Raw genomic sequence first — 72,089 nt, forward strand, 5'->3', positions numbered from 1 at the left:
TGGTCTCAACACGCGTTCCAGGTGGTTGCAGACCCTGTGGGAGAAACATATGAGTTCGAGTGCAGGCTATGGGACCACACAGGTGAGGACTGCAAAAAAAGGATGTTACATACTGTACTACTTTATTTGCAAAGTTTTTGTTTGAATGAAATGACAAAATACATGCACCTCTTCCAAAAACAAAATACAGGTCTTTTCTGTGTGCATGTCCTGTGCATGATGCAAACAATTAAGGCTCCCAGCATTCCAGAGAAATATACCTCAGGAGATACACCAAACGCCCGAACATCCAGCCAACATCCGAAAGAAATGACTTGAGGACAGTAGCGTCAAACAAGGCATCCCAATACTGCATTGAAAGCTCACTGCTGACTCTCAACATGAGTGTGCACAGAAAAAGTTTGAGAAGCCAAGAGCAAATGGCGAGGTCGCGGGTCATCATGGACAAACTTGAACAAGAACTCGACGCCATGCATTCTGCTGAAAATGGAGGTGTGGCGGACAATGATGCCATTGAGAAGGATATTGCTACAATGTTATCCGAGATGAATCATATGGGAGCTGTTGACCTGTTCGACAACGAGGAAGAGGAGCAACAACAACCAGAGCTTTCCCATGTGCACACTCAAGATCACCAACAAGCTCACATGCGAGATCATGAGCTTGATGGTGCTGTAGGCGAACGACATGACAACATCACATCCTACTAGCAGCACCAGGAAAGAGTGATTAAACCACCCATATTCTCAAACACAAAGGGGAGGAAGAGCAAGACACGGGCAGCGAAAGCAGCAGCCAAAAAGCCGCCACGCCCCATCAAGCGTGTGGAATTTGGCGCGGACGGCAAACCTCTCGGGATAAGAGCATGCGGATTCTGCAACATCGTGAGCAACCATAACTACCACACATGCCCACTCCGCACAGATGGCACTGCCAACAAGCACAAGCAGATTGGAGCCACCCAGGTTTCTACCAATGGAGACAACACACGTAACAGCTACACTTGCCGCAAGTGTGGGGCAACTGACGGGCATAATGCCCGCACGTGCAAAGTGGGCAAGGAGGTCATTGGCGCTGAACAAACATAGGGCAAGGTGCAGAGTTCTAAAAAATCAAATGAAGACGATGAAGAAGAAGAGTTTGACGAGAATGACGACCAATCAGACGAAGACAATGAAGATGACACTGTCGGGGACGAGGAAACTGAAACTAACGATGAAGTTGCCAAGGCTCAACCAGGAAAGGGCGCCGGCAAGGCACAACATTCGGGGCCAGTTAGGAGAAGCTCAAGGCTGAACAATTGAACAATACATAGTGGTCTCAGTTGCCTCGGCACACAATGAGGAAACATTTCAGAAACACTGTCGTTACCAAAACTTATCTAGCTTTATCGTCGATTTCTCGATCAGTACTATAGTTAAGATATAATTTGTGATTTGTGCCCGCTGAACTAGTGACATTATTATGTAAAACAATTGATGATCCTTTTGAATGCAGTCAGAAATACATTTGAAAAAACTTATCTGGATTTACCTGACGCAAACGCTACTGTCGACCAGTAACTCAGCAGCAAAAAAATGTCAAGGAAAATTTAAACTCCTATAGTACATCAGTACTGATAGTTCTGAGTCATCAGTACAAAGACAGAGTACACATCAGTACTGATATAATTTGTGATTTGTGCCCGCTGGAGCAGTCATATTATTACGTAAAACATTTGATAATCCTTTTGAATGCAGTCACAAAATACATTTGTACTGACGAAAAACACTACTGTCGACCAGTCGTCAGTACAAAGGCAGAGTAAAACAAACACACCCGTGAACACCTAAAAAAACATCGTTTTGAAAAATAAACAAAGCTATGTCTGCTTCTGCCAGTCCCAATTCAGAAAGACCATCAGTACATAAAAATAATTACCTCAAACAAAAATGCGAATATAATACATTCTGTACTGATGGAAATCTAATTTATCTGTAAAAAATACTCAGAGATTATCTTGATATAAACAATCTTTAAAAAAAATACAAAAATTGTTTTAAAAAACATTAGCATCACACATAGTCTCATTGGTATTTGGTAAGTTCAATTACACTTCAATCACCAGTCCAAGTACCACAGTAGAGGAGTACAGACCTCCATCATCACCAACCCTGACATATGCAAGTGGGATGAGCAGCCGATAAGTACATCTTGACAAGACAAATCAGTGCGACAGTAAAATGCCGTCATCACCACCCTTGAGACGTGCAAGTGGGATTTAGCAGGTCATAAGTACAGCTTGACAAGACTAGTAAGTGCAGCAGTAAAAACCATTGGATTTGGACGGTTACTTCTTCCAGGCCACCACCCGCGCCACCCATTGAGCGGTTGCCACAACGGACTGCAAACGGCAACCCCATGCCACTACACCCACTACACCCACGCCCCCGACGAACCGCCTCCCACAATTCCTCGTTGACGCACTGCAAAAAAACCCCATTCTCTTCCATCTCTCCATCATCCCCACAAACAACCATTGCCCTTCCATCTCCCCTACACACAAACCACAAACTTCTCTCTCACAAGACCATAGCCACCGGAGGAGGGCGATGGCGGAGGAACCATCCACCAAGCGTCATCAAGACGACCCGTTGGACAAGAGCAGCAACCTCATCGATGTTCACGTCCCCGGCGAGAAGCGCGAGTACACCAAAACCCTCAGAGAGGTTGAGCTCCACGGCAAGGAGACGCTGGAGATCGTTTGCACCAGCGAACCAGACAAGGCCGACGAGGTGATCTCCAGGCTCTGGAGGAAGGCTGGCGACATGGTTCGTAGGATCGTCGGTGTTGGTGTGCACTACACCAACGGAGATGAACCTCCCCAGATGGCAGCAGTCCTACTGTTGTGCGTCAACGACCTCTACTTGGTGTACCACATCGCAGCGGCCACAAAATGGTGAGCCATCCTACTCATTTGCCCTGTTTTGGTTTATCTGTTTTATTAGTAATGTATCCTGAAAATTTCATCAGACTTGTTTCCCAACTAGATGTACTAGTGTGGCTTGTGAAAAGTGGATGCACTACTGCATTTTATCAAGTAGATACACTATAAAATGTATTTTTGAACCTGATGCACCGGATTACTATTTGGAAAATCTTGCGGAAGATTAATTTCTGAAGTTGACTGACTAGTCTAGTTTCTGAACTTGATCCAATAGTGTAGTTTATGTACTCAATGTATTAAAAAGATGTTTCTGAACTTGATGTAGTGAAGTATTTTCTGAATTTGATCTAATGTTATTCTCATAAGAACAAAAACTAAGGACTTGGTGAAGCACTGTTTATGTGTTATCCTATTCAACAAAAGTAAACTAAACTAGTACCAAAGCAGAACATACAACATTGACTGAAACTATGTATAATCCAAAAAAGAAGAATAACATGGTGTACTTAATTTAATTTCAGAACTTTGTTTACTAGTTTATGAAGTACATTCATCCATTATTTATGCTACATAAACATATACTTAAATGGATTCATCGCTTGTAAGACAAAACAAAAATGAATAATTCAAACATCAAAAGTAATGCTGATTTTCAAAAATGTCTCTCCCCTTGCAGGCCCAAGCGTGTGAACGAGTTGCTGCAGCATAAGAAGTTGTTCACATTTGCCCGTTTCAGAATTGAAAGCGACAAAGAGAAGCTGAAGTTGTCCGGTTTGGAGATCAACCCCAACAAGTTCATCGACATTCAGTGCAAGTGGAGAGTACCATACACCAGAAAAGAGTACGACTCCTTGACTGATGTTGCAGCCAGCGTCATCCACCCATTCTACAAAGGCATGAAGAAGAACATCAACACGCAGGAAGACTACAAACTGTGGGGGACCAGCCCACTGCCAGACAACCTCATCGAGTGCGCAGGAGTGGATGCATACGCCACGTACAAGGCATGGAGCATGATCGACTACATCACAGATGGTTCGGAAATTGCAAAAAGATCGGGAGGCTGCGAATTACTACGACCAACCCTATTGCCCCTATGCGGGATGAAGATACATCAGAGCCTGTGTTGGGGATATACCCCATGGCATAAACCGGCCGCAAGTTAACCCGGCCAGGACTTGGCGGTTTATCTGAAGACCCCGCTGACACTTGGCGAGTTACTGGCGACCCGCCCTGACCTGGCGGTTTACAAGCAACCCACCTGGTCATTATGACTCACTGGTGATCCAGCGTGCGGGACAGACGGATGACAAGGCCCAAGGCCCAGAAGGCCGGTTCACGTTTAATGGTGGGCCGGTTTAAGAGGAAAGGCATGAGGAACGTTTATCTTACAAGGAGTTACAACCAGGACTTGTATCCGGTTTGTATTAGAGATAGACTAGTCCTAATCCTAATAGGACTCTACATGTAACCCGCCCCTCCAACATATATAAGGAGGGGCAGGGCTCCCCAAAAGGGACAAGATTGACAAGTTCCACAAGTTGGACAAGTTAGGTTTAGACAATAGCTCTTGAGATAGAGCACTCTTGTAATCGTGATCATCATCATCAATATCAATGAAGCAGGATGTAGGCTTTTACCTCCACCGCGAGGGGCCGAACCTGGGTAAAACATCGCGTCTCTCGTCCCGTCAACCCCTCTCAAGCTACCACATAGATGCGTTGGCCTCGTGACTAAGTCCTGACACTAAGGACATCTGCCGTGACAATTCCACGACAGTTGGCGCCCACCGTGGGGCCTGCGCACGGTGGTGATGAGTTCTTGGAGGGAGCTCTCCTAGGGTTCGAGGGGCTCACGATCATCCAGATGATAAAGAGCCGGCGTTAAAAGCCTAATATCAATAAAAGATTCCACATGTTCATTACAAAGTTTTCGGCCGCTGGTATGAAAGGATCTGCGTCGTTGATGAACAATTGGAACAGTGTATATGAGATTGGATCAAGAGGAGAGTTGGAGTTGTATCTGTGTATGCTGCCACGCGTGACCAGGCGATCCATCGAAACAGATTAAAATTCCGCTACAGAGTCGTCAGATCTTCAAGTCACCGAGACGGTTTCCACTATAGCCTATTTTTTGGATTGGACATACTACAAGTCCCGAGGCATCAGCCCATATCCGAGTCAAACTGGTGCAGCTCGCTGTACGGCGAAGGCTAGCACTTGAAAATCATCTTCGGTATATGCTATTTTGGTCACACCACGGGCCAGGCCTGATACAGATACGGCCTCCAATGATTACTCAATGCAACAAACTCCAATGGTTAGTCGGTGTAAGATCAAATCAATCTCCGGTTTCCAAAAACTACAAGGCAAAAGTTGTGGAGTGTTTACCGCCGGCAAGCCAGGGACTCGATCTCTATTTCCATCCCCGAGTTGTTGTTGCGACTTCGCTCCATCTCTGCGGAGTCACCACTTCTCCAACTCCGTCTCGCCACTGCGGGCCTGCCGACGCGGTTTCAACAGTCTCCGATATCGGTCTGCATCGCCGTACTCCCGCTCACCTTATCTTTGAGTCGGCACTACTATTCCACGCGCGTATGTGCGCACAGCCATTCGGCTCGTATCTGCTGTTAACCGCTCTGAACCGCCCCAGCTACTGTTTGCACCCCTGCCCGCTCGCGCCGCATCCGCTGGCTCACCGGCCACGAGTTCTCTGCCATGGCCGAGTTGCTGGAACGGCCTTGTCAACTCGCCGCCTATACTAAACCGCTGCGCCCCGGAACCGCCCCGTTTCCGCCGGGTTTTCGCGTGGATGCATCGCTGGTCTCTGTCCTTCACGGGTCAAGGGTTTCAGTCCAAAGTTTCTTCAGGAGCTAAGCACCCGCGTTCCTGCTATTTAATTACCTAGAGAAAGTCACATGGAATATATACTTCGGTCAAATCCCTCATACAGTACATGCGTCGGATGAGTTCCTGGCATGATGGATCTACTCGGCGGACGATCAAAAAAAATATTATGCAGCGCGGCGCGCAGAGGCTGCAGGCATTTTGGGCACTCCACTCACGAGGCCGGGGTTTGTACGCTGTTGTTAAAGAGCAGTGCGTGCACACGCTGGCACTTCAATCAGGTCTTCCATGAGAGATTAAGACAAGAGGAGAAGGTCACATGGAGATATCAGACATTTGATATGTTTTGATCCCAGTATCCACGTTCATCCGACAAATAAATATCAGGTGTTATCTTGTCTATCTATTTTTAGTATATATTGTTTTTATCAAAAAAAATCACTCTGCATTATATTACGGGCACGGAGCATGCGCTAGCAAAGTTCTGCACTGGCGTTTCGTCCGTGTCATACCACCTGGTGAATGAACGTGAGCAAGTCGCCGTCCCTGTGGCCCGGTTTACAACAGCTTGCCGGGACCACGCCCGCGGTTAACTCCCCCGTCCGCACTAGCTTACAATGCCCGCAGGCGACTCCTCGTCCGCGCCGGTTCACAATACCCGCAGGCGGCTCTCCGTCCGCGCCGGTTTACCACTCCCGCGGCCGACTCTCCCGTCCGCGCCGACTTACTATGCCGCGGCCGACTCATTTGGCTGTGCCGTCTCTGAAGCTGCGGCCGTCTTTGTCGTCCGTCTCTCGCGGCCTGGTCTACATCAACATACTGGGCCGCACCTGTCTGCATGAGCTGTTTATTGGGCGCACAAGTTGCCGCCACTACAGTTTTGATTAACTTCAAATCGCCAGTTGGAAGGAACCATCGGCCGAGTTGCTGACACGGCTCATATGGGATCATTTACAACCCGCCGCAATCACCTCAACCTTCTATGGATTCACATCGTGCTATCAATGCCAATGATATACAAGTTATGCTGGTTTATATCACGGTCAAATATGGAGAGTCTCAAGCCAATTCCTTGAGTCACCTTTGAGACTCGGGGGCTACGATGACATGTCTCAGCGAATCTTGCCAGTTTCAGCAAATTTAAGAACCCCAGGACGATGGAGGAAAGGATAACCCGGTCCCGGAGGCTACTGTTATATTGATGAAAGTTTAAAGGCCGTCAGAAAATTTCCGGTTTATAAAGTATATGACAGTTACAAAATCCCGGTTCAATGAAGAAGATCCGGGTCATCAGAAAGGATTCTGGTTTAAAATCTGGCTCAAGGGAAGTCAGTCTGACTGCAGCTCTCAAATATCCGGTTTACAGTCCGGTTCAAGGGAAAGATGTCTCCCACAAAGCTTTGAAGCTCTCAATATCTGGTTCAAGATCCCGGTTCAGAAGAATTTATCTCTTGCAAAAATTTAAAAATTGCTAAAGAGGACCTGCTGCCACGATGTGCGGTTCAAACATGGGTATTCTGCCTTACTGGCCATGACATATTACTGATCACATGGGAGCCTCAGCTAAAGCGGGGTATTTGTTCTTGTACATCATGTGTGGTTACACGGAGTTGTTCTAAAGCGGCCTCCGGTTTACCCCTTGAGTTAGATTTTCAAAAGCATCATGTTATATCACTTGGGGGTTTGGTCGTGTCCGAACCAATACAATACCTCTTGATAGGCGAGAGCCACCAGATCACTTGGGGACTTGGTCACGTCTGAACCAGTCATGCCTCTTGATCGGCCTAAGGCCACAGAATCACTTGGGGGATTGGTCGAACCTGAACCATTGCCATGCCACTTGATCGGCATAAATGCCACGGTTTCATTTGGGGACCTAGCTGACTAGAACCACAGTTACACCTATCGGGAGCTTGGTCATGTTCGGCCATGGTAACGCCATCTGATCAGCTCAAATAAGCCTCCTTTTGCAAATGGTTTTATCATTGCCTTTGCTTCGCACTTTTCTTTGAAAGATTTTTCTTTCTTTTTATTGCATTTTTTAAACCGACAAAGTTTTCAGCCAATCAATTGACGGAACACAGTTCACGTCAATCCGGAGACTATTTGCCCGGTTTGATCCTTGTTGTTAACATCCTCTTATGGAGTAACACAGTGTCTATCACAACCCGGCACGGTTTTATCATAAACCGGCACAATATGGAAGGAGTTATCAGTACTCAAGATTTGGGTTATCACCCTTACTACAAAAAGTTGGTAAAACCAACGATGTGATTCAATGTCACAGGTATGATATATTTCATATTTGATTATTCTAAATGCAGCCTTGGTTATAAACCCAAGTTATATGTTGGGCATTATGACCTGTCCGGCGGTAAACCGCCAGGACACTTTAAACTTGTTGTATGCAGAAACAGGTTGAATAAAGCATGATCACCGGTGTTTATTAAACCGGTAGTATGATCCGGTGTTTATTAAACCGGCCTGGCTTTGGACAATAAGTCGCCAGTATATATTTGGATTGCGCCATTGGAATCATGCGCTTATAAATCATTGGGTTATATTATTCAAATAGCCAAACTTGGCTGGAATTTCATTATGATATTGAATGAATAAGGTTTTCATACCGGGTTATATTATCTTGAATAGCCAACATGGCTGGATTTTTATTATTAAGGTTTTCAAAGTCGCTATAGCGCAATGTCTACTCTTTTATCAAAGGATATGATTTATTCTACAATGGAAGGAATAGTCCCGAGTCGCTGCAGTCTTACAACCCGGCACTTGGGGGCTACATTATTCAAATCGAGATTACATGCAAGTCTCATGTCGCTGCAAGCATGCATCATGACACTTGGGGGCTAATGCAAAGTCATTTTTACTAGTATTATTGAAGACCCGACTCATCATATTATAATGAGCCGGCCCTTGAGGGCTACCAATTGCTCCTGTTAACAATTCAAGGTAGACAAGTTTTCGTCCATAATATTGAAGGATTCATTGCTCAGTTGGTAAAGCACAAAACTCTTAACCTTGTGGACGTGGGTTCAAGCCCTACGATGGAAGCTACATTATAAGATGTTATTTTCATTGAAGTATATATCAAGTCCCGGATCAGTATTATCTTACTAAGCCGGCCCTTGGGGGCTACACATCACTGCTCAAGTCTACATGATTATATTTATAAAGTCCCTGCTAATTATTGCATAATGACCCGGCACTTGGGGGCTACATATATGGAGTATTCAGTTTATATGATTGAGATGAACAAACCGGATTTCTTCAAGGTTGAAACACTTATTGGAGGAAGTCTTAAGTTATCACTATGTTCTCCTCTTAAGACTTGGGGGCTACAGGTATTATGCATATAAAGGAGGAACATCTTCATTTTATCAGTTTTGAGAAAATCAGGAAGATCAATTACATGACCCGGTGTCGACAAAAATTATGACCCGGCGCCATCAATATTTATAAACCGGCCATTTTTGGTAATATTAAACCGGCAAGTTTTACATCTTCAAACCGGCTGAATATCATATAAGTATTTTCAAACCCATATTTTTTAAACCGACGCTTTGGGAGCTGAGTCAAAGGAGTTATTCTTCACAATATTTCTCGGTGACAAACCAAGGTCGGCAAATTGATTATGAAGCTGGTCTGTTGACCCGGATTTCTCAGAAGGAGGAAATAACAAGGACTTAAGGATGATCAGGTACCGGTTTACAAAAATTCTTAACCCGGAGCATAACCTGTCAAATTTGTTCTTGTGTTTATTTTGCAGCATAAGTTTACCATGAATAAATCCAAGCTAAACTTGGGGGATAATGTCAGGGATATACCCCACGGCGTAAACCGGCCGCAAGTTAACCCGGCCAGGACTTGGCGGTTTATCTGAAGACCCCGCTGACACTTGGCGATTTACTGGCGACCCGCCTTGACCTGGCGGTTTACAAGCAACCCACCTGGTCATTATGACTCACTGGTGATCCGGCGTGCGGGACAGATGGATGACAAGGCCCAAGGCCCAGAAGGCCGGTTCACGTTTAATGGTGGGCCGGTTTAAGAGGAAAGGCATGAGGAACGTTTATCTTACAAGGAGTTACAACCAGGACTTGTATCCGGTTTGTATTAGAGATAGACTAGTCCTAATCCTAATAGGACTCTACATGTAACCCGCCCCTCCAACATATATAAGGAGGGGCAGGGCTCCCCAAAAGGGACAAGATTGACAAGTTCCACAAGTTGGACAAGTTAGGTTTAGACAATAGCTCTTGAGATAGAGCACTCTTGTAATCGTGATCATCATCATCAATATCAATGAAGCGGGATGTAGGCTTTTACCTCCACCGTGAGGGGCCGAACCTGGGTAAAACATCGCGTCTCTCGTCCCGTCAACCCCTCTCAAGCTACCACATAGATGCGTTGGCCTCGCGACTAAGTCCTGACATTAAGGACATCTGCCGTGACAATTCCACGATAGCCTGCCTTCGTTTTCCTTTCGCTTGTGCTTGCCTTTTATCTTGTTGTTTCAAATTAGTAGTTTGCTCTTGTTGGGTTGAACCAGTATGATTATGTCGTGCTTGTCATTGTTGAACTAGTTTATTTATGTCATCAAGTACAATGTTTTGCTTATCTCATTATATAAGTTTGGTAGCTTTGTATGTTGTTAATCCATCATTTCAAATTCAAAAAGTAGCTTCTGAATAGAACTTTGTAGCTACTCTAAAGTACTAGTTATGATGCAACTAATCACACAACGTTGCTCTATGTCTAGTTTCAATTTAGTATTGTATATAAAACATAACATTGAGAACAATCAGCACAATTTGAGTTGCTTAACAACGCTTCAAAAGTTGAAGCAAAAATTCTTAGTACTCCATCTAGTGTTCTCATTCATATGTAGCTGCTAGATAATTAACAAGTACTACAAAACAGAAAAAGTTAAGAAAGCATCAGCACACACTTATGCTGGTCGCTTGCAGATTAAGAATCACAGTACTAGTAGACTTGATCGGATAGTACATACTTACTACAATAAAAAGTACATAGAAGCATCAGTACGTAAGCGCTACTATGAATGGACTATCAGTACAACTTAATCTAAACGCAAGTACATCTTAAAATTACACTTACACAAAACTGACAAGAACTAGAACAAAAAGTTTCAGTCCAAGTTACTACTGGAGTCAAGTACTAGATTCATACAAACAAAAAAAGAAAAAACTGACCGCCCAAGGTCAGGCGCAGGCCCTGACGCTGCTAGACACTTGAACTCGAGCCCATAGGAGAATCCCTAGTAATCCGCACAACGCAGGGCCCACCGATCAGGGCCCACAGGTCAAGAGAGAGAGAGAGAGAGCGAGCGCCGTGTATAAGCGCTCAGGTAAGTATTCAGAGGAGTTTGACCAGTGAGCCTTGGATGCGCTTATAAACAGGTTCGGAGCCCCCTTGACTAGCGAGGTGGGACTAAACCCAGAGCGCATGCGCGTGCCGCACTGCACAGCCGCGCAGACGAGCTATCTGGGCCGGAAAACAGCCCAATAGCCTGAATCGTTTACAAACACCACACCAAATAAGCCCAGTTAAACAAACCAGAGCGCAAGGAAAAAAAATATAAACTACAAGAAAAATGTTCGAAACTAAAAATATATAAACTACAATGAACCTCTAAAAAGAAGAGAACTTAATAGCCTATCTGTTAAATGAACATAATTTAAAAAACCGAATTAAATATTACTTTCAAGTTCAACTACTAAAATGCAAAAAGTTCAAACATATAATGTTTGTCAATTATGCTAAATATCTTATTACATAAAATCTAACAAGTTCAACTACTAAAAATGCAAAAAGTTCAAAGATATCATGTTTGTCAATTATGCTAAATTTCTTATTTACATAAAATCTGACAAGTTCAACTACTAAAATGCAAAAAGTTCAAAATAGAATTTATTTGTCAATTATGCTAAATTTCTAATTTATATAAAATCTCACAAGTTCAACTACTAAAATAAAAGAAGTTCAAATAGAATTTATTTGTCAATTCTGCTAAATTTCTAATTTATATAAAATTTGTACACACCTCAACGAACGGTCTGGTCGTAAAATAATCTCAATCCCCACAAGACACCGAAAAAACCAAAAAAAACTCAGTTCAATCATACATATGACATAAGTACTAAGAAAGCAGGATCAGTCAGGCCACTCACACCACTACGACACCAAATTTCAAAACCGCATGATGTATGAAATTACATTTCAGTTCACACAACACTAAACCATAAGTGCACTAAAATGAGAATACAAAAACTATAAAGGCCTAACTTAAGTAAGTACAGATGAAAATAAAATAAGTACCAGTTTTGAGCAACAACTCCCGGGGCACTGAAAAATGTCTTCAGATAAACTAGTTTATAAAACTTCAGTGAAAAAACAAATACTTAACATCCTCAGGGAAAAACATCACAAAGCATACGTCACCTAAACAGTCCAAAATGCCGTCATCACCACCCCTGAGACATGCAAGTGGGATTTAGTAGGTCATAAGTACAACTTGACAAGACAAGTGAGTGCAGCAGTAAAACCATTTGAATTGGACGGTTGCTTCTTCAAGGCCACCACCCGCGCCACCCACTGAGCAGTTTCCACAAGGGACTGCAAACGGGCACCCCCACGACCACCACACCCACGCCCCTGACGAACCGCCTCCCACACATCCCCGTCGACGCACTGCAAAATACCCCATCGTCTTCCATCTCTTCCTCATTCCCAGAAACCGCCATTGCCGCTTCAATCTCCACTACACACAAAACACAAACTTCTCTCTCCCAAGCCCACAGTCGCCGCAGGAAGGTGATGGCGAACGAACCATCTGCCAAGCGTCATCATGGCGAGCCGTCGGACAAGAGCAGCGACTTCATCGATGTTCACGTCCCCGGTGAGAAGCGCGAGTACACGAGAACCCTCACAGGGGTTGAGCTCCACGGCAAAGAGATGCTGGAGATCGTCTGCACCAGCGAACCAGACAAGGCCGACGAGGTGATGAGCAGGCTCAGGATGAAGGGCGGCGGCTTGTATCCGAGCTTCATCGGAGTTGATGTGGAGTTCACCAGGGATGATGAACCTCCACAGATGGCGGCAGTCCTGCAGTTGTGCGTCGAGGAACTCTGCTTGGTTTACCACATCGCAGCAGCCACAAAATGGTAACCCTTACTACTGTTCATTCATCTATTGTACTAGTACTACTCACTAGAAACTTCATTAAACTAGTTTCCCAACTAGATGAACTACTATACTTTGTGAAGTGTATGCACGAGTACATGTTTCTCAACTTACATGCAATTCTGAAACTATGAAGTGGATTGTTTCACCAGATTAGCATCTAAAAAAATGTTTATAGAATTCTGAACTTGATGCACCAAATTAATTTCTGAAAATGATGTGCTAGCATAGATTATGATCTTGATGCACTAGTATAGTTATATAGAATTGATGTATTAAAAGATGTTTGGTGAAGTGGTATAGGTCCATATCTTGATGCACATGTTTCTCAAATTAATTTCTGAACTTCATATAGAATTGATGCACAAAGATGTATCAAGCAGTGGTATAGGTCTTTTATTCAACCAAAAAAGAAAACTAAACTTGAATCAAGCAACACATATATCATTGAATCTGTTAAAATGATTCTTGAATTTGGTGAAGCATTTGGTGAAGCACTCAAGACAGCAAAAAAGAAAAATAACATGGTGTAGTTGAATTTAATTTCAGGACTTTGTGTACTAGTTTCTGGACTACATTCATCCATGACTTATACTATATAAGCATTTACCTCATGGATTATCACTTTCAAAAACAAAAAACAGAAGAATTAAATATTCAAAAAAGAACACTAACCTTCAATGTGTGGCTCCCCCCTTGCAGGCCCAAGCGCCTCAAACAGTTCCTGCAGGAGGAGACATTGTACACATTTGTCGGTTTCAGCATTGGAGGCGATAAGCGGATGCTGAACAAGTCTGGTTTGGAGATCAACCCCAACAACTTCATCGACATGCAACGCAAGTGGAAAGATCCACACACCAGCAAATACTTCGACTCCTTGGCCGATGTTGTAGGCGGCGTCATCCACCCATTCTACAAAGGCATGAAGAAGAAGATCGAGAAGAAGGAAGACCACAAAAAGTGGGGGACCAGCCCGCTGCCAGACAACCTCATCACGTACGCAGGAATAGATGCGTACACCACGTACAAGTCATGGAAGACAATCGACAACATCGTGATAGGTTGGGATATTTCAGAAGAGCAGGAAGCTGACCCCTACTACCATTGCAACTTCGCGAGATGAGGATGCATGAAAGTCTGCATTCGTGTTGCTCGCACTTCTGCCTGTCCTTAATATTGTTGTTTCAGATTTGTAGTTTGCTTTCGTTATGTTGAACCAGCTACCTTATGTTATGTGTGTAAGGGTTTGAACAAGTTTGCCTATTTATATCATGTACATCGTTTGCTTATGTCAGTCAACAAGTTTGCTAGCTTCCTATTTTTGTTCATCCATCATTTGAAGTTGAAGTAGGTTGAAGTTGAAACTAGTCATGCAGAAACAAAAAATCATACATGGATATTTTCACAAAATAAACAAAAACAGTGGCAGACTAACTAAGGACAACAGCAAAATAGTAGAATTGGACGCTCAGTACAGCTTAGACATTTATGATAGTACTATCACACTAAGAAAATTCAGTTTTAGTTTCAGAAGAACACTAAAAAGACTAAGTTTCAGCCGAGGACTACTAACAGCATCGTGCTAATAGTAGTTAGAAATTTACTAAGTACTGCAATAGGAAAAGCAAAGAACAATCAGTACACATTTCCAAGCCACTAGCATGCTAGGACTGAGAGTTCTGGTACACTTGAACAAAACGATACATTCATTCTACAAAAATATAAAAAGGAACGCAAAGCTTCAGTTCACATTCCATAAAACATTGACACACTCAAGAATAACACTAATAGTACAACTGAAATGTCAGTACAACTTAGTCTGTAAGGCAAGTACTATGATCATACAAAACATTGCCTTGAGAAGAACCACAACCTAGAAAATAGGTCACCCCCCAGAGACATATTTAAATGTAGCTAATTTAAACCAGTATTTAAATTTTACTATGAAGTTCAACTACTACAATTCAAGAAGTTCAAACAAAAATTTGGCTCTCAAATCTTGCTAATTTCTTATACTTGAATAAAATCTGGCTAGAGATGATGTAGCTACTTGGTCGTAAATAAGTTCAATCACAAAAAACTTCAGTTCTAATACATTATATGAAATCAGTTCTACATAACAAGGAAGCGTCACTCCACTCACGCTAGATCCACAAGTGCCATCGTGACACCAAAATTTTAAAATCCTAACACTCAACGACATTACAATTCAGTACCAACATAACTATATTATAAGTACAGCAAAAAGAGGGTACAGAAACTATAAAGGTCCAACCTAGGTTGGGACAGATGAAAATAAATGATAAATCTCACTTTTCCTAGCAACAACTCGTAATGAACTTGGGAAGACATGTTTTCAGTTCAACTAGTTTACAAGACTTCAGTAGTAAAAATAGAACTTAACCAGAACGAATTCCCAATGAAACATACACAAGTGATATATCACACAACTATCAAAAATCAAAGACATCCAAAACACTACAATCAAAGCCTACAATGCTTTCAAGAGATATATCACACAACTATCCATTTCACTACGTGAATGATGACTATTTCTTCTATGCACCAGGAGCCAAAGGCTGAAACTCCTTGGGAAGCTCCGTCACCAGAAGCTGGTTATTCCGATTGAACACAACTCTATACAGATCCTCAGCCTTCCAATCAACAATACGAGGCTGCAAAACAATGAAACAAATTATCAAAAAAATCATGACACATTAAAAAGAAGAACACACAATCAGCCAAACACGGAAAAGTGAAAAGCTCAACTAGAACTCACATCTTTATCTCGAATGTTCCCAACGATCTTTTCACCATCATAGGATCCTTCATACTTCAGAGTATAATGGCCACATTCATTCGCCCCTTGAAGTGGAACCTACACAAACGTTGGTTTCTTTGCAAAAAGCTCCCATTTGGGCTGCTTTCTCGCATTGTACCGAGCATCACCATACACATCCTTTATTACTTGGACCATCCTGGAGATCTGTAAGAAAAGAAAAGAAACCACACATTTTCAGGTCTAAGAAAAAAGCAGAAACAAAGATGGAGAAAAATTAATCCAGTACAGATAATAATTGTCACTCACAATCTTCTCGTAGTCTTTATGATAGGTGTTCTTTGAAGGACGATGGTTCTTCGGATAAGGTAAAGAGTTAAGGATGTCGACGCTACTTCGGTACCGATTCATGATATATAAGGAAAAGTGGTTCACTTTCTTATCCTTTGGTAAAACCATAGGCTTGAATAGAGGCATCATGATCTAAAAACAGATGACCAAAAAGGAGATGTTAAATATTCAAAATAAAAACCAGCATGGCAACAAACAAATAAAACCAAAAATCAGCTAGTAGATCTCACAAGGTCGGCACTCAGCAAGTCTTCATTATCTTTAACATAGCTCTTGAAATCTCTCGCTGCACTCTTCACATTAAACTCTTTATTTTCATCACCGTAAAACTTACAGTCAAGCACAACCTGCAAAAAAAGCCAAAAAAGAAATACACAGGGGAAAAGGATAAACAAAGCAAGGTATTATCAAAACTCGTAAAACAAAATAGGCTTTCTTGTCTAAGAGAAACAAATGATCTGGTTGGTTACCGTGATGAAATATGGATTTAGCAATACCCTTTTCCCAGACGCAAAATCAACATTTCTACCGGGATCTTTCTTCCAATCATCAATAAGGAAGTCCATTATATCACCCTCCATCATTTGCCCAGGTGCAAAAACTTCCCAGATGTGTTTCCCAGTGAAGCTGCTTACGCTATCATCAGGCTGAGGTATCATTGAGAATGTATTGCTGCAGCACGGACAAGAACAAAAAGCAGGGGAAGCAAAGATAAGGCATTCATAATAGTTCAAGTTGTATAAAAAGTAACATTGCAGGTCATATCTATCTAGCAGTTACAAACAAAAGAGGAAAAGAAGATGAAACGTAATGAGGGATACTCACTCGGCATACTTCTCACATGCTTCATTGCTAAGCAACAGATTATACAACTTGCGAGCCTTGTCCAGGTGAGGGAATCTATGAGGCTGAAGCTGCTGCACAGGGGAGCAAAACTTTATAGGAGCTCTGAGTGCACACTTCGTGCTTGTAACATTGCCAGAATCCAAAGCAGGATCCTTCCTAGCACCACCAGCTCTGCGAGCCACTATTCTAGCAAGTGGGGATAAACCCTTGGCAGCAGCAGCGCTCCTGGTGACTCTTCCCATGCCAACAATCTTGTCAAACGCATCATCATCGTTGTCTATCAATTCCACAATGGGATTCTTGGGTGTAGAGGGGCTCTCTGCGCAAGCAGCCATAGAACCTTTTAGAGCTCCCAACCGCCCCTTAAGAACACTAGACCTTGTCTTTTCTGGAGAACGCCACTGGCTAAGATCAATAGATACGCGCTCGAGCTTCGAGAACTGGCTGCCAAAGATCCTGTAGTCATGCTCATTAAGATCCAGCCACTCACCTGCAAAAATAAAAAAAGAGAAGAAAGCATCAAGGGTAAAGTTCAAATACATAAATCGTGACAGTACCAATCAAAGAAGTACAAGATGCAAAAAATTCATGACTCACTCACATCATCAACAGCGCGCTCTAAGCCAACATCATTCGTTTCATGATCGGGAACATTAGCCTCAGTACCATCACCAGCCCTGCTGTCGGTGGCAGCAGCCTCATCCCGCTCAATCTGCCTGATAACAACTTTTGCACTTTCTTCATATGGCTTGCAGCGAGAGTCTTGCATACTTTTGAAACGCTTCATGTTGTTCAGCAGACGAACCGAGCTCTGAACTAGATCAGCAGCACCGTCACACATATCACCAATTAAAATTCTCTCCATCTCAATATAGTCCACTTCTTCCTCACCGTTAAATTGATGACCTTCAGGAAGGATACCACTGGTACAGCTCATACACTCAACTGTCGTTGGGACCTTTTGTAGCTCAGAACACACATTTCTAAAAATATGCTCAGCGCGCTCCTACGCAGAAATAGCAACATCAATACCAAAACCCTGTCTCTATGAAGTACTAGCATTACTAGGGCCAGGGGGAACATAACCAGCACCCTCAACACCACGACCACCTCTCAACTCATCATGCAGAGATGAAGACTTGGGAACCTGAGATGACGGCATCTCCAGGACTGGCCGTTTATACTGGCGGAAAAAAAACAACCTCCTCTTGAATTTTCCACTAAAAAACAAGGGGAAAAATAGTTAATTAATCAATGCAACACACAAGGGAAAAATAAAACATGATATTAACAAATTTAAATCAACAGGACTATCAATCTTTAGCTGTCAGTGCCAATTTATTAGTATTTACCGACATGACAATTTAGCAAATATATTCAGTTCAACCACACATGAAACAACAGTACTAAAAATCGTACCTAAACCTCACAAAGCTTAAGAAATGACAAAATGTAAACAGGTAACTCTGCGGGACACATGTTCACTCCAGCAGAAAAAAGCTATACCTAAATAAAAAAGGTCTGCAAGACACGAAAGAAATAAAACTCGCCGGAAGCTTCCCAAACACCCAAGTCTTTGGATCTGCATTGCCTTTTTTTATCAAATCTGCATCAACCAGGTCAGAAAGCTTGACAGGATCCATGAAACATATGCGGGGGACTCGCATGTCAGGCTCCGCAGTCTTGCCACGGATAAGGCAGTCAAGGTACATTAGTACAGGCCCTATAGCACAGCCTGTGATTGCCTTCCCCATCGTAACACCATCTTGGTACCTGACAACAGCCCTTCTAAGCTCATCAACTATCAGCTGACAATAATCCATATTAGCCATGTCCTCAAAGACAAGACCCTCAAACATTGCTGCCTCTCTGAGGGCGGCACCAGGCAACACAACCTTCATAAACACAATAATGAAGAACACTTTCACAGCAAGGTCATCTTTGCTAGGATCCTTGACGAGCACCTTGAGCTTATTCCTCAAATCCTTTGTCTTGATATCTATGTTCCTGCTAATGTCAAGCTCCGATCTTAACTTCATCAGAGCGTCGTCATATCCATCCTCTGACGGCCTTGGCGGAGAAGGACCACCACGAGGGAACCCAAATAATTGCTGTATACCATCGCTAGTGATGCGAAGCTTCTTATTAGCCTCACCCATGTCAAGAGTCATCGTATCAGGTTCTATCCTCAGGTACAAAACTCCCATCAGAGGGCGGGAAATGTTAGACTTCACCCTCCAATTGAAGATAGAACCAAAACTAGCTACACGAACCCTAGCCACATGCCGACTCTCAAGCAATTTAGCACAAGCTTCAACCTCTCCCAACGAACATCGCACAGTCAAGTTCAATTTCCGTTGGTCACCTTCATCCAAGGCAACTTTTCCGGCATTGAGTCCCACCGGCTTGACCGGACTCATAACGCTAACAGGCTGTAAATGAAAATAAAGAAGCCACAACTTAAATAAATGAATATAGAAAACAAAACAAGCATATGAAGGCAAGTAGAAAAAAAGAAAAGATTGCACAAGTTCAACTATTGAAACAACATAAGTACCACCCTCAATTGATGCAAACAATGACCAGCCTCCCCTGGCCAGCATAAAAGCCCAGACACAGTTAAATCATTGCAAGTACAACTAGTCAGTCACATACAATACAAAAGACGTACCACTGCAAATTCATCTTCAGAATCAACTTCGATATCATCTTCTTTAGATACAATATCTTCAGCTTCGACACAAGCACGCTTCTTCACACCTTTGTTCACCTTCGCAGGATGAACTTTACGCTTATTATTTTCTTTCAACAAAGAGCGCTCTTAAAGAGGAGAAGAAGAAGGCTTCTTGTTTGTCAAAACCCGTGGACTACGACGAACAGGGGAGCCACCAAGTTTGCTTGGACCAATCTTCACAGCAGCACTATCCCCATCAGCTTTGCTATTACCAGGTTGGGAACCAGCTTTCACACGTGGGCTACGCCTCTGTGTGCCATCAGGATTTCGATCTGACATCTTCCTCTTCAAAACAACTTTCTTCTCCTTAACTGCATCACGAGTAAACACTTGCGTCAAACGAGTTTGCATCAGGTTTGTCTTCACAGGCATGTCACTTCCATGAGATCCAGCATCAACAGTTGAAAAGGCCGCGTCACCACCTTCATCACCTACGCCTTCAGGAGCTTGAGCAACATCCCGATCACTTCGTTGAACACAGGCAGCCTTTTGACGCCGTTCCAACTCCTTTCTCCTCTGGAAATCACACTTCTTCTTTCTTATCCTTTCATCCTCAAGCTGTAACTGCATAGGAACATCCTGAGCCTGAGTAACAGGCTCAGTGCCATCAACACTCTGTGACCGAGTAACAGACAACTGCAAGCTGCCATCAACATCATCAACGTTAAGAGAATACATTCCATCATTTATATCCTTGACAACATCAGCAATGTCCTCAGCAGCACCATGGCTGTCATTAACTGCATAAACCAACAAACATAAGCATGCACGTATAAAATCAAAACAAAATCAACATTGCAGAGACAAGATAAATAAAGCGCATAGCATCAGACACAAACAAAAGGAACAACTGATGTAGCTAAGCATATTAATGTATTCAAGGCTGATAAAAAAATAGCAAATATAAGGGAAACACCAGCAACATCCGCAAGTTCTTCTAACGTATTTGGTGTCTCAAAAATAACATTCACAAGATCTTGAAAGCGTTCTGATTTTTCAGAATCAGGAGGCACCGGCACTCCAACATCTGCAACAACATCATAATTAGCAAAAAAGTACATGAACAAGCATTCAGTTCAACTATATGAACACTACAAGTGCACCCAATAAAACAATATGAACCCACCACTGATGCAACAAAACTTAAGAATGAAAACTCTTTCAACATCATACCAGTTCTTCTCTGACTACTACAACCTATTCAAATGCCAGGACAACAGTTCAAACTACAGAAGGTGATCAGTACTACAACATGTCTACAGGTCACATCAACCGCCAAACCTATACACACCACACAATCCAGGGCAAATTTAACATCTATGAAAAAACATACAGCTTATAAAGTCGATACGACCACACCTATACAGCCTAAAAACCAGATCTGTTAAAACATCATCCAAATTACAAGGAAAAATCACATGCATTCAACTTGTCTGGACTGGATGATGTACCCATTGAGATCTACAGACCTAAAATCTGCCGAACCAGATCTGCAAGACACATGAACAAAAATTAGGGCTCTGACCTATTTCAGAAAAAGAAGCACGCCATACAAAGCAAAACTCTTACAAGCAAACACAGAATCCGCCACAGAATCGAATATCACTGTCGCCAACCACTCGTTCAAGAGCAAAGGAACCATAGCGAATCCAGCCAGAAACAACAAGAGAGAAAGAGCTAAGAAATAGAGGGAAAATCTGTACATAAGAGGACGCAAGGGAAGTCAATCCCACACCAAAAGGAGCAAACAGAGAACCCAGACCTCCACCCCTGGGGTTCAACCCGTCGGCCGACGCTCCCGCAGCGAAACAGGAGAAGCAACTTCTTTGCAAGAAGAGGGGAACGAAGAAGGAATCGATTTGGAGAGGGGAGCGGAGCGGAGCGGAACGGGGGAGAGCGGAGGTTAAAAGGTGAGTGGGAGAAAACCGGCTAAAGCCCAGAACCGTGGCGAAGCCCACTATCTCTGGGCAGTTACCAAAAATAATAGCAAAAATTAAAAACAATAAAAAAATAAATATAATAAAAAAATTAATATAGAGGGAGAAAACAAACAACTAAAGTACAAATAATAACTCACAACAGTACAATAAAAAATTATCAAAAAGTACAAATGAAATAATAATTCATAACGGTGCTGGTGTTTCACCCAAAAAAATAAAGATAAGATAATGGGGGCAAATACTATACCCCTCGGTGCACTGCGATGCGCGAGCAAGTCCATACAAGGATGATGCGTCAGTACAACTATGCCCCTCGGTGCGATATGGTGCGGGGGCAAGTCATGTTACGGCTCGTTCCTGGCTCGGCCTCGCTGGGATGGGGGAGGGGGGTCCCGACCCCCCTCCCCCCCGGCTCACCCTCGTGCTAACGCGGCAGTGCGCTCTTTTGACAGGCGCAGTGCGGTTATTCTGTTTCCCCCCACACGCACCAACACACCCCCTAAAGATAGATAATGGGGGCAAGTCCATACAAGGAAGATGTGTCAGTACAACTATGCACCAAGGGGCAGTGCAGTTATTTTGTTTTCCCCCCACGCGCACCCACACAACCCCTAAAAATAGATAATGGGGGCAAGTCCATAAAAGGAAGATGTGTCAGTACAACTATGCACCGAGGAGCAGTGCGGTTATTCTGTCCCCCCCCACACGCGCACCCACACACCCCTAAGATAGATAATGGGGGCAAGTCATGTTACGGACTTGCCTCCAAATGCGACGCCGCGGCACGCCGCGTCGTCGCTTGCTATGGCTCGTTCCTGTCTTGGCCTCGCCGGGATGGGGGAGGGGCGTCCCGACGCCCCCTCCCCCCGTCTCGGCCTCGCGCTAACGCGGCAGTGTGCTCGTTTGACAGGCGCAGTGCGGTTATTCTGTCCCCCTCCACACACACCCACACACCCGTAAGATAGATAAAGGGGGCAAGTTATGTTACGGACTCGCCTCCGCATGCGACGCCGCGTCGTCGCCTGCTATGGCTCGTTCCTGGCTCGGCCTCGTGCTAACGTGGCACTGCGCTCGTTTGATAGGCGCAGTGTGGTTATTCTGTTCCCCCCCACACGCACCCACACACCCCCTCAAGATAGATAATGGGGGCAAGTCCATATAAGGAAGATGTGTGAGTACAACTATGCACCGAGGGACATTGCGGTTATTCTGTCCCCCCCACACGCACCCACACACGCCTAAGATAAATAATGGGGGCAAGTCATGTTACGGACTCGCCTCCGCATGCGACGCTGCAGCACGCCGCGTCGTCTCCTGCTACGGTTCGTTCCTGGCTCGGCCTCACCGGGATGGGGGAGGGGGTCCCGACCCCCCTTCCCCCCGGCTCGGCCTCGAGCCAACGCGGCAGTGCGCTCGTTTGACAGGTGCAGTGCGGTTATTCTGTTCCCCACCCACACGCACCCACACACCCCCTCAAGATAGATAATGGGGGCAAGTCCATACAAGGAAGATGTGTCAGTACAATTATGCACCGAGGGGCAGTGCGGTTATTCTATTCCCCCCCCCCACACGCACCCACACACCCCCTAAAGATAGATAATGGGGGCAAGTCCATACAAGGAAGATGTGTCAGTACAACTATGCACCGAGGGGCAGTGCGGTTATTCTGTTCCTCCCCCCACATGTACCCACACACACCTAAGATAGATAATGGGGGCAAGTCATGTTACAGACTCGCCTCCGTATGCGACGCCGCGGCACGCCGCGTCGTCGCCTGCTACGGCTCGTTCCCGGCTCGGCCTCGCCGGGATCGGGGAGGGGGGTCCCAACCCCCCTCCCCCTGGCTCGGCCTCGCGCTAACGCAGCAGTGCGCTCGTTTGACAGGCGCAATGCGGTTATTCTGTCCCCCCACACGCACCCACACACCCCCTAAAAGATTGATAATGGGGGCAAGTCATGTTACGGACTCGCCTCCGCATGCGACGCCGCGGCACGCCGCGTCGTCACCTGCTACGGCTCGTTCCTGGCTTGGCCTCGCCGGGATGGGGGAGGGGGGGTCCCGACCCCCTCCCCCCCGGCTCGGCCTCACGCTAATGCGGCAGTGCGCTCGTTTGACCGACGCAGTGCCATTATTCTGTTTCCCCCCGCACGCACCCACACACCCCCAAAAAGATAGATAATGGGGGCAAGTCCATACAAGGAAGATGTGTCAGTACAACTATACACCGAGGGGCAGTGCGATTATTCTGCCCCCCCCTCGCCCCACACACACGCACCCACACACCCCTAAGATAGATAATGGGGGCAAGTCATGTTACGGACTCGCCTCCGCATGCGACGCCACGGCACGCCGCGTCATCGCTTGCTACGGCTCGTTCCTGGCTCGGCCTCGCCGGATGGGGGAGGGGGGTCCCGACCCCCTCCCCCCCCCGCTCGGCCTCGTGCTAACGCGGCAGTGCGCTCATTTGACATGCGCAGTGCGGTTATTCTGTTTCCCCCCACACGCACCCACACACCCCCTAAAGATAGATAATGGGGGCAAGTCCATACAAGGAAGATGTGTCAGTACAACTATGCACCGAGGGGCAGTGCGGCTATTCTGTTTCGCCCCACACGCACCCACACACCCCCTAAAGATAGATAATGGTGGCAAGTCCATACAAGGAAGATGTGTTAGTACAACTATGCACCGAGGGGCAGTGCGGTTATTCTGTCCCCCCCCCACACACATGCACCCACACACCCCTAAGATAGATAATGGGGGGCAAGTCATGTTACGGACTCGCCTCCGCATGCGACGCCGTAGCACGCCGCGTCGTCGCCTGCTACTGCTCGTTCCTGGCTCGGCCTCGCCGGGATGGGGGAGGGGGGTCCCAACCCCCCTCCCCCTCGGCTCGGCCTCGCGCTAACGCGGTAGTGCGCTCGTTTGACAGGCGTAGTGCGGTTATTCTGTCCACCCCCACACGCACCCACTCACCCCCCTAAAAGATAGATAATGGGGGCAAGTCCATACAAGGAAGACGTGTCAGTACAACTATGAACCGAGGGGCGGTGCGGTTATTCTGTTCCCCCCACACGCACCCACACCCCTAAGATAGATAATGGGGGCAAGTCATGTTACGGACTCGCCTCCGCATGCGACGCCGCGGCACGCCGCATCATCGCCTGCTACGACTCGTTCCTGGCTCGGCCTCGCCGGGATGGGGGAGGGGGGGACCCGACCCCCTCCCCCCCGGCTCGGCCTCGCGCTAACGCGGCAGTGCGCTCGTTTGACATGCGCAGTGCGGTTATTCTGTTTCCCCTCCCCCCACACACGCACCCACACACCCCCTAAAGATAGATAATGGGGGCAAGTCCATACAAGGAAGATGTGTCAGTACAACTATGCACCGAGGGGAAGTGCGGTTATTCTGTCCCCCTCCCTCACGCACCCACACACCCCCTAAAGATAGATAATGGGGGCAAGTCCATACAAAGAAGATGTGTCAGTACAACTATGCACCGAGGGCAGTGCGGTTATCCTGTCCCCCCCCCCACACACGCGCCCACACACCCCTAAGATAGATAATGGGGGCAAGTCATGTTACGGACTCGTCTCTGCATGCGATGCCGCGGCACACTGTGTCGTCGCCTGCTACGGCTCGTTCTTGGCTCGGCCTCGTCGGGATGGGGGAGGGGGGGTCCCGACCCCCCTCCCCCCGGCTCAGCCTCACGCTAACGCGGTAGTGTGCTCGTTTGACAGGCGCAGTGCGGTTATTTTGTCCCCCCCACACGCACCCACACACCCTAAAAGATAGATAATGGGGGCAAGTCATGTTACGGACTCGCCTCCGCATGCGACACCGTGGCACGCCGCGTCATCGCCTGCTACGGCTCGTTCCTGGCTCGGCCTCACCGGGATGGGGGAGGGGGGTCCCGACCACCCTCCCCCCGGCTCGGCCTCGCGCTAACGCGGCAGTGCGCTCGTTTGACAGGCGCAATGCGGTTATTCTGTCCCCCCCACATGCACCCACACACCCCCTAAAAGATAGATAATGGGGGAAAGTCATGTTACGGACTCGCCTCCGCATGCGACGCCGCGGCACGCCGCGTCGTCGCCTGCTACGGCTCGTTCCTGGCTTGGCCTCGCCGGGATGGGGGAGGAGGGGTCCCGACCCCCTCCCCCCGGCTCGGCCTCGCGCTAACGCGGTGGTGCGCTCGTTTGACCGGCGCAGTGCGGTTATTCTGTTTCCCCCCACGCGCACCCACACACACCCAAAAAGATAGATAATGGGGGCAAGTCCATACAAGGAAGATGTGTCAGTACAACTATGCACCGAGGGGTAGTGCGGTTATTCTGTCCCCCCCGCCCCACACACACGCACCCACACACCCCTAAGATAGATAATGGGGGCAAGTCATGTTACGGACTCGCCTCCGCATGCGACGCCGCGGCACGCCACGTCGTCGCCTGCTACGGCTCGTTCCTAGCTCGGCCTCGCCGGATGGGGTAGGGGGGGTCCCGACCCCCCTTCCCCCTCCCGGCCCGGCCTTGCGCTAACGCGGCAGCGCGCTCGTTTGACATGCACAGTGCGGTTATTCTGTTCCCCCCCCCCACGCACCCACACACCCCCTAAAGATAGATAATGGGGGCAAGTCCATACAAGGAAGATGTGTCAATACAACTATGCCCCGAGGGGCAGTGCGGTTATTCTGTTTCCCCCCACACGCACCCACACATACCCTAAAGATAGATAATGGGGGCAAGTCCATACAAGGAACATGTGTCAGTACAACTATGCACCGAGGGGCACTGCGGTTATTCTGTTCCCCCCACACGCACCCACACCCCTAAGATAGATAATGGGGGCAAGTCATGTTACGGACTCGCCTCCGCATGCGACGCCGCGGCACGCCGCGTCATCGCCTGCTACGACTCGTTCCTGGCTCGGCCTCGCCGGGATGGGGGAGGGGGGGTCCCGACCCCCTCCCCCGGCTCGGCCTCGCGCTAACGCGGCAGTGCGCTCGTTTGACATGCGCAGTGCGGTTATTCTGTTTCCCCTCCCCCCACACACGCACCCACACACCCCCTAAAGATAGATAATGGGGGCAAGTCCATACAAGGAATATGTGTCAGTACAACTATGCACCGAGGGGCTGTGCGGTTATTCTGTCCCCCTCCCACACGCACCCACACACCCCCTAAAGATAGATAATGGGGGCAAGTCCATACAAAGAAGATGTATCAGTACAACTATGCACCGAGGGGCAGTGCGGTTATTCTGTACTCCCCCACACACACGCACCCACACACCCCTAAGATAGATAATGGGGGCAAGTCATGTTACGGACTCGTCTCCGCATGCGACGCCGCGTCGTCGCCTGCTACGGCTCGTTCTTGGCTCGGCCTCGCCGAGATGGGGGAGGGGGGGTCCCGACCCCTCTCCTCCCGGCTCGGCCTCGCGCTAACGCGGTAGTGTGCTCGTTTGACAGGCGCAGTGCGGTTATTTTGTCCCCCCCACACGCACCCACACACCCCTAAAAGATATATAATGGGGGCAAGTCATGTTACGGACTCGCCTCCGCATGCGACACCGCGGCACGCCGCGTCGTCGCCTGCTACGGCTCGTTCCTGGCTCGGCTTCACCGGGATGGGACCCCCCTCCCCCCGGCTCGGCCTCGCGCTAACGCGGCAGTGCGCTTGTTTGACAGGCGCAATGCGGTTATTCTATCCCCCCCACACGCACCCACACACCCCCTAAAAGATAGATAATGGGGGCAAGTCATGTTACGGACTCGCCTCCGCATGCGACGCCGCGGCACGCCGCGTCGTCGCCTGCTACGGCTCGTTCCTGGCTCGGCCTCGCCGGATGGGGGAGGGGGGGTCCCGACCCCCCTCCCCCCCGGCTCGGCCTCGCGCTAACGCGGCAGTGCGCTCGTTTGACATGCACAGTGCGGTTATTCTGTTTCCCCCCACACGCACCCACACACACCCTAAAGATAGATAATGGGGGCAAGTCCATACAAGGAAGATGTGTCAATACAACTATGCACCGAGGGGCAGTGCGGTTATTCTGTTTCCCCCCACACGCACCCACACACACCCTAAAGATAGATAATGGGGGCAAGTCCATACAAGGAAGATGTGTCAGTACAACTATGCACCGAGGGGCAGTGCGGTTATTCTGTTTCCCCCCACACGCACCCACACACACCCTAAAGATAGATAATGGGGGCAAGTCCATACAAGGAAGATGTGTCAGTACAACTATGCACCGAGGGGCAGTGCGGTTATTCTGTCCCCCCCACACACACGCACCCATACACCCCTAAGATAGATAATGGGGGCAAGTCATGTTATGGACTCGCCTCCGCATGCGACGCCGCAGCACGCCGCGTCGTCGCCTGCTATGGCTCGTTCCTGGCTCGGCCTCGTGCTAACGTGGCACTGCGCTCGTTTGATAGGCGCAGTGTGGTTATTCTGTTCCCCCCCACACGCACCCACACACCCCCTCAAGATAGATAATGGGGGCAAGTCCATATAAGGAAGATGTGTGAGTACAACTATGCACCGAGGGACAGTGCGGTTATTCTGTCCCCCCCACACACACGCACCCATACACCCCTAAGATAGATAATGGGGGCAAGTCATGTTATGGACTCGCCTCCGCATGCGACGCCGCAGCACGCCGCATCGTCGCCTGCTACGACTCGTTCCTGGCTCGGCCTTGCCGGGATGGGGGAGGGGGGTCCCGACCCCCCTCCCCCCGGCTCGGCCTCGCGCTAACGCGGCAGTGCGCTTGTTTGACAGGCGTAGTGCGGTTATTCTGTTCCCACCCCCACCACCACCACCACACGCACCCGCACACCCCCTAAAAGATAGAAAATGAGGGCAAGTCCATACAAGGAAGATGTGTCAGTACAACTATGTACCGAGGGGCAGTGCGATTATTCTGCCCCCCCCCCCCGCCCGCCCCACAGACACGCACCCACACACCACTAAGATAGATAATGGGGGCAAGTCATGTTACGGGCTCGCCTCCGCATGCGACGCCACGACACGCCGCGTCATCGCCTGCTACGGCTCGTTCCTGGCTCGGCCTCGCCGGATGGGGGAGGGGGGTCCCGACCCCCTCCCCCCGGCTCGGCCTCGTGCTAACGCGGCAGTGCGCTCGTTTGACATGCGCAGTGCGGTTATTCTGTTTCCCCCCACACGCACCCACACACCCCCTAAAGATAGATAATGGGGGCAAGTCCATACAAGGAAGATGTGTCAGTACAATTATGCACCGAGGGGCAGTGCGGTTATTCCTCACGCGCACCCACACACCCCCTAAAGATAGATAATGGGGGCAAGTCCATACAAGGAAGATGTGTCAGTACAACTATGCACCGAGGGGCAGTGCGGTTATTCTGTCCCCCCCCACACACATGCACCCACACACCCCTAAGATAGATAATGGGGGCAAGTCATGTTACGGACTCGCCTCCGCATGCGACACCGTAGCACGCCGCGTCGTCGCCTGCTACGGCTCGTTCCTGGCTCGGCCTCGCCGGGATGGGGGAGGGGGGTCCCTACCCCCCTCCCCCCCGGCTCGGCCTCGCACTAACGCGGTAGTGCGCTCGTTTGACAGGCGTAGTTCGGTTATTCTGTTCCCCCCCCCCACACGCACCCACTCACCCCCTAAAAGACAGATAATGGGTGCAAGTCCATACAAGGAAGATGTGTCACTACAACTACGAACCGAGGGGCGGTGCGGTTATTCTATTCCCCCCACACGCACCCACACCCCTAAGATAGATAATGGGGGCAAGTCATGTTACGGACTCGCCTCCGCATGCGATGCCGCGGCACGCCACGTCGTCGCCTGCTACGACTCGTTCCTGGCTCGGCCTCGCCGGGATGCGGGAGGGGGGGACCCGACCCCCCTCCCCTCCGGCTCGGTCTCGCACTAACGTGGCAGTGCGCTCGTTCGACATGCGCAGTGCGGTTATTCTGTTTCCCCTCCCCCCACACACGCACCCACACACCCCCTAAAGATAGATAATGGGGGCAAGTCCATACAAGGAAGATGTGTCAGTACAACTATGCACCGAGGGGCAGTGCGATTATTCTGTCCCCCTCCCACACGCACCCACACACCCCCTAAATATAGATAATGGGGGCAAGTCCATACAAAGAAGATGTGTCAGTACAACTATGCACCAAGGGCAGTGCGGTTATCCTGCCCCCCCACACACGCACCCACACACCCCTAAGATAGGGCAGTGCGCTCGTTTGACCGACGTAGTGCGGTTATTCTGTTTCCCCCCCACACGCACCCACACCCCCCTAAAAGATAGATAATGGGGGCAAGTCCATAGAAGGAAGATGTGTCAGTACAACTATGCACCGTGGGGCAGTGCGGTTATTCTGTCCCCCCCTCCCCCGCCCCACCCACACGCACCCACACAGCCCTAAGATAGATAATGGGGGCAAGTCATGTTACGGACTCGCACTAACGCGGTAGTGTGCTCGTTTGACAGGCGTAGTGCAGTTATTTTGTCCCCCCACACGCACCCACACCCCCCTAAAAGATAGATAATGGGGGCAAGTCATGTTATGGACTCGCCTCCATACAACTATGCACCGAGGGGCAGTGCGGTTATTCTGTTTCCCCCCACACGCACCCACACACACCCTAAAGATAGATAATGGGGGCAAATCCATACAAGGAAGATGTGTCAGTAAAACTATGCACCGAGGGGCGGTGCGGTTATTCTATCCCCCCCCCACACACACGCACCCACACACCCCTAAGATAGATAATGGGGGCAAGTCCATACAAGGAAGATGTGTCAGTACAACTATGCACCGAGGGACGGTGCGGTTATTCTGTTCCCCCCCACACACACACGCACCGACACACCCCCTAAAGATAGATAATGGGGGCAAGTCCATACAAGGAAGATGTGTCAGTACAACTATGCACCAAGGGGCAGTGCGGTTAGTCTGTCCCCCCCACACGCACCCACACACCCCCTAAAGATAGATAATGGGGGCAAGTCCATACAAAGAAGATGTGTCAGTACAACTATGCACCGAGGGGCAGTGCAGTTATTCCGTCCCCCCCACACACGCACCCACACACCCCTAAGATAGATAATGGGGGCAAGTCATGTTACGGACTCGCCTCCGCATGCGACGCCGCGGCACGCCGCGTCGTCGCCTGCTATGGCTCGTTCCTGGCTCGGCCTCGCAGGGAACCCCCCCAGCTCGGCCTCGCGCTAACGCGGTAGTGCGCTCGTTTGACAGGCGCAGTGCGGTTATTCTGCCCCCCCCCACACGCAGCCACACCCCCCTAAAAGATAGATAATGGGGCAAGTCATGCTCAGACTCGCCTCTGTATGCGACGCCGCGTCACGCCCCGTCGTCGCCTGCTACGCCTTGTTCCTGGCTCGGCCTCACCGGGATGGGGGAGGGGGGGTCCCGACCCCCTCCCCCCGGCTCGGCCTCGCGCTAACGCGGCAGTGAGCTCGTTTGACAGGCGCAGTGCGGTTATTCTGTTTTCCCTCCCCCCCCCACACGCACCCACACACCCCCTAAAAGATAGATAATGGGGTCAAGTCCATACAAGGAAGATGGGTCAGTACAACTAGGCATCGAGGGGCAATGTGGTTATTCTGTCCCCCCCCCACACGCACCCACATACCCCCTAAAGATAGATAATGGGGGCAAGTCCATACAAGGAAGATGTGTCAGTAGAACTATGCATTGAGTACAACAATCGCTTGAATCGAGTGGGAGTTGATCTTCCAGATGGAATAGTGATGGTTCTCTGAAGTCATTACCACCAAGCTGCTTGAGCTTCGTGATGAACTATAATATGTCAGGGACATATATGATGATCCTTGAGATATTCGCGATGTTTGACACCACAAAAGTAGAGATCAAGAAGGAGCATCAATTGTTGATGGTTGGTGAAACCACTAGTTTCAAGAAGGGCAAGGGCAAAAAGGGATGCTTCATGAAACGGCAAATCAGCTGCTGCTCTAGTGAAGAAACCCAAGGTTGAACCCAAACCCGAGACTAAGTGCTTCTGTAATAAAGGGAACAGCCACTGGAGCAGAATTACCCTAGATACTTGGTAGATAAGAAGGCTGGCAAGGTCGATAGAAGTATATTGGATGTATTATGTTAATGTGTACTTCACTAGTACTCCTAGTAGCACCAGGGTATTAGATACCGGTTCGGTTGCTAAGTGTTAGTAACTCGAAATAAAAGCTACGGAATAAACGGAGACTAGCTAAAGGTGAGATGACGATATGTTTTGGAAGTATTTCCAAGGTTGATCAAATATCGTACGCTCCCTCTACCATCGAGATTGGTGTTTGCGTTGAGCATAGACATGATTGGATTATGTCTATCGCAATACGGTTATTCATTTAAAGAGAATAATGGTTACTCTGTTTATTTGAATAATACCTTCAATGGTCTTACACCTGAAATGAATGGTTTATTGAATCTCGATCGTAGTGATACACATGTTCATGCCAAAAGATAGTAATGATAGTACCACCTACTTGTGGCACTGCCACGTAAGTCATATCGGTATAAAACGCATGAAGAAGCTCCATGTTGATGGATCTTTGGGCTCACTTGTTTTGAAAGGTTTGAGACATGCGAACCATGTCTATTGGTGTATATGCATGAAGAAACTCCATGCAAATGGACCGTTTGGACTCACTTGATTTTGAATCACTTGAGACATGCAAATCATACCACATGGGCAAGATGACTGAAAGCCTCGTTTTCAGTAAAATGGAACTAGAAGACAACTTGTTGGAAGTAATACATTTTGATGTGTGCAATCCAATGAGTGCTGAGGCATGTAGTGGATATCGTTATGTTCCTACTTCACAGATGATTTGAGTAGATGTTGACTATATTTACTTGATGAATCACGAGTCTGAATTATTGAAAGGTTCAAGTAATTTCAGGGTGAAGTTGAAAGATCGTCGTGACAAGAGGATAAAATATCTATGATATAGAGATGAATATCTGAATTACGAGTTTGGCACAGAATTAAGACATTGTGGAAATTGTTTCACAACTAATACAGCCTGGAACACCGTAGTGTGATGGTTTGTCCGAACATCATAACTGCACCCTATTGGATATGATGCATACCATGATGTCTCTTATCGAATTACCACGATAGTTTATGGGTTAGGCATTAGAGACAACCACATTCACTTTAAATAGGGCACCATGTAATTCCGATGAGATGACACCATATGAACTATGGTTTAGAGAAACCTAAGCTGTCATTTCTTAAAAGTTTGGGGCTGCGACGCTTATGTGAAAAAGTTTCAGGCTGATAAGCTCGAACCCAAAGCGGATAAATGCATCTTCATAGGACACCCAAAACAGTTGGGTATACCTCCTGTCTCAGATCCGAAAGCAATAAGGGATTGTTTCTAGAATCGGGTCCTTTCTCGAGGAAAAGTTTCTCTCGAAAGAATTGAGTGGGAGGATGGTGGAGACTCGATAAGGTTATTGAACCATCTCTTCTACTAGTGTGTGGCAGGGCACAGGAAGTTGTTCCTGTGGCACCTACACCAATTGAAGTGGAAGCTTATGATAGTGATCATGAAACTTCAGATCAAGTCACTACCAAACCTCGTGGGATGACAAGGATGCATACTACTTCATAGTGGTACGTAATCCTGTCTTGGAAGTCATGTTGCTAGACAACAATGAACCTACGAACTATGGAGAAGCGATGGTCGGCCCGGATTCCGATAAATGGCTCGAGGCCATAAAATCCAAGAGAGGATCCATGTATGAAAACAAAGTGTAGACTTTGGCAGAACGGCTCGATGGTCGTAATGCTATTGAGTACAGATGGATTTTATAAGGAAGACGGACAATGATGGTAGGTATCACCATTAAGAAAGCTCGACTTGTCGTTAAGATGTTTTCCGACAAGTTCAAGGAGTTGACTGCGATGAGACTTTCTCACTCGTAGCGATGCTACGAGTCTGTTGGAATTATATTAGCAATTACTGCATTATTTGTGAAATCTTGCAGATAGGATGCCAAAAACCATTGTTTCCTCGACGATTTTTGAGGAAAGGTTGTATGTGATACAACCGGAAGGTTTTGTTAATCCTGAAAGATGCTAATAAGTATGCAAAGCTCCAGAAATCCTTCTAAGGACTGGAGTAAGCATCTTGGAGTTGGAATGTATGCTTTGATAAGATGATCAAAGTTTTGGGTGTATACAAAGTTTATGAGAAACTTGTATTTCCAAAGAAGTGAGTGGGAGCACTATAGAATTTCTGATAAATATATGTTGACATATTGTTGATCAGAAATGTCGTAGAATTTTTGGAAAGCATATAGGGTTATTTGGAAAGTATTTTTCAATGGAAAGCCTGGATTAAGCTACTTGAACATTGAGCATCAAGATCTATAATGATAGATCAAAATTCTTAATGGTACTTTCAAATGAGCACATACCTTGACATGATCTTGAAGGTGTTCAAGATGGACCGGTCAAAGAAGGAGTTCTTGCCTGAGTTGTAAGGTATGAAGTTAAGACTTAAAGCTCGACCACGGCAGAAGAAAGAGGAAGGACGAAGGTCGTCCCCTATGCTTTTGTCATAGGCTCTATACGGTACGCCATGCTATGTACCGCACCTGAAATGTGCCTTGCCATGAGTCAGTCAAGGGGTACAAGAGTGATCCAAGAATGGATCACAAGATAGCGGTCAAAGTTATCCTTAGTAACTAGTGGACTAAGGAATTTTCTCGATTATGGAGGTGGTAAAAGAGTTCATCGTAAAGGGTTACGCCGACGCAAACTTTGACACTAATCCAGATTATTCTGAGTAGTAAACTGGATTCGTATAGTAGAACAGTTATTTGGAATAGCTCCAAATGTAGCGTAGTAGTTGCATCTACAAGATGACATAGAAATTTGCGAAGTACATACGGATCTGAAAGATTCAGACCCGTTGACTATAACATCTCTCACAAGCATAACATGATCAAACCCAGAACTCATCGAGTGTTAATCACATGGTAATGTGAACTAGATTATTGACTCTAGTAAACTCTTTGGGTGTTAGTCACATGGGGATGTGACCTTGAGTGTTAGTCACATAGCGATGTGAACTGGATTATTGACTCTAGTGCAAGTGGGAGACTGTTGGAAATATGCCCTAGAGGCAATAATAAATTGATTATTATTATATTTCCTTGTTCATGATAATCGTTTATTATCCATGCTAGAATTGTATTGATAGGAAACTCAGATACATGTGTGGATACATAGACAACACCATGTCCCTAGTAAGCCTCTAGTTGACTAGCTCGTTAATCAATAGATGGTTACGGTTTCCTAACCATGGACATTGGATGTCATTGATAACGGGATCACATCATTAGGAGAATGATGTGATGGACAAAGACCCAATCCTAAGCCTAGCACAAGATCATGTAGTTCGTATGCTAAAGCTTTTCTAATGTCAAGTATCATTTCCTTAGACCATGAGATTGTGCAACTCCCGGATACCGTAGGAGTGCTTTGGGTGTGCCAAACGTCACAAAGTAACTGGGTGGCTATAAAGGTACACTACAGGTATCTCCGAAAGTGTCTGTTGGGTTGGCACGAATCGATACTGGGATTTGTCACTCCGTGTAAACGGAGAGGTATCTCTGGGCCCACTTGGTAGGACATCATCATAATGTGCACAATGTGATCAAGGAGTTTATCACGGGATGATGTGTTACGGAACGAGTAAAGAGACTTGCCGGTAACGAGATTGAACAAGGTATCGGGATACCGACGATCGAATCTCGGGCAAGTGTCGTACCGATAGACAAAGGGAATTGTATACGGGATTGATTAAGTCCTTGACATCGTGGTTCATCCGATGAGATCATCGTGGAACATGTGGGAGCCAACATGGGTATCCAGATCCCGCTGTTGGTTATTGACCGGAGAGTCATCTCGGTCATGTCTGCATGTCTCCCGAACCCGTAGGGTCTACACACTTAAGGTTCGGTGACGCTAGGGTTATAGAGATATTAGTATGCTGTAACCCGAAAGTTGTTCGGAGTCCCGGATGAGATCCCGGACGTCATGAGGAGTTTCGGAATGGTCCGGAGGTAAAGATTTATATATGGGAAGTCTTGTTTTGGTCGTCGGAAAAGTTTCACGCATTATCGGTATTGTACCGGGAGTGCCGAAAGGGGTCCGGGGGTCCACCAAGGGGGTCCACCTGCCCCGGGGGCCACATGGGCTGTAGGGGTGTGCGCCTTGGCCTATATGGGCCAAGGGCACTAACCCCAAGAGGCCCATGCACCAAGAGATAAGGGAAAGAAAGAGTCCTAAAGGGGGAAGGCACCTCCTAGGTGCCTTGGGGAGGATGGACTCCTCCCTGGCCGCACCCTTCCTTAGAGGAAGGGCCAAGGCTGCGCCCCCCCTCTCCCTTGGCCCTATATATAGTGGGGGGAAGGGAGGGCAGCCGCACCTAAGCCCTGGCGCCTCCCTCTCCCTCCCATGACACATCTCCCTCCTCCCGCAGCTTTGGCGAAGCCCTGTTGGAATCCCGCTACTTCCACCACCACGCCGTCGTGCTGCTGGATCTCCATCAACCTCTCCTTCCCCCTTGCTGGATCAAGAAGGAGGAGACGTCGCTGCTCCGTACGTGTGTTGAACGCGGAGGTGCCGTCCGTTCGGTGCTAGGATCATCGGTGATTTGGATCACGACGAGTACGACTCCATCAACCCCGTTCTCTTGAACGCTTCCGCGCGCGATCTACAAGGGTATGTAGATCCACTCCTCCCTCGTTGCTAGATGACCCCATACATAGATCTTGGTGACACGTAGGAAAATTTTGAATTTATGCTACGTTCCCCAACAGTTCCCCCCCCCCCACACGCACCCACACACCCCCTAAAAGATAGATAATGGGGGCAAGTCATGTTACGGACTCGCCTCCGCATGCAACGCCGCGGCACGCCGCGTCATCGCCTGCTACGGCTCGTTCCTGGCTTGGCCTCGCCGGGATGGGGGAGGGGGGGTCCCGACCCCCCCGGCTTGGCCTCGCCTAACGCGGCAGTGCGCTCGTTTGACCGGCGCAGTGCGGTTATTCTGTTTCCCTCCACACGCATCCACACACCCCCTAAAAGATAGATAATGGGGGCAAGTCCATACAAGGAAGATGTGTCAGTACACCTATGCACCGAGGGAGAGTGCGGTTATTCTGCCCCCCTCCCCACACACACGCACCCACACACCCCTAAGATAGATAATGGGGGCAAGTCATGTTACGGACTCGCCTCCGCATGCGACGCCGCGGCACGCCGCGTCGTCGCCTGCTACGGCTTGTTCCTGGCTCGGCCTCGCCGGATGGGGGAGGGGGGGTCCCGACCCCCCTCCCCCCCGGCTCGGCCTCGCGCTAATGCGGCAGTGTGCTCGTTTGACATGCGCGGTGCGGTTATTCTGTTTCCCCCCACACGCACCCACACACCCCTAAGATAGATAATGGGGGCAAGTCATGTTACGGACTCGCCTCCGCATGCGACGCCGCGGCACGCCGCGTCGTCGCCTGCTACGGCTCGTTCCTGGCTCGGCCTCGCCGGATGGAGGAGGGGGGTCCCGACCCCCCTCCCCCCCGGCTCGGCCTCGCGCTAACGCGGCAGTGTGCTCGTTTGACATGCGCAGTGCGGTTATTCTGTTTCCCCCCCCACACGCACCCACACACCCCCAAAAGATAGATAATGGGGGCAAGTCCATACAAGGAAGATGTGTCAGTACAACTATGCACCGAGGGGCAGTGCGGTTATTCTACCCCCTCCCACGCACCCACACACCCCCTAAAAGATAAATAATGGGGGCAAGTCATGTTACGGACTCGCCTCCGCATGCGACGCCGCGGCACGCCGCGTCGTTGCCTGCTACGGCTCGTTCTTGGCTCGGCCTCGCAGGGTGCGGTTATTCTGTTCCCCCCCCACACGCACCCACACACCCCCTAAAAGATAGATAATGGGGTCAAGTCCATACAAGGAAAATGTGTCAGTACAACTAGGCACCGAGGGGCAGTGCGGTTATTCTGTTCCCCCCTCCCACACACACACACACGCACCCACACACCCCTAAGATAGATAATGGGGGCAAGTCATGTTACGGACTCGCCTCCGCATGCGACGCCGCAGCACGCCGCGTCGTCGCCTGCTACGGCTCGTTCCTTGCTCGGCCTCGCCGGGATGGGGGAGGGGGAGGTCCCGACCTTACTCCCCCCGGCTCGGCCTCTCGCTAACGCGGCAGTGCGCTTGTTTGACATGCGTAGTGCAGTTATTCTGTTTCCCCCCACACGCACCCACACACCCCCTAAAGATAGATAATGGGGGCAAGTCCATACAAGGAAGATGTGTCAGTACAACTATGCACCGAGGGGCAGTGCGGTTATTCTGTTTCCCCCCACACGCACTCACACACACCCTAAAGATAGATAATGGGGCAAGTCCATACAAGGAAGATGTGTTAGTACAACTATGCACCGAGGAGCAGTGCGGTTATTCTATCCCCCCCCCCACACACACGCACCCACACACCCCTAAGATAGATAATGGGGGCAAGTCATGTTACGGACTGGCCTCCGCATGCGACGCCGCGGCACGCCGCGTCATCGCCTGCTACCGCTCGTTCCTGGCTCGGCCTCGCCGGGATGGGGGAAGGGGGGTCTCGACCCCCTCCCCCCCGGCTCGTCCTCGCGCTAACGCGGAAGTGCACTCGTTTGACAGACGCAGTGCGGTTATTCTGTTTCCCCCCACACGCACCCACACACCCCCTAAAAGATAGATAATGGGGGCAAGTCATGTTACGGACTCGCCTCCGCATGCGACGCCGCGGCACGCCCCGTCGTCGCCTGCTATGGCTTGTTCCTAGCTCGGCCTCGCCGGGATGGGGGACCCCCCTCCCCCCGGCTCGGCCTCGCACTGACGCGGCAGTGCGCTCGTTTGACAGGCGCAGTGCAGTTATTCTGCCCCCCCCACGCACCCACACACCCCCTAAAAGATATATAATGGGGGCAAGTCCATACAAGGAAGATGTGTCGGTACAACTATGCACCGAGGGGCAGTGCGATTATTCTGTCCCCCCCCACACACACATGCACCCACACACCCCTAAGATAGATAATGGGGGCAAGTCATGTTACGGACTCGCCTCCGCATGCGACGCCGCGGCACGCCACGTCGTCGCCTGCTACGGCTCGTTCCTGGCTCGGCCTCGCCGGGATGTGGGCAAGTCATGTTACGGCTCGTTCCTAGAACAAAACTCACAAGAACTAGAACAAAAAAGTATAAGTCCAATTTACTGGTGGAGTCAAGTACTAGATTCTAAAAAAATTGACGCCCCAACGATCATAAAAAGTATCAGTCCAATTTACTGCTGGAGTCAAGTACTACATTCAAACAAAAACAACAAAAAAAGAAAAAAAATTAACCGCCCAAGGACAGGCCCAGGCCATGGGTCAACCGCCCGCTCATCTCCTACCTTCTGGATGTGCGTAAGGAGCACGAGCATGTGAGCGCCTGCCGCCAGAAACTGCATTGCTTCCTGTCGGCCGAAGTGCCTCGCATCTGGAGAAGAGATTGAACTTACGTACCTACTAGAAAAGAGAGAGAGAAAACTGCTCTTTGTGTCATTTCCCCTGGACGGTGTAAGAATAGAAAAATACTTCCTTTTTGAGGCGTGGTCCTGCTTGCCGATGCTGAGGGTGCTCGGCTGGAAATAAGAAGATCCATCTAGCCTGGTAAGTTTGGTCAGTGAGCCTATGCAGTCCCACGGCACATGCGTGCTTCTGTCTAGTTCGCGTCCACAAGGAGTGTGGTGTTGGCGTGCACTAGACAGCCACATGTGGTGAGAGGAGAATCCAAGTTAGAAGCACAAAACGCTACCTTCACACTTGCACGCAAGAGAGACACACAATTTTGACAATTGCTGTTTACAAAGAAAGAAGTTGACATTTTTTTCCAGCAGTTGCCATTTTTTAGATGATGTTCAGGCCGCAAAAAAATGCAAGAGACTCTATAAGTAATTTTTTTAAACTTGTGAATCTTGATAGTACGTTACTGTTTTGAATGTTGAATGTTTTAAATAAATTTTTAGCAACAGTTGAATAGTTCTTGTAAAAAGTTGTGTGTATTTATTTCTAACAATTCGTTGTGTTTATTAGAAAGACAGAAGTTAAACATGAGAAACTTGCACAGTTCATTGTATATAAAAAAGGAATAATCAACAAGAAAGTTCATCATAAAAAGATCAAACTTTTCACACTGCAAAAAAAGAACTTCTCATAGTACAAAACGGTGTTTGTTTCTCTTTTTCAAAACAGGAATAAGTAAAATGTTGAAGCTATTTTTCTTTATGTCTTGAAGAAAATAAAAAGTAAGAACAAATGTCTCTCTCGATGTTATGTGTTACACACCTTTCCAACTCAAAACAGAATTGTTTCATGTGGTAGGAAAAGTACAGAAAAAATTCAAGCAGAAACAATGATTGATACTTGTAAGTTTGGAAGAAGAAAAAAATGTTTCAACAAACAAAAATCATGAGGATTGCCAAAAAAACTTTGAGTTAGCATGGTGAAAATTGAGAAGTTCGGGAGATGAAACCTTTGGGACTTCAAAAAATAAGTTTAACTTTTTAAGCAAACTCGTGTAATTTATGAAAGAAACTCATAATTCATTTTGGAAGTTTAAAAAAACTATGATTTTGTAAAACTCAGGTTATCTCGTTAATAGAGAATAAAACCAAGAAGTTCAATTTGAAAAAGCGGAGCAGTTTGATATTTATTTAGAAAAACAAAATTTTCTTGTTACTAAAGAATAAAACCAATAAGTTCAATTCGAAACAATGAAGAAGTTCGATGTTTCTAACAAAACTCCAATTTTCATATTTCTAAAAATACATAAAACAAGGTCAAATTTAAAAATGGAGTGGCTCGATGTCTATCAAAAAGTTGGATTTTTTATTACTAAAAGAAATAAAACCAGGAAGTCCAAATTAAAAAGATGGAGAAGTTTGATGATTATAGAAAACTCAGATTTTCCTCGTTATTAAAGAATGGAAACAAAAAGTTCAACTTTTAAAAATAGAGCGCTTCAAAATTTCATAAAAAAGATTAAGAAATAAACCTGGAAGTCCAAATTAAAAAGATGAAGAAGTTTGATGATTATAGAAAACTCAGATTTTCCTCGTTATTAAAGAATGGAAACAAGAAGTTCAAAATAGAGCGCTTCAAAATTTCATAAAAAAGATTAAGAAATTCAGATTAATATTCATAAAAAACTCAGATATTTTTCACATAACCGAGAGAAGTTCAGCTTGATAACTGTCAGAAGTTCACGTACTACAGGGTGTGCATTTTGTATTAAAAAGAATAAAAAAACCAAAGACTAAAAGTTAGTTGATATAAGTTCAAGTCCTCCGCCGGAGAAAGTTAAAAAATTGTGAGAGAGGTTTATACAAAAGAAATACCATTTGTGTAACACTTGACGAATGGATGAGAAAATTACAAATGAAAAATATGTCACAGAAGTTCAACGTGAAAACAGTAGGAAGTTCACCTACTACACTGAATGAATATCAGATGAAAAACTTTTAAAATCGTCGCGAGTATGAAAAAATGATCAATACGGGAAAGTTGCATGTTTACAACAGCTTTCCATCGGTATATCACTTGCTCAATTTTGGTGAGTGGATGGAGAGCTACAAGCAGTGGATGGAGATCTACGAGCAAAAAAAGCACGTGAAAACAGGGTGAAGTTCAAGTAGACATGCCGAGAAGTTCAGGTTCTTCATGCGGTGCATTTTCGAAGAATCTGTTTCGCGACAAAGGCAGAACGAATGATCTCGCCATTTTCAAAATTACTTGAAAACGGTCAAGATTCAGAGAAAACCATCAACATGAAAAAGTTTCGCATTTTCCGTAGCTTTTCAGCGGTACATTATTTGCCCTATTCCGGTAAAGTTTGTAGAAATTACGGCAAAAATACGTTTTTAACCATTTTCAAAACTGACATAAAACCGTAATGAATTAGGAGAAACAATATATACAAAAACGTTTCGCATTTCTTCAAGCTTTCCAACGCCATATCATTTGCTGCATTTGGACGTACGGTTAAAAAATTAGCTCGAAAATACAAACTCAGTGGAACTTGTACCATTTTCTAAATTACCTTTAAACCATTCAAAATTAGAAAAAACTTTTAACATAAAAAAGTAGCGCATTTTCATAAGCTTTCCAACGCCATATTATTTGCCTCAATTGGATTAGCCGTTTAGAAATGGCATTGAAAATACGAACTCGGGTGTTCGGTTTGCGAAATTTTATGATTTTCCGAATTTCTCTTTAGCCGTAGGGAATTAGAGAAAACTTTCAACATGTGGAAGGAGCGGTTTTGCAGCAGCTTTCCAACGCCATATTATTTGCCTCATTCCGATAAACGGTTTTAAAATGCGATCAAAAATACGATTCATGTTTTTTATATGAAGAAAAAACGGTTTTCAAAACTGCTCTTATACCGCTTACATTTTGCCAAAAATTTAACTTGGGTCATGATAATGATGTCCATAGTTATCCAACGGTATATCGCAAGCTCATTTGGACACCTTTTAGCTGAATTTCAACCTAGTACTCGGGGAAGGTCAGACGCGTTACTCGGAAAGTTCATGTTGTGATCAGAATATTATTCTGATCCCGTGATCAAAATAGTGTTTATGTATGTATGTATGTATATATATATATATTCGCGCTATTCATCACCCTGGTTAAGGTATAGTTATTCTTCACCCCACCTCTATTTTACCATCAATGCCCCGTAATTTTATGTTCCGTAACTTTTTTCTTATTTCTGACGTAAAAAGACATCGTAAGAAAATATATAATCGTTGTAAAAAATATTTTATGTTATGCAAAATTACAAACGTAAAAACATATTCTAAAACACACATAAACTGCAAATTTTCTTGTCTTATGACCTATATATTAATTTTTTTATGTCAAATTTTACGTAGTGAATCAATAGAAATGTAACTATTTGAATTCCAAACGTAATTTAACTATGAAATGATCGTAAGATTACCTCGGGTGAAGAATAACTTATTCTGCACCCTGGGTGATGAATAGTAACAATATATATATATATATATATATATATATATATATATATATATATGCCTTCTTTAGAAAAATGTCTTCGGACGTAGTACTAATTAGCAATCAATTCGTTAAGGGTGGTGTCTGATCACATTACACGCACATGAGATGTCCGCGACGATGCGATTCATGAAGGCAAGGACATATCAAAGATGGATGATTGAGGTACGACATGTGCTCCATGAACCCTTGGGGGTAGAGTTGGTTTTCCCCATTTTTTTCATTTTTCATTTTTCAACACTTGTCTACTTTTTTCATGCATAATGCACATTTCTCTTATACATTTTTATTGCATATGTTTAACCTTTTTTAAATACATGGTTAACATTATTTTAATATAGGTTTCACTGTGTATGTTTTTTCTTACACATTATACATTTGTTTGTATATATTAGGAATTTTTCTTTATACATGCTTAACATTTTTCAAATAAATAATTACATTTTGTTGAAATAAATGTTTGATGTGTACTTTTTTTCAACACATGTACACATTTTCTAATACACATTGTACATACTTTTATACATGTTTAACATTTTTATAATATATGATTAACATCTTTTCATATATATGTTTCGATGTCTAGTTTTTTCTACATATTGTATATCTTTTGCATACATATGAAATATTGATTACACAGGTTATTTTTTTAAATACATGGTTAAAATTTCGTGAAATATATATTTTGATGTCCCTTTTTTCATACATATTTTAAAATTTTCATATACATGTGAAACTTATTTATGTATGTTTAACATTATTTTAATAGATGATTAGCATTTTCTTCAAATACATGTATTGATCATTATTTTTTCATACACACTGTACATTTTTCTTATACATCAAAAATATTTTTATACATGTTTAACATTTTTTAAATACATGATTTTTTTAAAGTGTGGTGAATACTTTACAAACCTAAATAGGAAAAAGTAAATTGAAAAAATAAAAAATACAAACAGAAAATACAAACAAAAGAATAAGAATATGTGGGACATCATACTTTCAAATGGGCCGGCCCACAAACCTGCTGCCTGCAGCGAGGCGAGCTTCCACGGGCATCAATAATAGTGAAACTTCCGCCTCCCCACCAAAGTTAGTAGATTAGCGTGATGATATTGCATGTTTGACTCTATCTAGGAGACCTTGGTTCGAGTCCCTGTTTGCATGCATATTTTTTACTTTTTCTAAAACAGAGAACGTACGAAACACTTATATGACGAAAAAAGTGAAGAAACACTCCTTCCTTTAATATTAGATAAAGATAAAGATAGAAAGAAGATCAAATTTAGTTAGGGCTCTCTCGACGCAGCATTTTTTCTCTCAAAGATCTCATAGAGAGATTCCTTTTGTAATATAGATCAGAGTTCAGACCGTCAGATAAAAAAATAGTAAACATATATTTTGAGTAATTTTGTTTCTTTACAGAACTCCTCAAATATCATTTCACCACCAAACTTTGGAAGGATTTCTAACATTTGTTCATAGTCATTCACATAAAGTTTCAGATTTTTCCTTTGAAATGGTTTGCTATGTTTTTTGGCGGATGCTACAAATCCTCCGGAGGAAATCAGCCGGGTCACGCGCCGTTCGATTCATCCCCTGACAATTGTTGGATCAGGTCAACGCGAGCAACGACAACGTCGCTGTAGGGACATAACGCCGCATGCTCGAGGCAGGTGCACTCCCTTCCCTCCGCCAGCGATGAAGCTGCACTGCAGCGCCGATGAAGTTTCATTGCAGCTCAAGGCCGCCGGTGAAGCTCCATAGCAGCTGCCAACCCCGCTGCCTCGCAGCTCAGGCCTGCCGGTGAAGCTCCATTGCAGCACCGCTCCGCTGCATCACAGCTCCGGACTCGCCGATGAAGCTCCAATGTAGCGCCGATGAAGTTTCATTGTAGTCGGCGCCGGCGCCAGCGATGCTACACTGCATCGCCTGCCCCCGCTGCATCACAACTCGAGGCCGCCGGTGAAGCTCCATTGTAGCATCGTCCTCTGCATCACAGCTCCGGGGCTCGCCGGTGAAGCTTTCACCAGCGTCGGTGAAGTTTCGTTGCAGCTCCGCATGCTCATCGCAGCTCCGGGCGCCGCCGGTGAAAGCTTCCTTGCAGGACCGAGCTACTGGCCTCCGCACGGGCGCAGTATCGTAGCACCGCCACACGCATGCGGCGGCGATGCCTGATGCGACGACAGCGACGAAGTGCTGCGATAAAGCTCGTGGCTGTCGACTTTGGATGCTGCGACGGAGCTGCTGTGGCGGAGATGTCGCAGACGGTGGTCGCCGTCGTCCTCCCGCTTCAAAGCGATGATGGGGTGGGGGCGTCACCATGGGAGCTCTCCTCTCCCGGCGTGAGTGTCGGTGTCAAAACCGGCGGATCTCGGGTAGGGGGTCCCGAACTGTGCGTCTAGGCCGGATGGTAATGGGAGACAGGGAACACGATGTTTTACCCAGGTTCGGGCCCTCTTGATGGAGGTAAAACCCTACGTCCTGCTTGATTAATATTGATGATATGGGTAGTACAAGAGTAGATCTACCACGAGATCAGAGAGGCTAAACCCTAGAAGCTAGCATGGTATGATTGTATGTATATGATCTATCGACTAGCCTGGCCTCGGTTTATATAATGCACCAGAGGCCTAGGATAAAAAGAGTCCTAGCCGAATACGCCGGTGGGGAGGAGTCCTTGTCTTGATCACCAAGTCTTGTGGAATCTTCCATGTATGCGGCAGCTGTCCGAACTGGCCCATGAGTATACCGCCACGGGGGTCCTCGGCCCAACCTAACAGATCGGGAGATGACGTGTTGAGTACCCCCTAGTCCAGGACACCGTCAGTAGCCCCCTGAACCGGTCTTCAAGTTAGGGACGCTCCTCGATTCTTCCGAACTGTTCTTCATCTTCGGTTGTCGGTCTTGAAAACTGGTTCAACAAATCTTCTCATCTTCGATCTTGAGGATCACCAAAATGCATTCGACGAGTTTACACGTCGGGTATCCGAGGAGCCCCTTTAAGTTTTCGGCCTTTACCAATGCCTGGTTATTTCTATGCCACACCTCAGGTTTGAAGTTGTTCCCAGGAGGCAGTGTCCTCTTGCGTCCGAGCTCTAATGCCGGACTGCATTCGAAGTATCTTTTGCAGCCGAGCACCAACACCGGACTGCTGTCCGAGCTCCAATGCCGGAATGTATCCGAGCTCCAACGCCGGACTATATCCGAGGTGTTATATCACCTTTATTCAAAAAAGTTGAAAGAGTTTAACCGAGCTTAATGATGGAAATGCCCTTTATGGAGCCAGCCACTGGAGCCCGAGCTTTATGCCGGACTGCTTCCGAGGTGGTGCACCACCCCGACCGCGGGCTAATTTATTGTGAATATTTTTTATTGGTGCAATTTATTCTCTACCGAGATATATAGCCAGTAGCCCTCAAGGTGTGTATCGGTCTAAAACCCGAGATGCACCTGAAGGATGACATAATACCGCTGATCCCAGTAGCCGCTGAGACTCAGGTTGATTTGCAAAATCGGCCTGAGGATCAAGTCCTAGCTCGGCAGAATACTTCGGGACACAAAAAGCGGCGTGCTCAGTCCTCGAGACTCAGGTTGGGTGCGGCCGACCAACCTGAGGATCAAAATCTCCTCGGCAACTGTATTGCACTTAAAATTTTCTGCATTGAACAGGCAATGCAGTAGCCCCCAAGACACTGGTCGGGTGGCAACACCAGATCAGGGGATCGATGTGCCCCTTTAATATTTGTAAATAATAAGCCCGAAGCCCAGTAGCCCCCGAGCCTTAATGCGGGAACGGGTGGCCGAATTAAGGATCGATATCCATAGTAAAATCAAAAATTATGTGTAATGACTCTATGTATCCAAGTACTTTACGTCATTAATGCTCGGATCCACATTGTACAAAACTTTGTTGACCGACCATCGACTTCCACCTCCTCGGCCAGTAGCCGAGGAGTGTTTGTCCTACTTTATAAAGCCTTTATGAGGGCAAAGATTTATGACAAACAAGGCAATCTGGCCACACGGTTTTATAAACAAAGGTACGCAGAGAGATATGTTATATTACTGTTTAACAGAAGAAATGTCTTCCAAAGAAAATAGTCTTGCTATCGATTCCTTTCTTTGGGTTGTCATGCTAAGCATGATCATGAAACCTCAGCTCCAATGTAAGAGCAAAATATCGAGGATTTAGTTTGGGAGGCCAGTTAATAGCCCCCGGTAGTGTTCGGCGACAGTCGAGGTCAAGCCGTAAACACTTCGGCCATTGTTATGAATGGCCCGTCATTTAACACCATCATCGGATCGCTGACCAGTTTACGCTTATTGTGACAGTCAGTTTTCGGCTTTCTCCACTGAGGTGCTTAACCATGTGAGCTGGAAGCACAATCGTAGTGGTTCTCCCTTTGCACACCTAGCTGAACAAAGCGGAACGTAGGAGGCAAGCGCAGGAGCTGGGCAACCCAACTATTGACCGAAGACACAATTCGAAACTGATGCATATATAGCAATATCCAAGAATGTTTTTCCCGAATCTCTAAAGGTGTCTGGCGTTGCACTGCGAGACTTGTGCTGAAAACACACAAATAGTTTAAAAGTGCCATAAGCTTGGAAAACCAAAGAACGTGAGTAAAAACTTGACGTCCGAACAAGATCAAGTGTTCGGTGCCAATCCGAAAATTGGCCTTAGCAAAAGAAGTGCTTCTGTCATGCTTTAACATGATACATCCTATCTCAAGACTTCAAGCGGGTCAGCCTACGGCTTCAACCTCCTATCCCGAGGGCGGAGTACTTCTCATTAGGCCAGTTTAGCAAACTAAACTCTAGCAGCTTTGAGAGAGAAATTAGGCTCCCCGGCTAGTGACCACACGCTCGTGTCGAAAAAAGGAGTGATAGATAATAATAATAATAATAATAATAATAATAATAATAAAACTTTGCAACGACTAAGAAGAAGAACACTTATCATAAAATGGCTCATATAAATTTAAGAGCCCCCAAGTGACTTGGGTAAAAGAATGATTGCATGTACCGAAGTACTTATATCATATCTATGTTCAACCGAACTTTAAACGCGTCTTAACCGACCGTCGGCTTCTCCCTCTTCGGTCAAGGACCGAAAAGTGTTATGTACTCCATCTGTCGAGAATATCGATAGTGTTTCCAATAACCAGGCAATCAGGCCATAAGGTTGTAACAGACAAAGCGCGCTCAGGGAACTTATGCTATATTACTGCGAAGTGTAAGAAGCATCTTCGAAGAAAATAGTACCCCCACCGGTACCTTTCTTCAGTGCTCATTGTTATTATGAGACTTGTGCAGTAGATTTTTGTACTCATGAGTTCCGTTGTGTGCCGACCATCATTGAAAACTATAAGAGCACTAGCTTTCGGCTTCACCCAGTCTGAGGTCCGGCTCGGATGACCCGATCGTGACAATCGCAGAGGTGCTCCCTTTACTCCCTAGCCGAACAATCGGGAACGTAGGGGTGAACACAGGAACGAGGCAACCCAGCTTGCAAATCGCTTAAGTCAATATGGTGCATATTGTGGCGTAATACACGAACAAGGAACGAAGCCGTACAAGTATAATCATATGCAAGAGGAAAAGCTTCATAAGGAAGCCCCCAAATGAATTGGGTATTTGAATTTATGCATCACAAACAAAGTTTGGACAAGGAAATTTTTTACAAGCAACTTTTTCCAAAAAAGTATAATGCTTGGTCGAACCAACATAAGTTAGAAATTAAAGCTTTGAGCATGAAAGCGACTTAGCTGGTTAATATGTTCGGTATTGATGACGCGGTCCGAGCTTGATGCGGGGCGAGGTTCCATCCCCCAAGCCGGTCCCGAGGTGGCGGAGTGGAGAGCTTGACACGCCGAAGTGGTGACATAGCACGGTCAATGCAGACCGGCAGAGTGACGCCGAAGTCCCCGGATCATTTTCTTGTGCACAAAAAATAGTGAAAACCGGAGATAATAGTAATAATGATAATTAAAAAAATCGTTGCATAATAAATAATTTTATGCAAAGTGAGTAATAAAAATAATATGGCCTGGGCCGAAGTCAATGTCGATGCAGGGCATCGGCGTGATGTGGTAAAGGCGTGGCAAAGCCTGAATTCGCAGGTCGGTCCGAGCTCCGGATGCGGCGTTCGCCGGACTATGTACGGAAACTGACCGAACCACCATGCGACTGTCGTTGATGCGGCCCCCATTTGATAGACCTGTGTACATATGATGGACAAACCAGGGTAATAATTCCTTGGGAAAAATAAGCCCAAACAAGCAAAAAATACTGGGATTAATAGCACCTGGTTTATTTATTATAGCAATCCGAAGGAAGGTGATTCTCAAAATTGGGACTCAATCCGCACACCCATTGCCTGATGGGCGATAAAACGACGACATGGCAATGCTGGCAAAGGTTGGCTCGCCGAGGTAAAGCCCTCGGCCCAGCTAACGTGACGGAGCTGGTCGGCTAGTGACGCCGAAGTGTCCGGAGTAGGTTGATGAAGAGATGGCGAAGCCCTCGGTCCAGCCGGGATGTCGAAGCCTCGATGTCAGCCGATGAGTCGAAGTAGGTCGGCGTGATGGACACCATCTTGAAGAAGCAATAGTGCGGCCCTGCCGATACAGGTCGTGACGTGGTCGATGCTGGCTTGATGAAGCGACCGTGCGGCGATGCCGGTATGCCCGCTCTGTGTAATCCGTGGGGCGGCGATGTTGGTGATGATTTATCCTTCGCGATGTCGGACTCTTGTTCGGCTTGCCGAGATGGTGATCCGAAGAAGTTGAGCTCGGCTCAACAAAGTGACGAGGTGTCTAGCGCAGGTCGGCAGCCGTGGAGCAATATTGCCAGCCCCATACAAAACTTCCTTCAAAAGGGATGTCCGAAATCCCGTTCATAAAAAAGACGAACTCGGGTCGGATTCGTTTTCACGCAGAAAACAGATCCGAAAAGTGATGCACTAATTGGAAGGTTCCCGGAGTTTGGACGGTTGGATCGAGCTGAAATTTTGAGAGGTGGTAGATATAGGAATTCTGCAGCCGATCAACGGTTGGATCTTCCAAAGGACGTCCGAGCTAGAAGCTGGACACCACGCCATAAACTCATCCAGATTCCCGTCCAGATTTGACAGGGCTCCGCTATATCGTGGATTCCCAGAGATTCCTTCATCGGAACTCGATGAAATTTTCCAGGGTTGTTGTAGACTCAATTCCGCACAATTCCACTAAAGCGATCGTCAAAGCGATACTCGAGCCGGTGGTGGCGGCAGATACGAGTTCGCTGTCCAGAAAAATAGCACGGTTGCTTGAGGGCAATGTTGACGTTGAGCCCCCGAGCTCCATGTATGATTCCTCCATGATCTTGATAGAGATCGAAGTTGATGTTTGATGAAGGCCCTCATCCGAACATGGTAATCCGAATACGGGGCGCAGTTCTTGGTCGAACCAAGGTGACCAGTCGAGCTGGCGACGAAGATGCCGAAGTCGCACTTGATCTGCAGGCGAGCCATCGATCCTTTTGTCGATCACACAGCGGAACTCTCAATGAAAGCACCAATGTCGGTGTCAAAACCGGTGGATCTCAGGTAGGGGGTCCCGAACTATGCGTCTAGGCTGGATGGTAACAGGAGGCAGGGAACACGATGTTTTACCCAGGTTCGGGCCCTCTTGATGGAGGTAAAACCCTACGTCCTGCTTGATTAATATTGATGATATGGGTAGTACAAGAGTAGATCTACCACGAGATCAGAGAGGCTAAACCCTAGAAGCTAGCCTATGGTATGATTGTATGTATATGATCTATCGACTAGCCTGGCCTCGGTTTATATAATGCACCAGAGGCCTAGGATAACAAGAGTCCTAGCCGAATACGCCGGTGGGGAGGAGTCCTTGTCTTGATCACCAAGTCTTGTGGAATCTTCCATGTATGCGGCAGCTGTCCGAACTGGCCCATGAGTATACGGCCACGGGGGTCCTCGGCCCAACCTAACAGATCGGGAGATGACGTGTTGAGTACCCCCTAGTCCAGGACACCGTCAGTGAGGATTTGAGTGGAAGGGGAAAAGGAATGGATGAGAGCTGCCCGTGCGAAATGATAAGATAAGGCTTGAGAGGAGAAAAGCGGTGGTGGGTCCACAAGACACGTGTCCATTCCGGGACACGGCTTGCGTTCGGCAGTTTTCATCCGGCTTATAATAAACGTTTTCCATGTTTTTAGCGTAGGTGTAGCGTGAATGTGGGGTGCAGAAAACCACTCTCTTTTTTGAACCAAAAAATTGACACCCTCACGTACTTCAGATCTCGATCGAATGCACGAAAATTAATCACTGGACCGTGGCAAATTTCCTGTCAAATTTTTACACTACTTCTACATGGCATTTATTTACTTTAGAACATGGCAAATCCTATACATAAACACGCCAACTTTATCCATTTTCACATGGCAAATGTGCTCGTCAGATTTTTTTGCGCTAAAGATCTGACGTCGTTTTTTTTGTTTTTACAAAGTTTCGATAGGTTAATCAACTAGTAGCAGTTTTCACAAACGCCTTTGGGAACAACTCTTGTATGTGAGCTCCTCCCGAGAACCTAACTGCCACCACCACCTCCGCCCCCACCATACCTCAGTCCCCCATCCTCTAGCCAGCCTCGCTGACGACGAGTGGGGTGGGGAACCTGATGTATGAGTGGAGTTTTTATTAAAAGTAGTGTTTTCATTAGATCGGGTTAGAGTTTTGGTAGTCGTCTTCTTGTTCATTGGAGATGGCATGGTCTACAATAAGTAATCTTTGACCCTTCGTTCGACATAGAGATCTCCTTCTTGACGTCAATGATGGTGTTCGAAGATTTAATTTGTCCAAGTATGGTCCTTCAAATTTTGCTTCGCCAGATCGATTTTGGATTATCTCTCATGGTTGTTGCATGGAGGATTGTCCTTATAATATCTGTCTTGTCTGCTATGTCATCTACAATGATGATTCATACTCTCGGCTCCCAACGACGTTGACCTAGCCGTTCGGTTGCTTTTTCCCTGGAATACCAGTGTTGGTACTCTTGCCAATGTTGGTTGACTACTTTCATGGCCGTCCGCGTAATCGTAGCCTTGGCATTGCGACTCAAATTAAAATTATGGAAGAACTCTCGTTGGTATTTACAAGTCTGTGGTTTGATATCTCTGTTATTTTCCTACTTCTGCCTTTAGAAAAGTATAGATTGTGTCATAGAAGAAGAAGAAGTTTGAAGATCTCAAAGATTTGTTCGTCCCTTTTAGACTTTATTTTGTAATCGTTGTAGTCTACTCTTGTATCTCTACCATGTACTATTCACTTCTACAAATATATCATGGTATTGGTTGTATAAAAAACTAGTAGCACTTTTCCCTATCCTTTTTGTTTTGGCAAACATCAGTACCAAAATGATCACGAGAAGATATTCAAATAGGAGCAAGCAACACCAAACTTATGAACTAAACAATTGAACATGTCACAATGAAATGCAGTAGAATTAAAAACTCACCTGGTGTGCACTAATGAGAATCAGCTAACCACATCTAGCCAAACTCTTAAACGTTCAGAGGATTAAATTTTTGAAGGAGTTATCCTCCAAAGGCAGCTCAATTCTATCAAATATACTCAATCGACGCCACATCTCTGGATAATTTTGGCTGCTCCACACTCCCACCGGAGTGCTCGGTGATATGATGTAGATGTTTTTTTTGCCTTTTACTTTTCGTCCGACGAATTGATGATGGCTTGTGGAGGTGGGGTTTGAGCTTCTTGTTGTTGATTGTAGTGTGGAGGAGGTGGATGTTGCAAGCTTCATGTCTCAATTGCATTTGTCATGCATCCAAGGCCTCGACGATCTACATTATGATAGTGCTAGGTATTTTGAAGAAAAATATTCCAAGGAGAGCAATGATCCCAATGTGGAGGAGGTCAAAGATTCCATGCATACTCAAGCAAGCACTAAGAGATCAAGGAAACTACTGGCAAGATGAAGGCATTGCTTCGTGTCATGATTGGACGAATGCACCGCTTGATGCATTGATTGGCCCAGATCAAACCAAGGAGAGAATTTGAAGTAGGATTGAAGACTCATATTGCAACATCGTGACCATCTCATCCAAACACACTCAAGGCTCTCTTTTTCCAAACCGGGATTCAACCCCTTTCCATTAAAAACTTAACCGAAATACATCAATCACCAGACTAAGGTTCACGAAGCAAGCAGGAGGGAAGAAGTGAGTTTGACACATTGATAGGAAATCTGTCGCGTGTGCTAGGCATCGAAACACATGGTATGGGGCAAAAACCTACCAATACACAAAACACTACCCTACGACCGACAAAAGAGTGGTTCCACGGAGTCTCAAATTACAAACTCATAGGATGGCCACACAACTACAACCATCTAGACAAGTTGCGTAGCCAGCCCATCCTCACGTCCCGGGCCATCTTCAGCTCTACAGTGTGTAACTGTATCAAACAGTGTCATTACATCAAACAGTCAACGAAGAAACTGGCTACCACGCCCAGGGCCAAGGCCCCTGTTGCCTGGGGCCTGTCTACGCCACTGATCTAGACAAAAGCAACCCAATAAGAGCTTATGACCAATATATGCACTCCCTTCTAGCAGAGTAAACACCTTCCAGGATTAGCTCGACGAAGTAGTCGCCTCTCATTGCGAGTTGTACAACTTGAGAGTCTTTTGGACACTGTCGGGGCAACATCCAAGAGAAATTGCAACCACTGGTCCAGTTGTATTGATCAAGTCTAGCATGCACCACTTGGTGGGGTGCAAATCACGGAGTATAGGCCTATCACACTGTTGGGGAACGTAGCATGCAATTTCAAAAAAATTCCTACGATCACGCAAGATATATCTAGGAGATGCATAGCAACGAGATGGGGAGAGTGTGTCAACGTTCCCTCGTAGACCAAAAGCGGAAGCGTTAGGTTAACGCGGTTGATGTAGTCGAACGTCTTCACGATCCAACCGATCTAAGTACCGAACGTACGGCACCTCCGTGTTCAGCACACGTTCAGCTCGATGACGTCCCTCGAGCTCTTGATCCAGTAGAAGTTCGAGGGAGAGTTCCGACAGCACGACGGCGCGGTGACGGTGATGGTGATGTGATCCGCGCAGGGATTCACGTAAGCACTATGACAATATGACCGGAGGAGTAATTTGTGGAGGGGGGCACCGCACATGGCTAAGAGAAATCTTGGTGTGTCTTTGGGGTGCCCCCCGCCCCCTTATATAAAGGGGGGAGAGGTGGCCGGCCCAAGGAGGGCGCACCAAGGGGGGAGTGCTACTTGGACTCCTAGTCCAAGTAGGATTTGGCCCCCTCCTTCCAATCAACGGAAAGGGGAAAGGGGAAAGGAGGGAGAAGGAGAAGGAAAGAGGGGGGTCGCGCCCCCTCCCCTTGTACAATTAGGATGGGCAAGGGGGGCGCCACCTCCCGTGGCCTGCCTCCTTTCCTCCAATATGGCCCATTAGGCCCATTAACTTCCCCAGGGGGTTCCGGTAACCTCCCGGTACTCCGAAAAATCCCCGAACCTTCTCGGAACCATTCCGGTGTCCGTTTATAACCTTCCAATATATCAATCTTTACCTCTCGACCATTTCGAAACTCCTCGTCATGTCCGTGATCTCATCTGGGACTCCAAACAATCTTCAGTCACCAAAACACATAACTCATAATACAAATCGTCATCGAACGTTAAGCATGTGGACCCTACGGGTTCGAGAACTATGTAGACATGACTAAGACACATCTTCGATCAATAACCAATAGCGGAACCTGGATGCTCATATTGGCTCCTACATATTATACGAAGATCTTTATCAGTCAAACCGCATAACAACATACGTTATTCCCTTTGTCATCGGTATGTTACTTGCCCGAGATTCGATCGTCGGTATCATCATACCTAGTTCAATCTCGTTACCGGCAAGTCTCTTTACTCGTTCCGTAATGCATCATCCTGCAACTAACTCATTAGTTACATTGCTTGGAAGGCTTATAGTGATGCGCATTACCGAGAGGGCCCAGAGTTACCTCTCTGATACTCGGAGTGACAAATCCTAATCTCGATCTATGCCAACTCAACAAACACCTTTGGAGACACCTGTAGAGCATCTTTATAATCACCCAGTTACGTTGTGACATTTGATAGCACACAAGGTGTTCCTCCAGTATTTGGGAGTTGCATAATCTCATAGCCAGAGGAATATGTATAATTCATGAAGAAAGCAATAACAATAAAACTAAACGATCATTATGCTAAGCTAACGGATGGGCCTTGTCCATCACATCATTCTCTAATGATGTGATCCCGTTCATCAAATGACAACACATGTCTCTGGTCAGGAAACTTAACCATCTTTGATTAACAAGCTAGTCAAGTAGAGGCATACTAGGGACACTCTGTTTGTCTATGTTGGGGAACATAGTAACTTCAAAAAAATTCCTACGCACACGCAAGATCATGGTGATGCATAGCAACAAGAGGGGAGAATGTTGTCTACGTACCCTCGTAGACTGTAAGCAGAAGCGTTATGAAAACGCGGTTGATGTAGTCATACGTCTTCACGATCGACCGATCCTAGCACTGAAACTACGGCACCTCCGCGATCTGCACACGTTCGGCTCGGTGACGTCCCACGAACTCACGATCCAGCAGAGTGTCTGTAACACCCACAATGCGGCTATATCTCCCACGTGTCGGGGCACGACTTAGAGGCATAGCCGCTTGGTAGTTTTGCCGCAAGAGGGGTAATCTTCACACAATCCCATGTACTGAATAAGAAAGGGATAAAGCATTAGCTTACAATTGCCACTTCACACAAATAACAAGTTAAACATACATCATCCAGAGTACAATCAAGGTCTGACTACGGAACCAAGAAAAACAAGACAACCCCAAATTCTAGATCCCCGATTGTCCCAACTGGGCTCCACTACTGATCATCCGGAAAAGACACAAAACAACAACTAAGATCTTCATCGAGCTCCCACCCGAGCTCGGTTGCGTCACCTGCATTGGTATCATCGGCACCTGCAACTGTTTGGAAGTATCCGTGAGTCATGAGGACTCAGCAATCTCACACCCGCAAGATCAAGACTATTTAAGCTTATGGATAGGATAAGGTAATGAGGTGGAGCTGCAGCAAGCACTAAGAAAATATGGTGGCTAACATACGAAAATAAGAGCGAGAAGAGAAGCAACGCAACGATCGTGAAACTAGAGTGATCAAGAAGTGATCCTGAAACTACTTACGCACAAGCATAACACAAGACCGTGTTCACTTCCCAGACTCCGCCGAAAAGAGACCATCACGGTTACATACGCGGTTGATGCATTTCAATTAACTCAAGTGTCAAGTTCTCTACCACCGGACATTAACAAATTCCCATCTGCCACATAACCGCGGGCATGGCTTTCGAAAGTTTATACCCTGCAGGGGTGTCCCAACTTAGCCCATCACAAGATCTCACGGTCAATGAAGGATATTCCTTCTCCCGAAAAGACCCGATCAGTCTCGGAATCCCGTTTACAAGACATTTCGACAATGGCAAAAGAAGACCAGCAAAGCCGCCCGATGTGCCGACAAATCCCGATAGGAGTCACACGTATCTCGTTCTCAAGGCACACCGGATGGGCCAGACGTCGGGTTGGCATAGACCCTGGTTGCCCAGGGGGCGCCAGACATCGCCCAGGTTGGACTAACACTCAGAGGAGCACTGGCCCGGGGGGTAAATATAGATGACCCTCGGGCTCCGGAAACCCAAGGGAAAAAGGCTTAGGTTGTTAGGAAAATGTAAAACCAAGGTTGGGCCTTGCTGGAGGAGTTTTATTCAAAGCAAACTGTCAAGGGGTTCCCATAACACACAACCACGTAAGGAACGCAAAATCACGGAACATAACACTGGTATGACGGAAACTAGGGCGGCAAGAGTGGAACAAAACACCAGGCATAAGGCCGAGCCTTCCACCCTTTACCAAGTATATAGATGCATTAATTAAATAAGATATATTGTGATATCCAAACATATCCATGTTCCAATAGGGAACAACCTGCACGGCACCTGCAACTAGCAATGCTATAAGAGGGGCTGAGCAAAAGCGGTAACTTAGCCAAACAATGGTTTGCTAGGAAGGTGGGTTAGAGGCTTGACATGGCAATATGGGAGGCATGATATAACAACTGGTAGGTAGCACGACATAGCGATAGAACGTTTAACTAGCAAGCAAAGATAGAAGTGATTTCGAGGGTATGGTCATCTTGCCTGAAATCCCACAAGGAAGAAGAACGAGTCCAAGAAGTAGACGACCCAACGTAGTCGAACCACTATTTAAGATATCTTCCGATATTCCGATAAATCGGCCGACTTATCACTTATCGTTGTCTGACCGATATGATAAATGGGCTGATAAATCAGCCGATATGGCGATAAATCGGCCGATATGCTAATAAACTGGATGATTTACCCCTTATCATGGGTCGACCGATAAGTCCCCGATAAGCGATATCCCCAACATTGAGTCGAACGAATCCTCACAACTCCGGAACGAAACCGAAGCTAACGAGAGAAGCAACCCGGAAAGAAGCAAGCAACATAGTAAACAACCGTCACATAAACATGGCATGATGCACAACCAAGTATGATTCATGTCCGTTTTAAAGAGGCATGGCATGGCAAAGTGCAACAAACAATACTACAAGTTAAGTGGAGCTCAATATGCAACGAGTTGCATATTGACGAAACACCACATGACTTATTTAGTTCTCTCCCATTTATGTACTCAACAATATTAAATGTTGGTTAGCATGGCAAGGGGTGAAGCATAATAAAACTATCTATCTAGGCAAGTTTAAATGAGGCCGGAACAACAAGCAACAAGTCCGGAAAAATCCTCATGTGCATATCTTAAAGTTGGTACTGTTCTTCCCTAAACACAATTTTAGAGTTGTTAAACATGCAAAGTAAGTACACCATGTTAATCTATGCATTTTTCTACCCCATTTACATATAAAGATTATTTAAAAAGGGGCTACGGTTATTTAGTTATGAATTAAATCATTTTAACATGGCAATATGGCAAATCATATGCAAACATCATTTTAAACATGGATCAAAGTAGCATATTATGAAACTAGATAGAATTCTAAGCATTTTACATATAAAGTTTAATTAATTCCGATGCACGGTTTGAGAGTTATTAAATGCATGAAGTCTAGGGGTTTTCCTATAAAACTGTAGTCTCCGGACAAATAGATAAATTCGGCAGGCAGAAAAATACTATCGGGCCAAAACTGAGATCTGGCCCAACATGCACAAGAGGCTGGAGGGGGGTCTGCTCACCCATGGGCCATGGCCCGCCTACAAAGGAGGCCCGCTGGACCAATGGGCGAGGCGCGGTTGTGGTGATGCGGGGAGGCAGGCCACGCTGGAATTGCAGGGGAGCCGACTGGGCCTGCAGGCTGCTGGCCCAAGCGCGTGCAGTCGTGGAACTTGGCGCGGTCAACGGCGAGGAGGGAAGACTGGTTCGGGGTGATGCATTCAACGGCGTGGGGCGGCGGCTGCTTGCGGTTCGATGGCCGTCCAGGAGGGTGGAGATGCGGTGGTGCGCCGGATGATGCGACAGTGGCAGATCTGGGTGCAGGGAGCCTGGATCCATCCATTCCCGGCACGAAACGACAACGATGGAGCTTGCTGTAGCGGCCATGGTGGTCTCCTGTGAGCGAAAATAGAGAGAGGGAGAGGGAGATGTGAGAGACTGGAGGGAGAGCCATGTGGAAGAAAGATTAGAGGCGAGGTCGGCCTGATCCGACGGTGCTCTGGCGCGATTCGATAGCCGGAGGAGGGCGGCGGTGAGGCGACGCGGTCGAGCAGGCGCACGGGTGATTGCCTCCATTGGAGGAGCTCGAGTGGCTATGAGAGCTCCCTGGCGGCGGCGACTGACCCAGGCTCGAGCGGGCCTGGATCTGGGCTGGGAGGGCCCGCACGTGGAAAGGTGGGAGCTGGCGACCGAGGGGTGGAAGGAGGCTGGCGGCGGCACGAGTTTTGAGGAGGAGGGTAGGGTTTCCAAATCTGGAGGCCTAGGCCTTCTTTTCATAGCATGGAGGGCTAGGTTTGATGTCTGAGGGGGCTTCGGAGTCATCCGATCGCAATCTGAAGGTCGGGAAAAATGGGTTAAGGGAGTCCAACGAAGAAACCACACATACTTGCAGGATGTTAGGTGTTGATCCGGATCCATCGAAAATGATTGTCCGGGTAAGGTCCAGGGGAGTTTCAGACGCGCACGCGAGGGGTCGGTTGGAACTTGTGGGTTGTGCAGAAGGCCTCGGGCTGAGAGGAGAGAAGAGAGAGAGATAGGCCCGACAATAGTTTTCGGAGATCAAAAATGTCCGACGTTTGACCGACTATATTGTCGCTATAGTTATCCATTGGGGCATCAAACGAACTCCGAATGCGATGAAATTTGACATGCTTTCTACTGACAACAAAACAACACCGCATGCCAACTTTCAACCCATTCCGAGAACATTTTCCGACCACTTATAAAATACTATTTTAGACATGCCGCAAGCGCGTGCAAGTGTGTCCGGGCTCAGAATGGACAACGGAAAGAACTGGGAGACCCGGGCGAGTGCAAGTTTTAAAACATGATGATGCAATGCACATGATGACATGGCAAGATGCAACACACAAGAAAAAGACATGGCAACAACAATGAATAACTGGAAGACACCTGGCGCATCTGTCTCGGGGCATCACAGTGTCGAGGGAGAGCTTCATCAAAACGACGGCGTGATGATGGTGATGATGATGCTACCGGAGCAGGGCTTTGCCTAAGCACCGCTATGATATGACCGAGGTGGATTATGGTGGAGGGGGGCACCGCACATGGCTGGAAACAATCAAATTGTGTGTCCTAGGGTGCCCCTTGCCCACGTATATAAAGGAGCAAGGAGGGAGGCTGGTCGGCCCTTGAGGCGTGCCAGGGGAGGAGGATTCCTCCTAGTAGGAGTAGGAATCCCCTTTCCTACTCCTACTAGGAGGGGAAAGGAAGGAGGAGAGGGAGAAGGAAAGGGGGCGCCGCCCCCCCTTCCCTAGTCCAATTCGGACCAGAGGGGGAGGGGGCGCGTGGCCTGCCCTGGCCGGCCCTCTCTCCCTCTCCACTAAGGCCCATGTGGCCCATTAGTTCTCCCGGAGGGAGGGTCCGCTAACCCTCCGGTACTCCGATTTTCTCCGAAATCACCCGGAACACTTCCGGTGTCTGAATATAGCCGTCCAATATATCAATCTTTATGTCTCGACCATTTCGAGACTCCTCGTCATGTATGTGATCACATCCGGGACTCCGAACTACCTTCGGTACATCAAAACACATAAACTCATAATACCGATCGTCACCGAACGTTAAGCGTGCGGACCCTACGGGTTCGAGAACTATCACTACAAGAAATATGTCAACTTGTGACCACCACTATTGGTCACTGAATGGTCACAAATTTCCATTTGTGACCTTTTTGTGACCAAAAACATAAGGTCAAAAGCTGGCCGTCATAAACTGACTATAGCGACCTTTCTTCTCGAATGGTCGTAGACGTTTATGACCAAAATACGTCTACTATGGCATTTTGGTCACTAGCAACCTCCCCAGGCCACGTAGGCATCCAGCGTGGCAATCTGACGTGGCATAAGATTCAGCCCGGTCCAATTCGATTTTCTACATGGGCCTAGCCCAACAATTCGGCCTATTTGTGTTTTTTCTCATATTAATTTTGGCTAGGTAGATGGGCCAAGCCCAACAATTAAGCCTTCTCATTTTTGGGCCTAGGCCTTTTTATTTTCTTGGCCTTCAGCTTTTCACAATTGATTTTTAAGTGATTTTGTTCATTTTCCTGAATTGTTTGATGTGTGCCTTTTTAGGGCCCAAATAGTATTTGTTTCATTTTGATGTATAAGCAATTAATGATCTGATCCTCAAAAAACAATAAATAATCAACATTTCCAATATTTCAATCACACAAATTTTCATAAATGGCGACCAATATGAGTATATTATATATATTACAATCATGTGCTAGTTCACATCATCCAGGAATTTAGAACACCCAGGAAGTGCAAACACCCAGGAACATCCAGAAACATCTCTGAAGTAAACACCCAGGAACACCCAGGAACACCCAGGAACATCTATGAAGTAAACACCCAGGAACATAAAACACCCAGGAAGATAAAACTAGCTACAAAGATGAAGTGTTCCCTTCTTCGAACTTCTTCAGCCTAGAGCTCTTGTAGAAGAGAGGAAATTATGTTATCATGGCTGCCAATGAAAGCAATATATTCTAGCATAAACAAGTAGGAAAAGAATAATGAACAGAATAATAAACAGACACACAAGCAGCTAGGAGTATGGATAACAAAATAATGAAGTATGGATAACCATAGCAACACTAGTATACTGTTGCTGAGGCATTAGTATAATGAATAGAACTTCCTGAAGCATAATACTGCTACTGCTAAGTTTGCATCAGTTTAGAGATCTTATAGAATAATTTGCTTATGCCTGGAATGCATCAGCTTGCATCAGTTTGTACAATACTAGAAAGGGCATATAAAACAACAGAATTGCATAGGGCAAATAAAATGCGTTAACCTGTTATTGCTCTACACTTCAACATGGATAATAAATCTAACATCGATGGTTGGCATCATCCTTGCGTTGGCTAGTTAAAACTAAGAGCAGCAGAGCAGATATGTGTATTACGCAGACAAATAGGGGTGCTCCTATTGGGTTGCAACATGAAAGAGCCATGTTTATTACTGCTAAAAAATACTTAGCGACCTCAACAAATTATTATCAAAGGAATGGTAACGAATCTAAGGGTTTATTTTTGGCAAACTATCCAAGGTTGAGAAATGAAAAAATGCAAAAAAAACGTCGATCTGCTGTAGTTGTTTAACCATCACCACACTAACGAACATGTGTTCAAGAGAGTCGTTTGATCCAAAGAATTGAAGACAAATAAACGAAAGAGAAAATTTTCAATTCTATTCAGAAGTATAGTCCAAGCTATATATGACTTTTGATGAAATGCATAGGTCCAGCCGATGACTACACATCAGCAGCTACTTCAGACATTGGCTGGAGAAATGCTTATCTTTTTATTCTTCAATGACGTAAAAAGAAATGACAACACAACACCAACAACAGTAGACTCTCACAGCCAACTAATATACTAGAACTAGATCAACCAAGCATTAGTTTTAAAAAAGCTGGGTTTAAGATACTTCAACGACGTAAATCTCAGTAGCATCTCCTTGTAACATCACATGCTCAGCCGACAAACGATTCACATGCAACTCCTCTACATTATATCAAACCAACACAGAGAGCTGCATCTCTAGATGAGGAACAAAAAAATGTTGATAGCATGCTAGGCATCCGTTTTAAAAAGCTCAATTTTAGATCATCAAAGACTGGAAAGGCCGCAGCGGTCTAAATGTTTCACATCCTCTGCCCAGCACAACATCATCATCGTCACGGAAATTCCCTAAACAGTCAGCTATCGATAAAAACATAGTGACCCAGAGCTACTGTGAGCATGTAAGGACCAGATACTATGCAGAGCTACTAAGAAAATGGGATCGGGCGGAAGGGCAAAGAGAGGGAGGTGGCTACCTTCTCCAATGGGGAACTTCCTGGTGGTGATGTTGAGCAGCATCCTGACGGGGCCCTTGACAGCTGCTTCTCCTTGGCGCCCTTCACCAGATCTGTGGTCACTGTTCAACACACGCACGCACAAACGCATCAGATCAAAGACACAGAAATCCAGCCAGATCCTCGGTCACCTCAACAAAAGAGTCTTCCATCTGCCAAGCAAAGTTGTCACAATTCAGTTCACTCCAATCAAGCGATGTGCTAAGAGCAGAGAGAGCATAGGGCAATGAAGGGTGACAAATTATAGAAGAAAGCAGCAGAATCCTGGGCTATAAGGTAGCACTGTAACCATGGGGCCAAGAATAAGAGCACTAACTAGTTTGGAGCTGGCCAACTATGCGAACGAATAATACTAGTTCGCAGAAATTAAGCTACAGCAAATCATTGATGGTATATTACAAAATAAAAAAGAACATCTATTGCGGTGGCAAGGCAGTAAATGAGGCAGGCAGAGCAGAGCACAGGACCTTCTGTGGCACGCCATCATGGTCGGACTGGACAATGCCCTCCTCGTCGAGCTCGAGGTCGGACTCGACTGTGTCCTCGTCTAGCCCGTTGGGCTCGGGGGTGGGGTCGCGTATGTCCTGGTCGTCCTCCTTGTCCTCCTCTTCATCGTCGATGTCGTCCACGGAGGTCTCATGCGCTTCCAAATCCAACACAGTAAAATTAACCAAAAAAACACATGGTCCTAGATAGTATAAAATTAACCTAAAACGAACTAATACACGGAATTAGTTCAGGAAAATGGATACAAGCGGACGAATCATCCTAACTAACCAGAAACAAAACATAGCAGGTATGTACAGGGTGGATACAGACGAAATGAATTCATAGGACCCTGAACCTAGCATAGGTGAGGTGAGGCAATAATAGTCTGAATCCAATCCAAGGAAAGGCGTGGAATAAATTCCACCGCCACTAAACTCTGCCGATTCCATTCGCGTGTGAAAATCTTTAAAAGATCGAGATGCAAATTCTTCTTCTTTAACTTAGCATTCTCACGCTACTCTGGAGCGGAGTAGATGGATAGCACGCAGGCATGGAGCTGAAACTGAAGCTGTCCAAGAGAAGAGAGCGAGCACACTAGGACAGACAGAGAGACAGAGTTGGTTCGCCCCCTGCCCTCCCGTCCCCTCGCCACGGTCACCGGGCTGGTCCGGCTGGCTACCACCACCACATGTGCGTCCGTCATCGCCCTGGTCGCCGGCTCTCGGACGGGGACGAGGCTCTACCTCGGAATCAGATCGGATCGAACGCACACATCGGGAGGGGAGAAGCAGGAGGGGAAGGGGTAAGGGCATTCACGAGCCTACGCAGCGTCCTCTCGGTCGCACCGCCTGCTCCGGATCTTCCCTGCCAGAGCGCTCCCACCACCAACACCGCTGCCATTAGCCTACTCTTCTTCCCTTCCCTCTCTCTGAGAAACGCAATGCAGTGAGCGAACTCCTCGAGGAACTTGGCGCGGGTCGGCGGAGGAGCGGTCCGCGACGAAGGATCAAGGTAGCCGGATGCGGATGGGGCGACGCAGATCGAGGTAGCCGAATGGAGATGGGGTGATGCGGATCGAGCTAGCCGGATGCGGATGGGGCGATGTGGATGGAGCCACTTGAGGGCGGGGAGGCATGGTGACTCGGGATCCTCGTCGTCGATGCAGGGGTGGAGGCCGGCCATGGTGCGGGGTGGGGAGAGGAGGAGCTTTAGTGGATCTGCAGCCTGGGAGGAGAGGGAAGAGGAGCGGAGGTGGTGGCTGAGGTGAGGGGAGAGGTGGCGGCGGAAGGAAGGGGAGGACGGGTCGTCGGCCATGGGATCTGGGGGAGGCCGGCAGCGGGATAGGGGATGGATCTGAGGTTGGGGCGGAGAGGGAGGAGCTGGCGGCGAGGAGCTGAGCGAGGAGGAGTGCGGGTGCGGGTTAGGGTTTGGGTGGTTGGGCTGCGATTGGGTGAGGGGGTGAGGGCTGCCGTTGGATCCACAAGCATCCGACGGTGGTTGATACATGATCCGCGTGATATGCCTATGGACCAATCAGAGCGCACCAAACAATTTGAAGATTTTTTGACCATATAAATTGGTCATAATTGATTACATACAAATTTTTCATTTCATTTTTCAATGCTTAAAATGAGTTTTTTTGTGAAAGACCTATCAAATATTTGTTCAAATGATGTCATATTTTGCACAAGTTTACACAGAAGACCTAACAACGTTTCCTAAGGGAGTTTTCATTTTATTTGCACGAAAAATTCATTTTCCATTTTTCAAGTGCCCGAAATGAGGTTTTTTTGTGAAGGAACTACAGCATAATTGTTGCAAAATTGTACCAAATCAATTTTATAAAATACTAGGCCATATTTAATGCATAATTGACAAAATGGTTGGGTATCAAAAGCTTTGGTCCATCTCTGGTGAAAAAGATAAATTTCCACCGATTTAGCAGGAAGCGGGTCAAATTTGAACTGTAGCTGCCTCATAGTTTGCTATTTATTTTTTCCAAAAATCATTTCTAGGTACATTAGTATCTATTTAGTCAGAGAAACGTCAAAAGTTTTTTCCAAGATTCAACCACTAGTTAGGAACGGTCAAGCCCGCCGTTTTGACCGCATTTTAAACGGGCATAAACAATTCAAAAAAAATTGGGAAATTGAGAAACCTTCGCATTGTGTCATTATATGTGACCAAGTTTCCAGAAAAAATAATAAACTTGTAATACTGCAATTATTTTTAAAAAGTGTTCTCATAAACGAGCTATCATGCATGAAGATTCATGGCTTTCAAGCCAAAAGATCAATCTTATGGCCACATTCATGGTATAGTTTGTTCAAATGATCTCATATTGTGCACAAGGGTGCATCTTGGAATTCCAAACAATGTTGCCTAAGGGAGGTTTTATTTTCTTTGCACGGAAAATTCAATTTTCCATTTTCCGAGTGCCTGAAATGAGTTTTTTTGTGAAGGATCTACCATATATTTGTTGCAAAATTGGACCTAATCAATTTTATAAAATACTAGGACATATTTAATGCACAATTTACAAAATGGTTGGGTGTCAAAAGTTTTGATCCACCTCTGGTGAAAAAGACAAATTCCCGCCGATTCAGGTGGAAGCAGGTCAAATTTGAACTGTAGATGCCTTGTAGTTTGCTTTTTATTTTTTCCATTGGGAAACCTTCGCATTGTGTCATTTTATGTGGCCAAGTTCTTAGGAAAAATAACAAACTTGTAATACGGCAATTATTTTAAAAAAGTGATCTCAGAAACGAGCTATCACGTGTGGAGATCAATGGCTTTCAAGCCAAATGATCAATCTTATGGCCACATCCATGGCATAGTTTGTTCAAATGATCTCATATTGTGCACAAGGGTGCATATTGTAATGGAAAACAATGTTGCCTAAGGAAGTTTTCATTTTCTTTGGACGAAAAAACCATTTTCCATTTTTCGAGTGCCCAAAAGGAGGTTTTTTTGTGAAGGACCTACCAAATAATTGTTGCAAAATTGGACCAAATCATTTTTCTATAATACTAGGACATATTTAATGCACAATTGACCAAATGGTTGGGTGTAAAAAGTTTTGATCCACCTCTCATGAAAAAGACAAATTTCCGCTGATTCAGCTGGAAGCGGGTCAAATTTGAACTGTAGCTGCCTTGTAGTTTGCTCTTTATTTTTTCCAAAAATCATTTCTAGGTAAATAAGTATCTATTTAATCATAGAAACACCAAAAAAATTCCAAGATTCAACCACTAGCTAAGAACGGTCATTCCCGCCGTTTTGACTGCATTTTGAAACGGGCATAAAAATTCAAAAAAATCAAAAAATTGGGAAACCTTCGCATTGTGTCATTATATGTGGCCAAGTTCCTAGGAAAAATAACAAACTTGTAATACGGCAATTATTTTTAAAAAGTGTTCTTAAAAACGAGCTATCACGTGTGGAGATCAATGGCTTTCAAGCCAAATGATAAATCTTATGGCCACATTCATGGCATAATTTGTTCAAATGATCCCATATTGTGCACAAGGGTGTATATTGGAATGGCAAACAATGTTGCCTAAGGAAGTTTTCATTTTCTTTGGACGAAAAAACCATTTTCCATTTTTCGAGTGCCCCAAAGGAGGTTTTTTTGTGAAGGACCTCCCAAATAATTGTTGCAAAATTGGACCAAATCATTTTTATAAAATACTAGGCCATATTTAATGCACAATTGACAAAATTGTTGGGCGTCAAAAGTTTTGATCCACCTCTGGTGAAAAAGACAAATTCCCGCCGATTTAGTAGGAAGCGGGTCAAATTTGAACTGCAGCTGCCTCATAGTTTACTATTTATTTTTTCCAAAAATCATTTATAGTTACATAAGTACCTATTTAATCATAAATGCATGGTTTGATGGCGATACGTCGAGGTTTGGGCGGTGGCCAAGGCCCCCAACTCTAGAGCGCGTAAACTCGCATGCCCGACGCGTGGTCACCGCGTGACCGTGGCGTTGCGATGTGTTCTGGGCAGCCTAGGCATGTCTAGTGGGTTGGGCACTCCCCAGGTAGGTTCTAGGAAGAAAATTACAACATAAGATTCTCACAAGGAGACCGATCGATGCTCAAACATGAATTAGCAGCCAAGTGTTTGATTAGCGGTACGGGAAATGCACATGGCCAATGGGCGTGAGTTTTTGCTGAGGATGATCATCTACTAAGAAGAATGTCTTCACAAATTTTCAGATGAAAAGGATGATCCTAGGTGGTACTTGCTTTGCAAAGTACCACACTGGACAGAAATATGAATGTTGAAGGTGGGCTCAAAATAATGAATGGATTGAGCTGAAATTTGGTGGACGATGGTTATTTGGGCATTGGAAAGCACCGTAGAAAATTGATACTATTTGGAAATGCCAAAGTGGTACTTCCTTCACAATGCTCTTCTATGGACAGAAACTTGGGAAAACTAGTGAGAGAAATTGGATGAATGAAATGAGCTCAAATTTGGTGTAGGTAAGTTACATAGGTATGGTTATGCCTTGGTAGATTTTCAGATCATTTGGGTAAGCCTAGCTAGTACTTACTTCACAAAGCTTCTCTCGAGGTAGAAACTTTGAAAATTTCCTGAGAAAGATTGACTAGGAAAATGGAGCTGAATATTATCATGTGGCAATGATTTGGGTATGGAAGAGTTCCCAAAGAGTTTGAGGTTAATAGGAGGGGTCTAGATAACACTTGCTTTGCAACATGCCAATTTAGCCATAAAATATAAATTGAACCTGGGCTCACATAGATAATTTGCCTAAGCTGCAATTTGGAGGAGGGTGATAATTTGGGCATATGAAGAAACTGTATAAATTTCATGTCATTTGGATATATAAAAAAGGTACTTCCTTCACAATGCTTCTAGGTGGACAAAAACTTTGGAAATTTGCCGAGGAAGATTTGCTACGCAAGTGGAGCTGAATTTTGTCATGCGGTAATGATTTGGATAGGAAAGAGTGCCCAAAAATTCCGAGGGCAATCGAGAATATATAAATAGCACTTCCTTCATAAAGTGCTGTCGTGAACAGAATAGGAAAATGAATATTGTTGAATTAGTTTTGAACTAGGCAAGGAAGGATTTTTACATATTTGATGAAGATATGACCCAAAGAATTTATGAGATTTTTTGGGAATTTTGGGAATGACAGAAATATAGGTTGCTTCACAACCTAGGGCAAAAAGTGCCACATGGACATGACACATAGGCAAAACTGATGAGGTGGCGCCTAGTCATAGAAACCCACCACAATTTACAAGGTTATGACCATCTATATTGGCCATGATCAGCTAGAAATAAGGCAGCAGACCAGTGCTATCTGCTTTATGACCATTTCGTGTAAGGAAATTACGACCTTTCTGACCAAAATGGTCGTTATAGTTTAGGTTTTGGAGCCCCCCGAACAACTTTTGACCAATTGGTCTGAAATGGTCATAGATCTATGACCAATTCTTCCAGGGTCACTAACAGAAGGTCACAAGTTGACATATTTCTTGTAGTGTATGTAGACATGACCGAGACACGTCTCAGGTCAATAACCAATAGCGGAACCTGGATGTTCATATTGGCTCCCACATATTCTACGAAGATCTTTTATTGGTCAAACCGCATAACGATATACGTTGTTCCCTTTGTCATCGGTATGTTACTGGCCCGAGACTAGATCGTCAGTATCTCAATACCTAGTTCAATCTCGTTGCCGACAAGTCTCTTTACTTGTTCCATAATTCTACATCCCATAACCAACTCATTAGCTACATTGCTTGCGAAGCTTATAGTGATGTACATTACCGAGAGGGCCCAGAGATACCTCTCCGACAATCGGAGTGACAAATCCTAATCTTGATCTATGCCAACTCAACAAACACCATCAGAGACACCTGTAGAGCACCTTTATAATCACCCAGTTATGTTGTGACGTTTGGTAGCACACAAAGTGTTCCTCCGGTATTCGGGAGTTGCATGATCTCATAGTCATAGGAACATGTATAAGTTATTGAGAAAGCAATAACAACAAACTAAACGATCATCGTGCCAAGCTAACGGATGGCTCAAGTCAATCACATAATTCTCTAATGATGTGATCCCGTTAATCAAATGACAACTCATGTCTATGGTTGGGAAACATAACCATCATTGATTCAACGAGCTAGTCAAGTAGAGGCAAACTAGTGACACTCTGTTTGTCTATGTATTCACACATGTACTAAGTTTCTGGTTAATACAATTCTAGCATGAATAATAAACATTTATCATGATATAAGGAAATATAAATAACAACTTTATTATTGCCTCTAGGGCATATTTCCTTCAGTCTCCCACTTGCACTAGAGTCAATAATCTAGATTACACTATAATGATTCTAACACCCATGGAGTCTTGGTGTTGATCATGTTTTGCTCGTGAGAGAGGCTTAGTCTACGGGTCTGCAACATTCAGATCCGTATGTATGTTGCAAATCTCTATGTCTCCCTCCTTAACTTGATCGCGGATGGAATTGAAGCGTCTCTTGATGTGCTTGGTTCTCTTGTGAAACCTGGATTCCTTTGCCAAGGCAATTGCACCAGTATTTTCACAAAAGATTTTCATTGGACCCGATGCACTAGGTATTACACCTAGATCAGATATGAACTCCTTCATCCAGACTCCTTCATTTGCTACTTCCGAAGCAGCTATGTACTCCGCTTCACATGTAGATCCCGACACGACGCTCTGCTTGGAACTGCACCAACTAACAGCTCCACCATTTAATAAAAACACGTATCTGGTTTGTGACTTAGAGTCATCCGGATCAGTGTCAAAGCTTGCATCGACGTAACCGTTTACGATGAGCTCTTTGTCACTTGCATATACGAGAAACATATCCTTAGTCATTTTCAGGTATTTCAGGATGTTCTTGACCGCTGTCCACTGATCCACTCCTGGATTACTTTGGTACCTCCCCGCTAAACTGATAGCAAGGCACACATCAGGTCTGGTACACAACATTGCATACATGATAGAGCCTATGGATGAAGCATAGGGAACACTTTTCATTTTCTCTCTATCTTCTGCAGTGGTCGGGCATTGAGTCTGACTCAACTTCACACCTTGTAATACAGTCAAGAACCCTTTCTTTGCTTGATCCCATTTGAACTTCTTCAAAACTTTAACAAGGTATGTGCTTTGTGAAAGCCCAATTAAGTGTCTTGAGCTATCTCTATAAATCTTGATGCCTAATATATAAGCAGCTTCACCTAGGTCTTTCATTGAAAAATTCTTATTCAAGTATCCTTTTATGCTATTCAGAAATTCAGTATCATTTCCGATCAACAATATGTCATCTACATATAATATCAGAAATGCTACAGAGCTCCCACTCACTTTCTTGTAAATACAGGCTTCTCCAAAAGTCTGTATAAAACCATATGCTTTGATCACACTATCAAAGCGTATATTCCAACTCCGAGAGGCTTGCACCAGTCCATAAATGGATCACTGGAGCTTGCACACTTTGTTAGCACCTTTTGGTTCGACAAAACCTTCTGGTTGCATCATATACAACTCTTCTTTAAGATATCCATTAAGGAATGCAGTTTTGACATCCATTTGCCAAATTTCATAATCACAAAATGCGGCAATTGCTAACATGATTCAGACGGACTTAAGCCTACGGGTGAGAAGGTCTCATTGTAGTCAACTCCTTGAACTTGTCGAAAACCTTTTGCAATAAGTCGAGCTTTGTAGCCAGTAAAATTACCATCAGCATCAGTCTTCTTCTTAAAGATCAGTTTATTCTCTATGACCTGCCGATCATCGGGCAAGTCAACCAAAGTCCACACTTTGTTCTCATACATGGATCCCATCTTGGATTTCATGGCCTCAAGCCATTTTGCGGAATCTGGGCTCATCATCGCTTTCTCATAGTTCATAGGTTCGTCATGGTCAAGTAACATGACTTCTAGAACAAGATTACCGTAACACTCTGGTGCGGATCTTGCTCTAGTTGACCTACGAGGTTTGGTAGTAACTTGATCAGAAGTTTCATGATCATCATCATTAGCTTCCTCACTTATTGGTGTCGGAATCACTGGAACTGATTTTAGTGATTGATACTTCTCCAACGTATCTATAATTTTTTATTGTTCCATGCTATTATATTATCTATTTCGGATATTTAATGGGCTTTATTATACACTTTTATATTATTTTTGGGACTAACCTACTAACCCAAGGCCTAGTGCAAATTGCTGTTTTGTTGCCTATTTCAGTGTTTCGCAGAAAAGGAATATCAAACGGAATGAAACCTTCGGGAGAGTTATTTTTGGAACAAACATGATCCAGGGGACTTGGAGTAGACGTCAAGAAAGAAGCGAGGCGGCCACGAGGCAGGGAGGCACGCCTGCCCCCCTGGGCGCGCCCCCACCCTCATGGGCCCCTTGCAGCTCCACCGACCTACTTCTTCCTCCTATATATATCCATATACCATGAAAACATCCAGGAGCACCACGAAACCCTATTTCCACCGCCGCAACCTTCTATACCCAAGAGATCCCATCTTGGGGCCTTTTCCAGAGCTCCGCCGGAGGGGGAATCGATCACGAAGGGCTTCTACATCAACACCATAGCCTCTCCGATGATGTGTCAGTAGTTTACCACAGACCTTCGGGTCCATAGTTATTAGCTAGATGGCTTCTTCTCTCTCTTTGGATCTCAATACAAAGTTCTCCTCGATCTTCTTGGAGATCTATTCGATGTAACTCCTTTTGCGGTGTATTTGTCGAGATCCGATGAATTGTGGGTTTATGATCAAGTTTATCTATGAACAATAGTTGATTCTTCTCTAAAATCGTTTATGTATGATTGGTTATCTTTGCAAGTCTCTTCGAATTATCGGTTTGGTTTGGCCTACTAAATTGATCTTTCTTGCAACGGGAGAAGTGCTTAGCTTTGGGTTCAATCTTGCGCTGTCCTTTCCCAGTGACAGCAGGGGCAGCAAGGCACGTGTT

This window comes from Triticum urartu, chromosome 6 (genome assembly GCF_003073215.2).
Source record: "Triticum urartu cultivar G1812 chromosome 6, Tu2.1, whole genome shotgun sequence".
NCBI classification, from domain to species: Eukaryota; Viridiplantae; Streptophyta; class Magnoliopsida; order Poales; family Poaceae; genus Triticum; species Triticum urartu.